This window comes from Clarias gariepinus, chromosome 2, assembly GCF_024256425.1.
Source record: "Clarias gariepinus isolate MV-2021 ecotype Netherlands chromosome 2, CGAR_prim_01v2, whole genome shotgun sequence".
Classification (NCBI taxonomy): Eukaryota; Metazoa; Chordata; class Actinopteri; order Siluriformes; family Clariidae; genus Clarias; species Clarias gariepinus.
In genome coordinates this window covers 49902104-49974192 of record NC_071101.1, presented here as the reverse complement: position 1 = coordinate 49974192, position 72089 = coordinate 49902104, and the positions used below count along the sequence as shown (strand labels likewise).

Here is a 72089-nt window from a genome sequence, read left to right as displayed (position 1 = left end):
GTTTATGGTAAAGTTCAATTCAATTCAATTCAATTTTATTTGTATAGCGCTTTTAGCAATTTTCATTGCCGCAAAGCAGCTTTACATAGTCAAAAGAATTATTTAAGTTTGTATGAAATGTGAATTTGTATAAAGGATTGATACAGAATATCAGCCAAAAATCCAAAAAAGGACCCGATACAAATGTTATGAATTAAGTTGCATTTCAATAAGGGAAATAAGTATTTGAAGCCCTACCAACCAACAATAATTCTGCCTCTCACAGACTGGTTATGTGCTCTTGGAATGAGCCTGTCCTAAGTTTAAAGACTTCTGCTGCCAGATCAATGCATCGCTTCAAGATTAAATTGTTTATACTTGCAATAAAAAATAATAAATACACGAATTCTTTTAAGAAGGTGCTCCTAACAACAATGTGGTGTGTGTATAAAAGCTACCTGTCCACAAAATCTCTATCTTCCATTTAAACCTCACCACCATCGGCAAGACCAAAGAGCTGACAAAGCATGTCAGGAACAAGATTTTAGACCTGCACAAGGCTGGAATAGGTTTCAAGACCATCAGCTAAAAGCTTGGCGAGGAGGAGACAACTGCTGGAGCGATTTTTTTACAAATGAAAGAAATACAAAGTAACTATTAATGGCCCTATATGCAAGATTTCACCTCATGGAGTAAGAATAATTATAAGAAAAATGAGGGACCAGCCCAGGACTACATGTGAGGAGCTTGTGAATGATCTCAAAGCAGTAGGGAGCACACTCACCAAACAAACCATTCGTAAACCATTCATAATATGCCTCCATGGATTAAAATCCCTCAGTGCAGCAATGCTTCCCCTCCTCAAGAAGACACATGTAGAGACCCATCTGAGGTTTGCCAATGGACAGAGAAAGATTGGGATAAACTGCTGTGGTTAGATGAGACCAAAATTTAGCTCTTTTTCATCAACTTGACTTGATGTTTTTGGTTGAAGAAAAATGCTGACTATGACACTAAGAACACCACAGTTCCTACAGTCAAGCACAGAGGTGAAAACATTATGCTTTGGGGCTGTACTGCCAAGGCAACTAAGGAGTGGCTCAAGAATAAGCACATTAAGGTCATGGAGTGGTCTAGCCAGTCTTCAGACCTTAATCCAATAGAAAATTCATAGAGAGAGCTGTAACTTTGAGTTGCCAAGCAACAGGGAAGAAACATTAAAAATTTAGAGAAAATATGTAAAGAATAGTGGATCAAAATGCATCCCAAGGTGTCTGCAAATCTGGTAAACAACTACAAGAAACATCTTCCCACTGTGCTTTCCAGCAAGAGTTTCTCTACCAAGTCATGTTTTGCTTGGGGATCAAATACTTATTTCCCTTATTGAAATGCAACTCAATTCATAACATTCGTATCATGTGCTTTGTTTTGGATTTTTGATTGATATTCTGTCCTAATCCTTTACCATAAACCTATGATAAAAATTATAGACCCTTCATTTCTTTGTAATTGGGCAAACTTAGAAAATCTGTAAGGGATCAAATACTTATTTCCCGCACTGTACATGTGACAAATAATTTAATATTCTATTTTATACTGATATTTTTAAATAGATAGATAAATAGATTGAGAGATAGCTAGATAGATAGATAGATAGATCGCCTTAGCCACACACCGCTCTCACCCACCTGGACAGAGAGAAGCCGTATATGGGAATGCTCTGTCGACTACACTTTCACTTCACTGCATTCAACACCCCTATCCCCACCAAACTGGTTAAGCAATTTGTTGATCTGGGTTTGGATATCTCCATGTACAGCTGAATCTTTGACTTTCTGACCAGTACGTCACAGATGGTAAAAATCAGTAGCCACACTTTATCATCAATAATCATCAGTACAGGTACCCCACAGGAATGCATTCTTAGCCCTCTCCTGTACTCTGTGTTCACATATGCACTGCTAAACATAGCCCAAACTACATCTAAAAGTTTGCAGACGTCATGACAATTCTAGGTCTCATCACAGATCATTATGTGACTGCCTACAGAGAAGATGTCAGGGCACTAGCCAGCTGGTGCAAGGACAATAACTGCACATTTTACTAAGTGTCACCAAAACAGTGATGATAATAGTGGACCATAGTAGGCAGGGGTTTGAACATTGCCCCATCTACATTGATGATGCTGAGGTTTATAGAGTAAATAACTTCAACATTTTTTGAGGTCAACCATTACAAATTACTTTTCCTGGACAACACACACTGACACCAGGGTAAAGAAAGCTCGCCAGTAGAGCTATTTCCTGAGAAGGCTGAAATTTAGCATGAAGACCAGCACCCTCATAAACATTTAGAGGTGCACCATCGAGACTGGATGTATCACAGTGTGGTATTGGCACAGAGCATCACTGGAAGCATTCTCCTGTTCATCCTCGTTAAATGGAATTTAGGTATTTCAGTTTCATTGTCTTAAAATTATGCAATGTAACATTATGAGTGACATATCAGAGTTTAATAGAGGATAGATTGTTGGTGCGCGTCTCACTGGTGCATCTTTGACCAAGACCACAGGTCTTTGTGATGTATTAAGAGCCATGGTATCCAGGGAAATGTCAGCATATCACCATGAAGGACGAACCACATCCAACAGGAGTAACTGTGGACACAAGGAAGCTGTCTGAAAGGGATGTCCGGGTGCTAACCCGGGTCGTATCCAAAAAATATAAAACCACAGCTGCTCAACTCACTGCAGAATTAAATGTGCACCTCAACTCTCAGTACTGTCATCAGACCTGGAGGAAAACCAGATCCATCTTCCAGGCCATCATAGACAGGGAAACACTCACGGCCAACCAAAATCAGCAGTTGAAACCCACCTTCCATCCTGGACAACAAGTCTTGCTGGCCACCAAGGACCTCCCACTAAAACCACTAAAATTTGAACCAAGGAAGCTGGCTTGTTTAAGGTCATTAAAAGTATAAACCTGTGGCATACGGGTTGACACTTCCTTGATCAATAAAGATTAATCCCACCTCCCACATATTGGAATAGAAGCCTGCCTTGTCGAGCACTTTAGCAAGTCCTTTATCCCCTTTCTCTCCCCTATTCTACATCCTTGATGAATTGAAAAGTCACCGCTGTTCACAGTTCTGTGAATCCTAGACTCCAGACATTTTCACAGTGCGACACAGTATATGGCATACTATGAGGGGTACAGACCAGAAGAGTCCCCATGGGTCTGTCCCCATGGGTTAGAGTACTGTAATACACCTGTTAATGACTTCATCCGACTTTGCAGGAAAACATGCCTGCATGCCAGAAAGAGTCTGCTATAATCTGTCAAGGTTTACAAAAAAACAAGCTAACTGTAAACGCTCAGGGTAGGCCAAAATGTCTTGCTCATGGTCAGAAATATCAGTCTAAGAACCATCCAAAGAGGCTACAGAGTTATGCTCATGGTCATAAATATTCCTTTGAGAACCATCTCTCGCAATCTTGAATGTGGCATTATGTCACTTGGTTAGGTCATTCCACCTCATGCCCATCAAGAGTGGCATTGTTCTCACACGAACTGAATATACAGAGGCGCTTATCTGCATCCGTGCTCTCAGCCATGTCTCCTTTGTCAAAAAGGCATTCTCTCTTACTTCTCAATCATCAGCTTTCTGCACACTTCTCCTTAAGCCTCTGACAAAACATGTCAGTCAGCGTGAAGTCAGTCAGCGTTGATGTATGTCAGTGCTTGTGTCAGGATTCTCCCAGTGATGTGTTACTGTAACTTTTTAAGAAGACTGTTATGTTGACATTGACTTAAGTTTCCAAAATTCACTGTTTCTGTTAGTAGTTTATTTTTTGTGTGTTTTCTGTTTATGTATTGAATGTGCTTGTTTTTGCTAAGTTATAGATCAGTTCTGACGCAATGACATTAATGCCACAACAATAACCCCTGGTTTCCTCTTCTCTCACACCAAATAACTTCATGTCCTCTCTCACTGCATCCATAAATCTCCTCTTAGGTCTTCCTCTAGACCTCTTGCCTGGCAGTTCCAACCTCAGCATCCTTCTACCGATATATTCACCATCTCTCCTCTGAACATGCCCAAACCACCTCAATCTGGCCTCTCTGACTTTATCTCCAAAACATCTAACGTGGGTTGTCCCTCTGATAAACTCATTCTTAATCCTATCCATCCTTGTCACTCCCAAAGAGAACCTCAACATCTTCAGCTCTGCTACCTCCAACTCTGCCTCCTGTCTTTTCTTTAGCGCCACTGTCTCTAAGCCGTAGAGCATCGCTGGTCTCACCACTGTCCTGTACACCTTTCCTTTCATTCTCGCTGATACTCTTTTATCGCACAACACACCTGACACTTTTCTCCACCCATTCCAACCTGCCTGTACCCGCCTCTTCACCTCCTTTCCACACTCTCCGTTGCTCTGGACCGTTGACCCCAAGTACTTAAAATCCTGCACCTTCTTTACCTCTGCTCCCTGTAGCCTCACCGATCCTCCTGGGTCCCTCTCATTCACACACATGTATTCCGTCTTGCTGAGGCTAACCTTCATTCGTCTGCTTTCCAGAGCATACCTCCACCTCTCCAAATTTTCCTTAACCTGTTGCCTGCTCTCGCTACAGAGCACAATGTCATCTGCAAACACCATATTTCATGGAGACTCCTGTCTTACCTCATCTGTCATCCTGTCCATCACCAGAGCAAACAAAAAGGGGCTTAGAGCCGATCCTTGATGCAGACCCACCTCCACCTTAAACTCTTCTGTCACACCTACAGCACATTTTACCACTGTCTTACAGCTCTCATACATGTCCTGCACCACTCTAACATACTTCTCTGCCACTCCAGACTTCCTCATACAATACCACAGCTCCTCTCTTGGCACCCTGTCATACGCTTTCTCTAAATCTAAAAAGACACAATGCAACTCCCTGTTATCTTCTCTGTACTTCTCCGCCAGCATCCTCAAAGCAAATACTGCATCTGATGTACTCTTTCTAGGAATAAAACCATATTGCTGCTCACAAATGCTCACCTCTACCCTTAACCTAGCTTCCACTACTCTTTCCCACAGCTTCATTGTCTGGCTCATTAGCTTTATACCTCTATAATTGCCACAGCTTTGCACATCTCCCTTGTTCTTAAAAATTGGCACCAATACACTTCTCCTCCATTCCTCTGGAATCCTCTTACTCTCCAAGATCTTGTTAAACAAACTTGTCAAAAACTCTACTGCCACCTCTCCTAAGCACTTCCATACCTCCACAGGTATGTCATCAGGACCAACAGCCTTTCCACTCTTCATCCTCTTCAACGCCCTTCTCACCTTACTTCTACCAATATTTGCTACTTCCTGTTCCACAACAGTCACCTCTTCTACTCCTTTGTTCTCTTTCGTTTTCCTCATTCATCAACTCCTTAAACTACTCCTTCCATCTTCCCATCACCCTTCTGGCATCTGTCAGTACATTTCCATCTCTATCTTTAATCACTCTAACCTGCTGCACATCCTTCCCATCTCTATCTCTCTGCCTTGCCAACCTGTACAGATCCCCCTCTCCCTCCTTACTGTCTAGCCTAGCATACAAGTCCTCATATGCTCTTTGTTTGGCCTTTGCCACCTCTACCTTCACCTTACTCTGCATCTCCCTGTACTCCTGTCTACTCTCTTCAGTCCTCTCAGTGTCCCACTTCTTCTTAGCTAGCCTCTTTCCCTGTATACACTCCTGGACTTCCTCATTCCACCACCAAGTCTCCTTGTCCACTTTCCCCTTACCTGATGATACACCAAGTACCCTCCTACCTGTCTCCCTGATCACATTGGCTGTAGTTGTCCAGTCAACTGAAAGCACCTCCTGACCACCCATAGCCTGTCTCAACTCCTCCCTAAAGACTTCACAACATTCTTCCTTTCTCAGCTTTCTGTCATGCACACTCGGAACGCGACCGGCACTAGGACCCGGAAGTTAAGCGGTCGCAAACCAGGAAGTATAAAAGAGGTAAACAAACCATAGCACCTCGCTCAGTCATTGAGTTTTGCCGATGCCACGTCTGATTCCTGCTTCTAACTGTGAGTACTCACCTTTTTGGTTTCAATTCCTGATCGAGTGTGTATTTATAGGACGCGGGTTAGATTGTGTCTTTCCCTTACTCCCCATCTGTGAGAGTCCTTAGACTAAAAGCGTGATTATCCTGCCTACTCGTGTTTCATCCGCGTTTGGGTTTACCATTCACGCTACAAAGGGCTAACCGCTAAAGCTACGTCTTCTGGTCATCTCAGGTTAGTTCTTGACAGAATGACTGAGCCTTCCGCGGTGAACCCAGCGGATTACGCGCACCTCTGCGATGTGGTTGATCAGCATGTCAAGCTCATCAACACGCTAACCGGGGAGATCGCTAATCTGCGCCGGGACCTCCAAGACGTCGCGGCCTTGCGCCGCGAGGTCGCGGAGCTCCGGCGGGAGAACGCGGATCTCCGGGCGGCTGTGGATAGCGCGGCTAGCCGGTCTCCCGTCGCGGCGGCCGCGGCGCCGCACCAACCCCCCCCCTCCTTCTGATGTATTTTTGGCACTTCCGGATAAATGGGACGGCACGGACGGGAAGTGTAATGTGTTTCTAACAGCGCTTGATTTGGTGTTTGAGTTCAATGCCACCAGGTACTCCACTGATCGGCTACGCATCGCGCTTCTGGTCTCGTTGCTATCCGGGCAGGCAGCTGAGTGGGCCACGGCAGTTCTCCGGGCGGATTCAGACACCGCGCACTCATATAACGAGTTCACCCGCCAACTCAGACTCACCTTCGAACACCCAGCGGGCGAGGTGGAGACCGACACCAAGCTCTACCATCTGCGGCGGGGAGGATCGTCCGTGAGCCGGTACGCTGCTGTGTTCCGGACCCTCGCTGTGCAGACCGACTGGGGAGATGCCGCGCTCCGGACATCCTTCTACGAGGGACTGGCTCCACGTATCAAAGACGAGCTCGCCGGGCGAGAGCTTCCTGCTACCCTGGAGGGGATGATCCAGCTCTCCCTCCGTATCGATCAACGCATCCTCTCTCGCCCGAAGCCAGCCCCTAGGACCCTGCCGCCTGCACCTACCTTCTCCTACACCACGCCACGACCACCTACTGCTTTCACCACCTCCACTACTGGACCTATCGGATCTCCACCTCCTGCCGTGGTTGACACCGGAGCCGGGGAACCCATGCAATTAGGACGCGCCTCCCTGACCGTGGCGGAACGCGAACGACGGTATCGAGAGGGGCTGTGTGCCTACTGTGGGTCGGCGGCGCACCACCGAGCTACTTGTCCAATTCGCCCGGGAAACGCGCAGCCCCGGTGAGTGGAAGGAGAGACTCACCGGGCCCCCTCCACCTCTCCTCCACCATCGACGCCACCATCTCACGTTTCACGGTTCAGGTAAACCTCCAAATTGGCCACAAACGAGTTCGAAGCGCCGCGTTCATCGACTCCGGTGCCGCGGGTAACTTCATTGACTCTAATTATGCCAAAGATTTGGGGGTGAGGACTGAGGCGTTATCCCAGCCGGTAAACATCACTTCGGTCGACGGTCGGCCCTTATCATCCAGCCCTATCACCCATCAGACCCAACCCATCACGCTCGCCATAGACCAACACCAGGAGCAGATCCAATTTCACCTTACCACCATCTCATCACCGCCCATCATCCTCGGCTATCCCTGGCTGTTACAGGATGACCCGATCATTTCGTGGACCCGGAACCGGATTCTCCAGTGGGGGCCGACCTGCACCGAACTCTGCCTACAGGCACGGACTGGGACGTGTTCCAGGGAGTCCGAGGCCCCCGACGTCGACACCAACGCCATCCCTATCGCCTATCGAGACCTGGCTGAAGTTTTTTGTAAGAAACGCGCCACCCATCTCCCGCCTCATCGCCCTTACGACCTGGCGATAGAACTTCAGCCGGGCTCCGTCCCTCCCCGCGGCCATCTCTATTCGCTATCCACCTCGGAGACGCAGGCGATGGAGGAATACGTCACCAACGCCCTCCGTCAGGGAACCATCCGGCCATCCACCTCGCCTGCCGCCGCGGGGTTCTTCTTCGTCAAGAAGAAAGGGGGCGAACTTCGCCCATGTGTCGACTATCGGGGGCTAAACAACATCACCATTAAGAACAGACATCCACTACCACTCACCAACTCAGCCCTGGACGCCCTTTCTGGTGCCACCATATTCACCAAGTTGGACCTCCGGAGCGCCTACAACTTGGTGCGCATCAGAGAGGGTGATGAGTGGAAGACGGCTTTCATCACACCCACCGGACATTATGAGAGCCTGGTCATACCATTTGGACTCTGCAACGCACCCTCGGCCTTCCAACAATTCATAAATGACGTCCTCCGAGACATGCTGGGCCGATGGGTGTTCGTCTACCTGGACGACATCCTCATCTACTCCCGCCACCTGGAAGAACATATCCAACACGTACGTGCTGTTTTAAAGAGATTGCTCGCCCACCAACTGTACTGCAAGCTGGAAAAATGTGCTTTTCACCAGCACTCCACCACGTTCCTGGGTTTTGTCATCTCGCCCCAGGGTGTGGCCATGGACCCGCAGAAGCTAGAAGCTGTACGTCACTGGCCCTTACCCAGGACACTCAAACAGCTTCAGCGGTTTCTCGGGTTTGCGAACTTCTATCGTCGCTTTATCCGGGGCTACAGTACAGTTGCAGCACCATTGACCACATTGACCAGGCCCTCACCTCACCCATTTCAGCTCAATCCCACCGCCATCTCAGCCTTCAAGGAACTCTGCCATCGTTTCACCACCGCCCCGATTCTTCTTCATCCGGATGCCAATAAACCCTTCGTTGTGGAGGTGGACGCGTCGGATGTGGGCGCCGGCGCGGTTCTCTCCCAGCGAGGTCCAGACCAGAAACTGCACCCTTGCAGTTTCTTCTCCAAAAAATTTGACCCCACTCAGCAGCGATACGGGGTAGGGGACCGCGAGCTGTTGGGCATAAAGTGGGCTTTGGAGGAATGGCGTCACTGGCTCCAGGGCGCCAGTGAGCCATTCATCGTCTGGACCGATCACCAAAACCTGATCACCATCAAGAACCTTAAGCAGCTCAATCCACGACAGGCACGGTGGGCACTATTTTTCGAACAATATAATTTCCATCTTTCTTACCGTCCGGGGTCGAAGAACACCAAAGCCGACGCCCTATCACGCCAGTATGAGGACGACCTCCCCCGGACGGAACCCGTGCCTGTCATCCACCCATCCCGAATCCTCGCACCCCTCCACTGGGATTTGAAGACCAGGGTCCGCCAGGCACAGGCGGCGGAGACCGAACCGGCAGGTGTGCCGCCTGGACGACTCTACGTACCCCAACAGCTGCGAGCGGAGGTTCTCCAATGGGGGCATTCGTCCACCATCGCCGGACATTCTGGGGCGCGACGAACCTTATCATTTATCCAACGAGCGTTCTGGTGGCCCTCCTTGAGGAGAGACGTCCGCGAGTTCGTTCAGGCGTGCCCGGTGTGCGCCAGGGCAAAAGACACAAACCAACCAACTCCAGGAGAACTCCAACCACTCCCAGTTCCTCGACGGCCCTGGACGCACATCGCCCTGGATTTCATCACGGGCCTGCCGGTTTCAGAGGGTAAGGACACCATTTTAACCATCGTTGATCGGTTCTCCAAGGCCGTGCACCTGGTGGCCCTAGCCGGACTCCCATCAGCTAAAGACACCGCAGAATTGATTTTGGAACACGTAGTCCGACTGCATGGGTTCCCAAAGGACATCGTCTCGGACAGAGGGCCCCAGTTCACAGCCCGGTTCTGGAAGGCCTTCTGCCGTCTGATCAATTCCACCTGTAGTCTGTCGTCCGGTTACCATCCCCAGACTAATGGTCAGACGGAACGGACCAACCAACAACTGGAGCGCTACCTGAGATGTTTCGTGTCCGATCGCCAGCGCTCCTGGGCCCGCTACCTCAAATGGGCCGAACTGTCCCACAACCTACACGTCTCCTCAGCCACCAACCTAAGCCCATTTGAGGTGTGCCATGGTTTCCATCCTCCCATGTTCGACCATCAAGAACCGGAGGTTGACGTACCATCGGCCCAACAGTTGGTCCGTAGGTGTCGGCAGATATGGAATCAAGCGAATCGCGCCATCCAGCGAGCCAACACCAGCTACGTCGCCCAGCATCGCCGCCGACACCCACCGGGACGGTTGTACCACGTAGGTGACAAGGTATGGCTATCAACTAAAAACCTCCATCTGCACACCGAATCAAGAAAACTATCACCAAGGTTCATCGGACCATACCGCATCACGTTACGGATTAACCCTGTCACCTACCGGCTCCAGCTGCCTGCGGCGCTCCGGATCCACCCAGTCTTCCATACATCACAGCTAAAACCCTTCATCACTTCACCTCTGGTTCCACCCACCCCCCCTGCTCCTCCTCCCCGAATCATTGACGGCGGTCCCGCTTACACCGTGCGACGAATCCTCGATTCGCGACCTCGGGGCAGGGGCACCCAGTACCTGGTCGATTGGGAAGGCTACGGCCCCGAGGAGCGATCGTGGGTCCCAGCACGGTTCATCCTCGATCCTGAGCTCATCCGGGACTACCGTCACAGGGTATCCTCCACCTCAGGACCGTCTGGAGCCGGTCCTGGACAGGGGGGTACTGTCATGCACACTCGGAACGCGACCGGCACTAGGACCCGGAAGTTAAGCGGTCGCAAACCAGGAAGTATAAAAGAGGTAAACAAACCATAGCACCTCGCTCAGTCATTGAGTTTTGCCGATGCCACGTCTGATTCCTGCTTCTAACTGTGAGTACTCACCTTTTTGGTTTCAATTCCTGATCCATTGTGTATTTATAGGACGCGGGTTAGATTGTGTCTTTCCCTTACTCCCCATCTGTGAGAGTCCTTAGACTAAAAGCGTGATTATCCTGCCTACTCGTGTTTCATCCGCGTTTGGGTTTACCATTCACGCTACAAAGGGCTAACCGCTAAAGCTACGTCTTCTGGTCATCTCAGGTTAGTTCTTGACACTTTCACCACTTTGTCCTCTGCTCTGCCTTTGTCCTCTTCGCCTTCCTCACCACCAGGGTTATTTTACACACCACAATTCTGTGTTGTCTGGCTACACTCTCCCCTACCAACACTTTGCAGTCACTGATCTCTTTCAGGTTACAACTTCGACACAAGATGTAGTCGACCTGAGTGCTTCTGCCTCCACTACTATATGTCACCCTATGTTCCTGCCTCTTCTGGAAGAAAGTATTTACTACTGCCATTTCCATCCTCTTTGCAAAGTCCACCACCATCTGTCCTTCAACATTCCTGTCCTGAAGACCAAACCTGCCCATCACATTTTCATCACCTCTGTTCCCTTCCCCAACATGTCCATTGAAGTCTGCACCAATCACCACTCTTTCACCTCTGGGGATGCTCTGCATCACTTCATCTAACTCACTCCAGAATTTCTCCTTCTCTTTTAACTCACATCCTACCTGTGGGGCATAACCACTAACAACATTTAACATCACCCCTTCAATTTCCAGCTTCAGACTCATCACCCTATCTGATACTCTCTTCACCTCTAGAACATTCCTTACAAACTCCTCTTTCAGGATAACTCCTACTCCATTTCTTTTCCTATCCACACCATGGTAAAACAATTTGAACCCTGATCCTAAGCTTCTAGCCTTGCTACCTTTCCACCTGGTCTCCTGTACACACAGTATATCCACCTTCCTTCTCTGCATCATATCAACTAACTCTCTTCTCTTCCCTGTCAAGGTTCCAACATTCAAAGTGCCTACTATCACTCCTAAACTCTTGCCTTTCCTCTTCTCTCTCTGCTTACGAACACGCCTTCCTCCTCTCCTTCTTCGACCAACAGTAGCCCAATTTCCACCAGCACCCTGTAGATCAACAGCACCAGTGGCGGTCGTTGTTAACCCGGGCCACGACCGATCCGGTATGGGAATTATATTCTTGATTCGCATCATTGATTTGGCAAATGTTTTACGTCGGATGCCCTTCCTAACACAACCCTCTGCATTTATCCAGTCTTGGGACTGGCACAAGAAGACACTGGATTGCGCCACGTGTTTGCATTAATGCCACAACAATAACACTATTTAATTGTCACCAGTTTAATTGTGTATAATTAATAATAGTGTTATTGTTGTGGCATTAACACTCCTGTATTATTAATTATACACAATTAAACTGGTGACAGGATTACGGATCTGTGAGCCTTGGGTGCCCATAATCCTGTCACCAGTTTAATTGTGTATAATTAATAATAGTGTTAATGCCACAACAATAACACTATTATTAATTATACACAATTAAACTGGTGACAGGATTATGGGCACCCAAGGCTCACAGATCCGTATGGGGACCAAAGGGCAGCCTGTTCAGTCTGATTCCACAGAAAATGTACTGTAATGCAGAACAAATCACTAAAGAAAGCCAATGCTGGGGATGAAATTACAGCATCAGAACATGCAGTGCACCATAGTCACTGGCCCAGCAAGCAAAGAGCCCAAAGCCACCAACCCCAAATTAAATTTTCCAATATCCCATTCCAGGCAAATACCCATAGAAATTGTTAGTGCCAGAAAAAGACATCTAATCTAATCTCATCATCCAAGATGGCGCCGGTGAGGTCGGCTGCCGTCACGACAGCTCTGACCTATTTTACTTTGTTTTCGTCTTTTAAGTTATCTTTCAGTAACTTTAAACCAGCTAATTCATCACCATTGAGTGCATTAGGTATGATAGAGACACTCTTGTTTCTATAGGTGTACAATGTACTTACAATTCAACGTTTTTAACTCCGGATCCGAGCTGGCTGAGTGAGATCCTGAGAGAGAACAAAGGATGCGACGCGAAGCAAGGGAAACGGGCCGGCGTCAGGAACAGGCTGAGAGCTTGTGCACACCGAACACCTCTGCCTAGCATCCTGTTTGCCAACGTCCAGTCACTGGAGAACAAGCTCGGTGACCTGAGGGCCAGGATAAAGTTCAATGCAATCTCCTCTGCTTCACCGAGACGTGCCAGCCGGCCAAGTTCTACTCGGTTCACCGCATGGACAGGACACGGGACTCAGGGAAGTCAAGGGGAGGCGGAGTGTGTTTAATGGTGAACAGCAGCTAGTGCAACAGAGCGAGCGTTGTTCCTCTTACACGCTTCTGCAAACCAAATCTGGAACTACTGTCCATCATGTGTTGTCCTTTTTATCTACCTGGGAGTTCACATCGGTCATAATCAGCGCCGTTTATATTCCACCACAAGCGGACACGGACACTGCCTTATGCGAGCTGCATGAGGCACTCACCAGACACAACACAGGACGCTGCGCTTATTATGGCGGGGGACTTTAATAGTGCCAACCTCAAACGCGCAGCACCGAACTTTTAGCAGCACACCACCTGCCCCACCAGGGGCGAAAGGACACTGGACCACTGTTACACTACAGTCAAGGATGGCTACAAGGCTCAATCTCGTCCACCGTTTGGTAAAGGTCGCGCGCTGGATGGACCAAACGGTGGCCGTGTTACAGGACGCACTAGATATGTAACTGTTCCGAAACAGCTCAGATGATGACGTCAGCATGTTTACGGAAGCGGTTGTGGGATTTATCGGGAAACTAGCGGATGATACCGCGGAGAAAAAGACTATTAGAACATTTCCCAACCAGAAGCCGTGGATGGTTTTATTTTTGACGCTTTGAGATATTGCACCGCTGCCTACAACACGGGACTCGCGTCGGGGGACATTGAACCATACAAGGCTGCGTCATACAGCGTCCAGAAGGCGGTGAAAGAGGCGAAGCAGCTCTACGGGAGAAGACTAGAGTCACAACTCCAACAGAGTGACTCTAGGAGCCTGTGGCAGGAACTAAGAACAATTACGGACTATAAAACACCAACAACCGGTATGACGAACGCGGCCGCGACTCTGGCAGACGAGCTGAACACTTTCTATGCTCACTTCGAGGCTGCAGCTAAAGACGCTAGCAATGCTAATGCTAGCGGCGCTAACGGCTGCAGACAGGAAGACACTGCCAGCACCAGAAACGAGTTTATCATCACCGAGCATGACGTGAGCAGAGCCTTCAAGAGAGTAAACACCAGGAAAGCAGCAGGACCAGACGGCATCTCAGGCCATATTTTTAGAGACTGCGCAGACCAGCTATCACCTGTGTTTACTGAGATATTCAAAATCACTTTATCTCAGTCGGTGATCCCCACATGCTTCAAGGAGTCCATCATTGTTCCTGTCCTAAAGAAACCTCAACCTGCTTCTCTTAATGACTATCGCCCTGTAGCCCTCACCTCAGTAGTAATGAAGTGCTTTGAGCGCCTAGTCAGAGACTTCATCATTTCTTTACTACCGGACACACTCGTTTACAGTTTGCATACCGCCCAAACCGTTCTACTGATGATGCCATTTTTTACCTCCTCCACACATCACTCACTCACCTGGGGCCTCATGTATCAACGCTGCGTACGCACAAAAACTTTGCTTACGCCAGTTTTCACGCTCATGGTCGGATTTACTAACAGTGAAATTAACGTGAGAATGTGCGTTCTTCCACGCTAACTTCATGTCTGGTGTACGTGTATTTCTTGTGTATGTTTGTTTTATTTCCGTTGGCGACTCCTAGAGGCAATTATGTTAAATTGCACACTACAAAGTATCGCACCAACACATGAAAAACATTGCTATTCATTTATAATTGATAAAATGGGTTAATTGACACAATATTTTTTTACCATTTATGTGATTTAGAACATATAAAAGCATTTGTTGGCCTTATTAGAGGACATTGTCAATGGCCGAATCCGAAGGGATGCGTTTTTAGGAATCACAGTGATTTTCTGGCCCACGATGATGACTGACTTATTAGCCGTTTTAGATTTTCAAGAGCTATCCTCTTGGAGCTCTGTGCTGAGTTGGGTTCAAATTTGGAGAGAGAGACAGCGAGGAGCCACGCATTACCCGTTCCCTTACAAGTGCTGACAATGCTTGGTTTCCTGGCAACTGGTCCTTTCCAAAGGGAACTGGCAGACCGCTCGTGGTTAAGCCAGTCGTCTTTGAGCTGTGCAATGCCAGCTGTATGGGACGGGATCATCCGCATGTTTAGCAGGTATATAAGGTTTCCATACCATGCAGTTGACCAGCCAAACATTAAAGCGCAATTTGCAGCGATCGCCGGTTTTCCTAATGTAATCAGAGCGATCGACTGCACGCACATTGCTATAAAGGTGTCATCTGAAAACGAATTTGCAAACGTGAATCGGAAACATTTCCATTCAATAAATGTGCAAATAATATGTGATGCTCAAATGCGCCTAACAAATATCGTGGCAAGGTGGCCTGGGTCAACCCATAATTCATTCATCCTCACAAACAGCATGGTTGGGATGAGGCTCTAAGGTGGCAGGGTGCGCGATGGGTGGCTTCTTGGTGAGTGATGTATTTGAAGATATTATTCCAGCTCAAGTTTTTTTTTATTTTGTTATTAATTCTGGAGGACAAACTTGCAAATAACAAAGTTTTTTTCCGGTCTACCTCCAATAGGAGCACCTTTAATTCACATTCTGTAAAGTTTCTCTTCTTGCTTGCTTTTGCCATTGCTTTTTCATTTGGTTTTGCGCATGTGCGCTCAATTTCACGTAAATTCGGATGTAAAAAGAGAATATGTATGGGATTCCACGAACGCAGTGTTTCATATATCAAATTTTTTTACTGTGTACGCACATTTACAGCTTTGTCCGTACACAAGGTTTTAGTATGAATTCAACGCAAGTCTTTGTACATAAGGCCTGGACACTAGGAAAGGGAATTATGTTAAAATGCTCTTCATCGACTACAGCTCTGCATTTAATACCATTCTCTTCACACTCACCACCAAGCTGGAGCACCTGGGACTCAGCTCATCTATGTGTCAGTGGATCTCCAGCTTCCTAACTGGCAGACCACAGGCAGTAAAGATGAGCGGTCATGTCTCAGCCTCCCTCATTCTTAGCACTGGAGCACCCCAGGGCTGTGTTCTGAGACCCCTGCTGTACTTTTTGTACACATTTGACTGTGTGGCCACTACCAACTCCACTGCTGTCATTAAGTTTGCTGACGACACTTGTGGTGGGCCTGATCACGAACAACGATGAGTCGCCCTACCTAGAGGAGATTGGAAATCTGGAGAAATGGTGCCAGAGGAACAATCTCCTCCTGAACGTCAGCAAGACAAAGGAGCTGATTGTGAACTTTTGTACAAAGCAGGAGAGGAACTACCAGACCCCAGTCATCAACAGCAGCCCAGTGGAGAGAGTGGACAGCTTTCGATACCTTGGTGTTCACATCACGCAGGACCTGTCATGGTCCTGTCACATCAACACTGTGGTGAAAAAGGCCCGGCAGTGTCTCTACCACCTCAGACGCTTGAGAGACTTTAGACTGCCCTCCAAGGTGCTCAGGAATTTCAACTCCTGCACCATAGAGAGCATCCTGGCGGAAACATCACAACCTGGTTCGGGAACAGCACCATGCAGGACAGACAAAGTTTTACAGAGGGTGGTGCGTTCAGCTGAACGAATCATCCGCACCGAGCTCCCTGACCTGCACTCGATCTACAGCAAACGCTGCTGGACTAAGGCCAGGAAGATGGTGGAGGACCTCAGCGATCCCAACAATGGACTGTTCTCTCTGTTGCGGTCTGGGAAGCGATTCCGCTCCCTGAAGACCAATACAGAGAGATTGAGGAGGAGCTTCTTCCCGCAGGCCATAAGGTCTCTCAACCACAACACAATACAGGACTAATATCATCTCTTTTACATCCAACACTGACTGGGCATTCATGGCCACTATGGACACATTCATGCACACTTTTTGCACTATATACTTAGACTTTCATTATGGACCACTGCACAAATCACTTTTACTGCAATACAGGTCCTTCTCAAAAAATTAGCATATTGTGATAAAGTTCATTATTTTCTGTAATGTACTGATAAACATTAGTCTTTTATATCTTTTAGATTCATTACACACAACTGAAGTAGTTCATGCCTTTTATTGTTTTAATATTGATGATTTTTGCATATAGCTCATGAAAACCCAAAATTCCTATCTCAAAAAATTAGCATATCATGAAAAGGTTCTCTAATCATGAAAAGGTTCTCACTGTGTTTTATCAAGGGCAGGGTCAATGCAGCTAGCTATCAGGAGATTTTGGAGCACTTCATACTTCCATCTGCTGAAAAGCTTTATGAAGATGAAGATTTCATTTTTCAGCATGACCTGGCACCTGCTCACAGTGCCAAAACCACTGGTAAATGGTTTACTGACCATGGTATTACTGTGCTCAATTGGCCTGCCAACTCTTCTGACCTGAACCCCATAGAGAATCTGTGGGATATTGTGAAGAGAAAGTTGAGAGACGCAAGACCCAACACTCTGGATGAGCTTAAGGCCGCTATCGAAGCATCCTGGGCCTCCATAACACCTCAGCAGTGCCACAGGCTGATTGCCTCCATGCCACGCCGCATTGAAGCAGTCATTTCTGCAAAAGGATTACCAACCAAGTATTGAGTGCATAACTGAACATAATTATTGGAAGGTTGACTTTTTTTGTATTAAAAACACTTTTCTTTTATTGGTCGGATGAAATATGCTTATTTTTTGAGATAGGAATTTTGGGTTTTCATGAGCTGTATGCCAAAATCATCAATATTAAAATAATTAAAAGGCTTAAACTACTTCAGTTGTGTGTAATGAATATAAAATATATGAAAGTCTAATGTTTATCAGTACATTACAGGAAATAATGAACTTCATCACAATATGCAAATTTTTTTAGAAGGACCTGTATATCTATTTTTACTCGTACAGTATATTTTTACCAGTTAACTTTATTTTCTACTGTATTTTCTTTATATATATTTATTTCTTATGTTTAAGCCTTTTATTTTAAGGTCACTGGTAGTCGAAAAAGCATTTCACTGCATATCCTACTGTGTAGGACTGTGTACGTGACAAATAAAATTTGAATTTGAATTTATGGTGGCCCTCCCACAACATCCCACAGCATCTGAGAAAGGTCAGATCATTCAACACATGCATCATTCAACACTTCCATTTCTGCAGCAGGAAGCTAGGAATGTTTTATCAGTCTGTTTTGGCTAGTGCCCTTTATAGTGCTGAAAACCAAAACTAAGTTACTTGGTTACCTTTTTAATCATTTTAATGTTGTGGCTGATCATTGTATACAATTTATTTAATGTGCAATTGACTACATGTGTGTCTGTAGGACTTACTTCTTTTGTTACAAGATGCTAGGATCATAAAGTTGTGATGTGAGCTGACTTAACAATCTCTCATTCCCATGTAATGTAATGTTGTCTCAGAGTTAAGCCTTGTTTACCCCAACATATGCCCTGATAATGTAAACCCATAGTTGACGCATAACCCATAGTTATGCCCCACTTTTTAACAAGTTACATTGTGTTGTCCCCAAATTTAGCCATTTACAATCATGCCATGTACCAATGATGTCCTTTTGTGTCCATCCACTTGCTTTGGGGACATTCTTACCACTCTGGTTTAGAGAACGTTGGCTTTCCAAGCTACATTGACTTCATGCTTAAAATAAGCTCTATAGCCTTAAGAAAACTATGTTCTCACTGCCACTCGGCTTGGTAAAAATAATGCTTACATAATTTGTCCTAAATTTAAGGTCACATACACATTAATAATAATAAAATGTAAAGATTAAATAACATGCAAACTGCATAATGTGTTTATGTGTAAAGGTAATTTGTAAGAAACTCAACATGACGTCTGTATTTGTTTATTTAAAAATGATTAACACTGCAAAATAATTTAAATGTTACAATAGTTTTTTTTTATTATCTGAAGGTTGGCTACAACAGAGATTACATACAGCTGTCATAGGGAGTTTATATACTCTCATCATAAGCATGAAAGCCATAGGAATATTAGGTCTGCAGCAATGAATGTATGAACACATCTTGAATAAACCTAATGAATAAGTTATTATTGTGATAACAGATGAGTTGTCTGCTATTAATACAAGGTCAAAATATTACCTACAGGCTTAAAAAATATATGAATGCCCACTTATTTGATTAATTCAGTGGTGCTGACAGTCCTATTTTTTTTTTTTTATTTGCCAAGCTCAAGGCCACTCATTTTCCTATAAGTGATCCAACCGTAGACTGTAGCGGACTACGGTTCTTAACTTCTCTGTGTAACATAAAAATGCTTTGTTTGACTGCACTCATTGGCTAGACCAACACAGAGTACAATGTAAAAGATTTACAAAAGTCGGGAATGTCGGTTTATAAATATCTGCAGATTTCAAACCCAGTTAACCTACAAACTATTATGTAAGCTCAATGTCTGCAGCCAATTGCACAAAGGAAGAAAAAACCTTCAGGAGTTTTGACCAGATTTAAAGGAGTAAGCGTGTGGCATTTTCCCAAATAAAATTGTACCATCTGTTAAGCACAGTGGTTTTAGCATACATCTTTGGGTTTTTAAGTTGAATTTCAATTGCCACACCCAGGTCTGATTACTGCTAGACCGGTTGAATCACAAAATCTCTTAAATAGAACCTTTAAAAATAAAGAATAATAAATAAATAAATTTAAAGTAATAGTATAAATGAATAAATAACTGCAGAGCTCACATGCCTCACAAAATGTCTTCATAGCCATGTGAAAGACTCATTGCCAGTTATTGCAAATGCTTGATTGCAGTTATTGGCACATGGAGTAGCGCAACCAGTTATTAGGTTTAGGGGCATTTTTTTTTTACACAGGGCCAGGTAGGTTTGGACATCTTTTTTTTCCTTATTAAATGGAATATAATTAAAAACTGCATTTAAAAAGGTTATTCATGTGTAATATTAACATTTGTTTACTGATATAAATCATTTAAATGTGACAAAAGACAAGTAAAAAAAAAAAACATGCAAGACCAAAATATATATAATTTTTATATTCAATCATTTCATCAGCTGTTTTATTACATGTACCATTTTTAAATGTTTAACTTATACCATGTATCTGCATTTCTAGTATTTCAGAATATTTTCAGAATATTTACAGCTTCTGTAGCAAACCAATACTTTTTACAAACAGTTCAATTATATAATACAAAACAGTAAGTATTTTAATTGTGATTTGATTTACCAAATAAACAAACAAACAAAAACTTGTCATGAAAGAACATTGACTAATGCAGAGTCTGTTTGGAATATTTGCAAACTTATAATTAATTTAGTGCACCTCCTAAACCATGGGTAAAACAGAGCATAAATAATAGGATTAATAGTGGAATTAAGACAAAACATAATCAAAACTTTCTGTTGTATTTCTAACTGCAGGTCAATGACACCGCCTAATAGACTGTAAATAAAATATGGAAGTAAACACACCAGAAACACAGACACTAGAATGCCGAGGATTTTAGCTGCTTTCCTCTCAGATTTCATCGAGTGTGAGGTGATTTTCTGTTTTTTAGACTGTGTGTGATTATTAAGCTCTCTGATAGCAGTGGCATGTTTCTTAGCAATCACAAAAACTCGAGTATACAAAATGATTATGACAGAAAGTGGAAATATAAATGAATGTACAAGATCAATTATAGACCAGATCTCATTCAGATAGTAAAAGCACTGTCCAGGACACATTACCAAACTCATTAAGGTTTCATTGGTACAAAGGAATGCTATGACATAGCCTAGACAAAAACACCAATTAAGATAAACCACAATGCACATAGTCCTGCTAGTGATTGTGTTTGTGTAGAAAAATGGGTTTGAGAGAGCCAAATACCGATCTACAGCAATTAGAGCAATATTATAGATGGACAGCTTCCCAAGAAAAAAAGAAGTAATTATCCAACAGATGCAGTAACTCCTATCGAATATCCAACATGACTCTATTGTCCAGATAATTGTTGGTGACATCACAAAAATACCAATGAGGAAATCTGACATTGCAAGAGACAGCACAAGCATGTTAGTCGGTGTGTGAAGCTTCTTAAAGTGAAAAACAGAGATGATGATGAGCAGATTTCCACACACTGTTAGAAGAACCACAGCAGCTGAACATACGTACAGTAAGATATAAACTGCAGAAGATACAGGTCTTACAGGACAGGAAACATGCACACATTGATCAGATTGGTTAAATTCTGTCAGGGTCATGAATATAAGACTGTAAAGATTAATTAAATGTTTTAGAAATGGGATACTACCATTGCAATACCGTGACATCAAATGACTTAAGCAGCTTTGGTTTTATAGTTTAGAAAATGATCACACCCCCACAAATTTAATGATTGTGTTACACACATGATGTAACTAGAAGTTACTGGCAAAATAATAATAACATGCCCTAATGCAAAATTGTAATAATATATAGTTTAGTTAACATTTAACATGCAGATAACATTTAACAGTCATTGATCAAACAAGACAAGAAAAAAAAATTCTGATGTAAGTTCTGATGTAATATATACTTGCTTACCATTATGCTGCTGTAATAGATAGATAGATAGATAGATAGATAGATAATAATAATAATAATAATAATAATAATAATAATAAAACACAAAATATGTATATAATATTAAATAATAATAATAATAATAATAATAATAATAATAATAATAATAATACATACATTAATTAATGTGTTATTATTATTATTATTATTATTATTATTAACTGTTTAAATAATTAATCATTCTTACTACACACTAAAAAATGCTGGGTTGTTAGTCAGCTTCGTGTCTCTTTTGAGCTCCCACACCGCTGATGGCGGTTTATCCTCCTCATGTATTTAAGGGAAAATGACGTTAAATACAAGGTCTGTATACACATGTTCACTCACCTAAGTCACATATGACTGAAAAATTATTACCATATGTAAGATTTATTACTGTTACCGTGTTAAGGTTACACTTAAACTGTTAGGCTGGTCTGAGGTAAGATAAATTAGCTGACAATAGCTGATATAGTTAGCCAAAGAACCCCATCTGTGTGTGAAAGAAACGGCTAAGATGTCTGAGCTTTTTAGCTTTCTTTGTAGAATGTTTGCAGGGTGTACAAAGATGGTGAAGTGATGAATGAATGCTAACTGTAGTGCTAGCATGATGCAGGCATTTAGTTAGGTTGCTAGCGTTAGCAACCACATTAACTAGTCTGACTTAAAAAAATATATTAAGGAGCTTTATCCTAAAAGCCATGCTTATTTTGCTGTTTTATTGTTGGTAGTAGCTGTCTCCATGTTTTTGTTTCAGGTTACTTATACCCTATCTTATTGGACAGCTTTGTCATTTTTAATTTAGTATCAATCCTATTAAACACTAAATAAATAGTCTCATTTAATTTAATCTTTGCTATTCAACAAAATTTTTACCCCCCTCAATTTTTTTCTTTCTAAGGTTGGAACCAACATGGTGGAATACCTCCAGCAGGCTGAAGTGTCAAGGCCGTACCCCTACATCCTGACGTTGAGAGATGATGACCAGCGCTGCTCTCAGGCATTCATCATTCTGGTGGGACAGGCTCTGGAGCAATGCACACTACTTGGGGCGGTTGATGTGTGCTTTAAAGCATTTTATATTTTTGGCATTACCTATCCAAAGCAGTGTGCGCCTGTATAGGACTTTTTGTAATGTTGCTATGAAATAGCGAGGCCTACTTGAAAAGTCATAGACAGTGTTTGTATGTTAAAATGAGACCAGGGCTGTATTTTATAGGGTGTACTGTTTGTGTGACTTAATGTTATGCAATAATTAGCAGTTTTTCATTGATCAATGAAGTCTATCTATCTATCTATCTATCTATCTATCTATCTATCTAAAATTAATACCTTTATAAAAGTTGTTTATTAACTCGAAGTCTGCAGCAGAGATTACATACAGCTGTCATCAGAGGGTTAGTTACACTCATCCTGGGCATGAACGTCATAGCAATATTGAGCTTGCAGCAATTTTTTTCTGGAGAAAATGTATGTACAAAAGCAAGTTTTATGTATTTTTCGGTTGTACGATACCAACAAATTTTCAAAAGTATATATGCAGACTCAAATTTTTCAATATATGCATGTGGTAGTATTTCCCCTTTCAGACACCTTAAAACATGGCTGTACAATTCTGTGATTCAAAATGTCACGAATTTAAAAAAAAAACTATGAGCATGCACTTGCTCGAGCTGTGAACCTGCCTTGCCTGTTTCGGTCATGGAGATGATGGGATCTTCCACTGTGAAAGCTTTTGCTTCAACTTAAAATCAGTGGAGACTGGTGCAATTTTTTTTTAAGGGGGTACAGACAAAATTAAAATTAAATTTTTAATAATCGCCTGTAAATAGGCATAAGAAGTGCTGCAAAAGCACCGAGTGTAAACTCGGCCGCGATCACTTGACGGCTGCTTAACTAGATGATCAGGTCGATTTGGTCCAAGCTCCTAAACTATTTTTTTTTCTTCGTCCGATTGCCTTGCGAAAGGGTATTTTAGCAAATAAATTAAAAAATTTTCTCTCATATTTAGCTGGCTTTGATGTCAATCCATATACATTAAGTATAATCTGCTGACCGTTAATTAGTTGGGATGGCCCAATCACATGAGCCCAAAAAATATTGATTTTCTAAGAACAAATGTGGGAGGGTTCGGGGCGCACAGTGATGCGCCCCAAGGATGATTTGAAAAAAATCCAATTAGAGCTCAGCCTTAAATCACAATTTTTAAAAAATAATACGTGCCTACATAGACACTCATTTGTCTGACGCACCGTGTACATGAACATAAAATGTGCGTAATTAAGTTTCGATTAAAAAATGTTTTAAATTATATTAAGAAATACAGCAGAATATTGTGACTAAATGACTTTATTTTATTATTAAAATAAATTATTATTATGTTAAAAAATTGCATGCTAAAGTAGCAATTTTCTCTGCCTAACTTTAAGGGGCAATGCCCCAGCAGCCCTTATTGACCGGCCGCCACTGCTTAGAGTCGTAGCTGTACACACTAACAAAGTTCTTGACAGACGCCAAAATAATGTTCCTTTCGCTAATGGGTCAGTAGTCTGTGAAAAAAAAAAATCAAAATTGGCGGCAACATGGCACAAGCTTAAATCACACACAAGTATAACCTGTAGGTTCCATATGACTCAATGACAATAGCAGCCAAATTGTGGATTGTTCTCTAACATTCATTCTGCACAAGTTTACAAATGGCTTCAAAATTTTTAGGGGTTGAGCATGTTAAAGGTTCTTCTGTGGTCCTTCTTTTTGTCTTCCAGCGATGTTCTTTTACTTTTGAAGCAAGTACTCCACTCAAAAAACTTTGAGCGCCTCATTGCAGCATCATTGTAAACCTTTGTTGTATGTATAAGTTATTGAACTGTTCAGGAACAACTAATGTTTTCAGATCATTAAACAGACAAAGAAAAAGCCTTCTGGAGAAAATATTTGATCAGATGGGCAATAGAAGGGGTCAAGATGTGGCATTCAACCCCAAGAACAATGTACTTGTTACAGTGTATCTGTAAAGTGCAGTGTTTAGCAACACGCATTGGGTTTAGGCTGAAATGCACAAGTTTTAATCACATATATATGGTGAACAATCATTCTGCTCTAGGCAACCATTTAATTCTTATTTAAAGCTTCTGTAGCAACTCACTACTTACTACAAATATTGCTCTTATAAAATGCAATACATTAAATATATTAATTGTGATTTGTTACAATAGTTTAAAAAATATATAATACAATAGAAGTATTTAGAAAGATCAGAATAAGTGGGAAAAACTTTTCATAAAAGAACATTAATCAATGCTGAGTCTGATTGGGATATTTTCAAAGTTATTATCAATTTAATGCACCTCCTAAACCATGGGTAAAACAGGGCATAAATTATTGGATTGATTGTGGAATTAAGGTAAAGCACAATTAAAAGTTTTTGAAATGTGTCCAACTTCACTTGAATAACACCACCTAATAAATTGTAAATAAAATATGGAAGTAAACACACCAGAAACACAGACACTAAAATTCCGAGGACTTTAGCTGCTTTTCTCTCAGATTTCATTGACTGTAAGGTGATTTTCCGTGTTTTAGACTGTGTGTGATTATTAAGCTCTCTGATAGCAGTGGCATGTTTCTTAGCAATCATAAAAACCCGAGTATACATTATGATTATGACAGAAAGTGGAAATATAAATGAATGTACAAGATCAATTACAGACCAAACATTCAGATAGTAAAAGCACTGTCCAGGACACATAACAGAACTCATGAGTGTTTCATTGGCACAAAAGAATGCTATGACATAAGCCAGACTCAAACACCAATGAAAATAAATCACAATGCACATGGTCCTTGTAGAGATTTTGTTTGTGTAGAAGAATGGGTTTGAGAGAGCCAAATACCGATCCACAGCAATGAGAGCGATATTATAGATGGACAGGTTACCAAGAAAAAAAGAAGTAATTATCCAACAGATGCAGTAACTCCTATCGAATATCCAACATGACTCGATTGTCCAGATAATTGTTGGCAGCATCACTAAACCACCAATGAGGAAATCAGACACAGCCAGAGAGAGCACAAGCATGTTAGTCGGGGTATGAAGCTGCTTAAAGTGAAAAACAGAGATAATGACGAGCATATTTCCACACACTGTTAGCAGAACCACAGGAGCTAAACACACGTACAGTAAGATATAAACTGCAGGAGATACAGATCTCTCTGGACAGGAGAAATGCTCACAGCGATCAGACCAGTTAAACTCTGTCAGGTTCATAAATACACAATGTTTTAATGTAAATAGTTCTGGAAATTGGATACTACTATTTTTAAAACAGTAACGTCAAATAACTTATTGCTCAAGTAGCTCTGCTTTTATAGTTAAAAAACTAATCACACCCCCTCACTTTGAATGACAGTATTAGCCTTATAATGTAATGGCTGTGGCCAGAGACTTATGCAGATAACCAAATAAATGAATTTACATTGACATTAATATTGACAAGTCAAAACATAACATACTATTATTGGCTGGCCATTTAATATTATGTGTTTTTTATAGGCATGGAAATATATATATATGTATTTTTTATGTTATTAAATAAACAATTGAGAGTAAAACATTGTTTTCCTGGTACTTGGCACATACACACACACACACACACACACACACACATTGTATACACATACTGTATATACTTGACTTAACGACTTTTCCCTGGCTTTCATATATATGAAAATATGTATATATATGGACAGTATTATAAACAGAGTTTAAATAATGTTAGTTAAAGTAATTAATGCATGAATTTGGAAAACATGCTGCTCTGCCATATCTGCATTTATCACAGATAGGGGACAGTGCTACACAAATAGAAGCAGTTTTTATACTTACTTACTGCGGGTAAAATGCATTGATCATTGCTCTGTCTTATTAACTAGGTTTCGAAAGGTTTTCAAGCATAACACTAAAATTTTATACTATACACAAGCTTGTGAACCCTAAATCTCTGTTTATTTTAAATACGACTGTCATAATCATTAGTGATCTGCAATATAAGCAATTTATGGTGCGGTTTATCCCAGGTACTGTATGTGTTTTTATTTTGTTTTGTTTTTTGTCATGTTCTTTGTAAATTTTTAGTCAAAGTTTTAGCATAGGCACATGTGTTGCTCACACTAAACTTTATAATATTTCATCATTTCCCATTTTGATTTTCATTTATAAAAAAATTAAAATTTTGGTCACTTAAGTTCATAGTTTCAATGCATTAATATAATTTAAGGTAAATTGTGGAGAAAAGATGCTGGTTATTTGGAATTGAAATAAATAAATAACTGACTTACTGCCGCCTGTCATACATCATCAGTGATCTGCAATATAACCAACTCATGGTGCTGTTTATCCCAGGCCAATAAACGAAGCATTGAGTGACCACTCACCTGACTCTACCATTACCCACACAGTCTGTCTCTCTCTCTCACACACACACACATATATATATATATATATATATATATATATATATACATTTACACTAACCTATCAATGCATTTAGGGGTGTGGTCCTGGTCAAGACAATCTCCTGAACTCCAAACTGAATGTCAGAATGAGAAAGAAAGGTGATTTAAACAATTTTGAGCGTGGCATGGTTGTTGGTGCCAGACGAGCTGGTCTGAGTATTTCACAATCTGCTCAGTAACTGGGATTTTTACACACAACCATTTATATAGTTTACAAAGAATAATGTGAAAAGGTAAACATCCAGTATTAAGCAGTCCTATGGGCGAAAATGCCTTGTTGATGCTAGAGGTCAGAGGAGAATGGGCTGACTGATTTAAGCTGATAGAAGAGCAACTTTGACTGAAATAACCACTCGGTACAACCGAGGTATGCAGCAAAGCAAACACACACAACCTTGAGGCGGATGGGCTACAACAGCAGAACACCCCACCGGGTACCACTCATCTCCACTACAAATAGGAAAAAGAGGCTACAATTTGCACAAGCTCACCAATATTGGACAGGCGTAAACTGAATGAAAACATGGATCCATCACGCCTTGTTACCACTGTGCAGGCTGGTGGTGGTGGTGTAATGGTGTGGGGGATGTTTGTCGGTCATTTAGCCCCGCTTGTGTTTTTGCATTATTATAAGAATAAAATGCAGTAGGTTGATCTGGTATGATCAACAATATGATTTGTAATGGGTTCGAACCATGTTGCATGGGCAGCACCATAAAGCAGGGACACGAGGCGAGGTCTTACGGGGAAAAGGGTAATTTATTTAGGTAAAATGGGGAAGGAAAGGGTTGAAGAAGGGAAAATGGAAAGAAAGGGGTAGGGATGAAGTTGGTACATGTGCAGGTCTGGGGGCAGTGCCACGCTGGCATGCAGGCACACAGCTGATGATAAGTGTCTGTGGGCGGAGTGGCAGAACAGAGCACACGGAGGCAGCTCTCTAGCACGCTTCCTTGTGATGGTGCTTCTCCCGCTGTCGATGGCCAGCGGGAGTCCTCGCTGACGCACACGCAAAAACTTAACCCAAATATCCTTGCGGCCTTTTCCTCCTCAGCGGCAGGGGTGTGAAGGCAGGCTCGGTGTGGGAGTGAAGGTGCTACGAGAGCTTGCGCGGGGATCAAAGGTTGGAATTCCAGTGTCCAGTTTAAAGTCCCTGGAGTGCATCACATCGCCCCACTTCCATGTCACTCTCATATTCTTGGTATTCTCCTATTCTCCACTGCATCACATACTTCCTGGACCTCAGACTAAACTCCGTGCCTTGTTTTATAATGCGGAGCAAGCCAAAGATCATATTACCGTTAATTATTTATTACCAGCCGGCATGAATATGCGGCTCCGTCCCTTTGCATACCTGCTGCCCCTCTAAAGAGCCTACAAAGTGCAATGAACTCTGTGTTAGTTTCTAGTTATTGCTCATTGCTAGTGGAGTTTGTGACTGTTGGATGCAGACCTTTTTATTCACCACGGGAATTCACCACTGTTTTCATTATCAGAGTATACATTCCACCTAGTGCTAATGCTAAGGAAGCGCTATGGGAACTGTATACAAAGATCAGTGAACTGCAAAATACACACCCGGATGGACTGTTTATTGTTGCTGGAGATTTCAACCATGCAAATCTCAAGTCATTGCTTCCTAGATTCCATCAGTATGTGGACTTTGCAACGAGAGGGAAAAACACGCTGGATCTTGTTTACACAAACATCCCCGGCGCATATCGGGCAGAGCCCCGCCCCCACCTCGGCTACTCAGACCACATCTTTGGTATGCTAATTCCAGCATAAAGACCACTCGTCAGGCGCTCAAAACTGGTTTTGAAGCAGGTGAAAACCTGGCCAGCAGGAGCCATCTCTGCTCTTCAGGACTGTTTCGAGAGCACTGACTAAAACATGTTTAGGGAGGCTGCAACTTACGGTGACTTCACTGACTTGGAGGAGTACACGTCATCAGTGACCAGCTACATAAACAAGTGCACCGATGACGTCACTGTCTCCAAGAACATCATCTCACGTTCCAATCAGAAACCGTGGATTACCGAGGTGCATGCACTTCAGAGGACCCAAGACTCTGCCTTCAGAGCGGGAGACAAGGTGGCCTTTAGAAGAGCGAGGGCCAAACTTTCTCGGGCCATCAGAGAAGCGAAGCCCGCACACGCCCAGAGAATCCACAACCACTTCATAGACAGCGGCGACACGGCGCATGTGGCAGGGCTTACAAGCCATCACTCAAGAACAACTTCTACGCTCGGTTCGACAGGCAGAATGACGTGACGGCGAGGAAGACCACCCCTTCTCCGAACGACCAGGTGCTGTGTCTCACTACAGCTGAGGTGAGGAAAACTCTACGCAGAGTCAACCCACGTAAAGCTGCTGGACCAGACAACATCCCAGGCAGAGTGCTCAGAGAATGTGCTGAACAGCTGGCAGATGTTATTACCGACATCTTCAACATCTCTCTGAGCAGCGCCGTCGTTCCCACGTGCTTCAAAGCCACCACCATCGTCCCGTGCCCAAAAAGTCTACTGTGTCCTGTCTCAATAACTACCGTCCCGTTGCACTTAGACCCACCATCATGAAGTGCTTCGAGCGGCTCGTCGTGAGACATATCCAGACCCTGCTGCCCCCCTCACTGGACCCACTGCAATTTGCGTACCGTCCTAACCGCTCAACGGATGATGCCATCTCCACTACACTCCATCTTGCCCTCACACACTTGGACAAGAAGGACACATATGTTCGAATGCTGTACATAGATTTCAGCTCAGCATTCAAACTATCATCCCCCAAAACTAATCAGGAAGCTGAACCTGTTGGGCTGAACCTGGACTTTCTGACTGGAAGGCCTCAGTCAGTACGGATGGGGAACTGCACCTCCAGCACCACCACACTGAGCACTGGGGCCCCACAAGGCTGTGTGCTCAGTCCCCTGCTGTTCACATTGCTGACTCACGACTGTGTAGCAACGCACAGTTCGAATCACATCATTAAGTTCACTGATCACATGACCTTGGTGGGTCTCATTAGCAAGAACGACGAGTCAGCGTACAGAGAGGAAGTGCAGGGGCTAATGGACTGTTGTAAAGACAACAACCTGTCTCTGAATGTTGACAAGACAAAGGAGATGGTTGTTGACTTTAGGAGGACACAAGGCGACCATTTTCCGCTGAGCATCAATGGCTCCTCTGTGGAGGTCGTCGAAAGCACCAAATTCCTGGGTGTCCATCTAGAGAAGCACCTCAGCTGGTCCCTTACCACCAGCTCCCTACACAAGAAAGCCCAACAGTGTCTCTTCTTTCTAAGAAGACTGAGGAAGGCCCAGCTTCCACCACCGATCCTGACCACCTTCTATAGAGGAACTATCGAGAGCATCCTGAGAAGCTGCATCACTGTCTGGTTTAGGAATTGTGCCATATCGGACTGCAAGACCCTACAGCGGATAGTGAGAACAGCAGAGAAGATCATCGGGGTCTCTCTCCCCTCTATTGAGGACATCTACACCACAGGCTGCATCCGCAAAGCCACCAGCATTGTGGCTGATTGGACACACCCCTCTCACACACACTTTACACTCCTGCCATCTGGAAAAAGGTCCTGAAGCATTCGGGCACACACATCCAGACTGTGCAACAATTTTTTTTTTTTTTTTCAAGCGCTATCCGCCTTATCAACAAAAAGGGACTGGACTGATAAACACACACACACACACAAACATTATCACTCAGCTTAACTCAACTACCTCAAAACATTGAGACTGGACTGACTAATCAACACAAAGCGCAAAGACACTGACCTACACTACCGAACTATCGTACACACCAACCTGTAAATGCTCTTTTGCACAATATTCTTTACTGGACTACTTTTTGCACTAGCTTCTTAACTTCTTCATTCTTGTAACTACCTTAACTCATCACCTCAACACCTTATTATGACATCATGTTGTCGCACTGTCACTTGGTTGCTTTTGTTTGCACATTTGCACGTGCACTTTATGTTGTCTGTTGTCTGTAAAAAAACCTGTGGATAGTCTTTCTTAGTTAGTTTCTGTTAATTTATGTTAATTATTTATGTTATTTTTTTTTTAATCGACTGAGCTGACTTCATATTTGTAGCTACACTTTTTATGTTTCTATAGAGAATTTCAAATGCATACAATTTGAGTCCATGTTTTTGTACATAGTAAATAACTTCGATGCCTCCTCCTCTACCAGTTAGCTGAGGCTGTTGTATGTATCTGTATTCAGGAGGACTAGATTCATTTAGAGCAACATACTCGTTCTCTTTAATCAAGGTTTCTGTTATACATAATATATCAAACTACTGGTCTGTGATAGTTTCATTAACAATAACTGTTTTAGATGTGAGAGATCAGAAAAGGCAATGCTGGCACTGATCCTCTTTGTGTTGTTGATGATGTGGAAGGGGTGCTACGTGAGCTCATCAGCTGTCTGACCTCAAGAAACATCCGCCTCTTGTTTTTTTCTGGTTAAGTTCCACCCTAGGTGAATGTGGGTCCACAACACAAATGCATTGTTTGCAGACACACCTGAAATGTTAAAAAACACAACCATTGGCCATCTCCTGGCAAGTGTAGGTGGCAGTCAGCTTGTCCGGGTTGTCCACTCTACCTTTGTTTTTATTATAGTCCAAAATAATTATGGTCACAGCTGCGGACATAAGTATCACACACCAGTGTTTTTTTGACAATATGAAACCGTGGTGGTGTCTGTAAAAGCAAATTTTAAAGAAAGTGGATCCCTGTCTTTCACCTGTAAAATTTTAGCATGCATCGCAGGTTTATTTTTATTTTTTACTGTGCCCACCATGGTAAATTTTCACCTGAGAAGTTTTTGCCCAAGGTTATAGCTGGTAAAGAAATTGTCACATGTGATCTTGTGACCCCGCAGTCCAGTAGTCAGATAAAGGACTACAGATTTTTCTTGCTTTTTCTCAGAAATGCCACTTGCATGTTTGCCTGTGTAAATCTGTAGATTCAATGCATAGATGGTTTTTGCATCACAGGCTGCCCAAATTTTTATGCTGTATTTCCCTGGCGTACTAGGCATATACCTCCGGAAAGGGCATTTTCCACAGAAAAGGACAAAACGTTCATCCACTGTTACCTCTGGCCCTGGGTTAAACATCAGTGGAAGAAGCTGCACCCACCTTTCCCAGACATCCCTGATGGGAGCAAGCTTGTCAGATTTTTCTCTAGTTTCCCTGTTGTCAAATCTAAGGACTCTTTATATCATTTGAAATGTCTGAAGTGACATTGTTGCCCGGAAATTTTTTTTACCTGTCAACGCATTCCAGAGACTATCAGTGGCCTCATTGCTGGATTGGTAAACAACAGCAAGAAGAAAAGCACCAATATAAAAGTACCAATCCAGATATTCCTCATCAATGTCATTCCACATGAACTTTTTTTCAATTCAATTCAATTCAATTTTATTTATATAGCGCTTTTAACAATGGTCATTGTCCCAAAGCAGCTTCACAAGAAAAAAATGAAAGATTTTTTTTTTTTTTTTTTTTAAGAAAGAAAAGAAAAGAAAATATTTGGAAGTGTGTATGTGTGAGAAAAATGTGTCTAGATAATAATTAAATGAATGAATGATGAATGAAATGTCTCTGATGAGCAAGCCAAGGGTGACGGCGACAGTGGCAAGGAAAAACTCCCTGAGTTGGCAATAGGAAGAAACCTTGAGAGGAACCAGACTCAACAGGGAACCCATCCTCATCTGGGTGATAACAGATAGAAATAACATCAAGTGTGTTGTGCAGGTGAAAGTTCAATATATCAGAAGTTGTGTAGATTCAGTTCAGCAGTAGGTGCAGAGGGCAGATGGGGTCAGATCACTGGAAGCACAGGAGCAGGATGTGTAGCTCCAGCCATCATAAAGCAGAATCTAGCTGGAGCAGGTCCTTCTCAAGATGCTTTAGAAACCTCGCAGTGTTGGCCTTTGTCTACTGAAGCTGGCACAATCTCCAGATGTCTCAGGATGGGTAGAAAAATACAGAAAAGATGGAGAGAATTAGCGTAGTTGCCATTCAGGATAAGTGTAATGGAGTATGAGGTTATGGGTTGAGTTACGCGTATGCCAGATTAAAGAGATGCGTCTTGAGCCTACTTTTGAATTGGGAAACCGTGTCTGCTCCCCGAACAGTGTCTGGAAGGCTATTCCAAAGCTTTGGAGCCAAATATGAAAATGCCCTGCCCCCTTTTGTAGATTTTAAAATTCTGGGAATTACCAGAAGTCCGGAGTTTTGTGATCTTAAGGAGCGTGGTGGATTATAGCGTATCAAAAGACTGGTTAGGTATGAGGGAGCTAAACTATTTAAAGCCTTGTATGTAAGTAGTACTATTTTGTAATTAATTCTAAATTGAACAGGTAGCCAGTGCAGGGATGATAATATAGGTGTTATATGATCATATTTTCTGGATCTAGTGAGAACCCTGGCGGCTGCATTTTGGACTAACTGTAGCTTGCTTATTGAGGATGCAGGACAACCACCTAGTAATGCATTACAATAGTCCAGTCTGGAGGTCATGAATGCATGAACTAGCTTTTCTGCATCAGATACGGATAGGATACTCCTAAGTTTGGCAATATTTCTAAGATGGAAAAAGGCTGTTTTTGTGATATTGGAAATATGATTTTCAAAAGACAAGTTGCTGTCTAATATCACGCCCAGGTCTTTTACTGTTGAGCTAGTAGTAACAGTACATCCTTCTAAACGCAGGCTGAATTGTGAAAGCTGTTGTGTGCTGGTTTTTGGGCCGATGAGCAATATCTCTGTCTTATCTGAATTTAGTAAAAGAAAGTTATTGGTCATCCAATCTTTTATGTCCTGGACACACTCTGTTAATCTAGACAACTTGGGTATTTCATCTGGTTTTGTTGAGATGTATAATTGGGTATCATCAGCATAACAATGGAAACTAATCCCATGCCTTCTAATGATGTTTCCCAGGGGAAGCATGTAAATTGAGAACAGGAGAGGTCCTAAAACTGACCCTTGTGGGACACCATATTTCACTAGCATTACATCAGACGGTACTCCATTTAGATCTACAAAATGGTATCGATCAGACAGGTATGATCTAAACCATTTTAATGCCTGCCCCTGAATACCTATATGATTTTGTAGGCGGTCTATGAGAATATTATGATCTATGGTGTCGAATGCAGCACTTAGATCAAGTAAGACTAATATTGAGATGCAGCCTTGGTCTGAAGCTAAAAACAAGTCGTTTGCAATCTTAACTAGTGCAGTTTCTGTACTATGATGTGGCCTGAAACCTGACTGAAATTCTTCTAGGATGTTGTTTTCCTGCAAGAATGTGCATATTTGAGCTGATACTACTTTTTCTAATATTTTTTATATGAACGGAAGGTTTGAAATCGGTCTATAATTTGTTATTTCATTCGCGTCCAAATTAGATTTTTTAAGAAGCGGCTTAATAACTGCCAGCTTCAAAGGTTTAGGGACGTGACCTAGATATAATGAAGAATTAATAATGTTTAGAATTGGCTCTCCAACTGTAAGCATCACTTCTTTTAAAAATCTGGTTGGTATTGGGTCTAACAGGCACGTTGTTGATTTAGCTGAGGTGATAAGTTTATACAGCTCTTCCTGTCCTATACATGTAAAGCACTGAAAATCTAAATGTGAAGCTCTTGGCTGAACTAGATCATGAGATGCTATTAGAGGTTGAACCTTTGTTATTTTCTTCCTTATGCTATCGATTTTTTCATTAAAGAAGTCCATAAAATTTTCACTACTAAAATGTTGTGGAGTACTCTCTGCAGGCATCTTAGGTTTTGTTAGGCAGGCTACTGTACTAAATAAGAACTTGGGATTGTTTTGGTTTCTTGCTATCAGTTGTCTAAGATGCTCGGTCCTAGCGGTTTTTAGAGCCCGTCTATAGCTGCACATACTGTCTTTAAACGCAATTCGAAAAACTTCTAATTTAGTTTTTCTCCATTTTCGCTCAAGGTTACGGGTTGCTCTCTTTAGGGCGCGAGTATGACTATTGTACCAAGGAGCAAGTGTTTTATCTCTGACTTTTTTTAATCTGATGGGAGCAACAGTGTCTAATGTACTGGTAAAAATAGTACCCATGCTTCTAGTCACTTCGTCTAGATCGTCTGCATTTAGGGGTCTAATAAGAATTTGGGACAGATCCGGTAGATTACTTGTGAATCTGTCTTTAGTAGTCGGATTCATATTTCTAACAAATCGATAACGTGGAGAGACACAGCTAATCTGTTCTATGGGTAGAGTATATATCAGGAGGTGATGATCTGTGATATCATCACTTTGAGTTAAAATCTCTATATTAGTGACATCTATACCATGAGATATAATTAAATCTAGTGTATGATTACAGCGGTGAGTTGATCTATTTATATTTTGTTTAACCCCAAAGGAATTTAGTAAGTCCATAAATGCGAGGGCTAAAGTGTCGTTAGCATCATCTACATGAATGTTAAAGTCACCTACTATCAACACTTTGTCAGAGTTAACAATTAGGTCTGATAGCAGATGTCCAAATTCTTTTAGAAAATCGGCATATGGCCCTGGGGGTCTGTACACGGTGGCCAGAGTAAAATATAGCGCGGGTTTATTATGTATTTCATTAAGTGCAACATTAATGACGAGCACTTCAAATGAGTTAAACCTGGGCCTTATTTTCTGAGTAACAGTGAGTACATCTTTGTAGATAGTGGCGACACCACCACCGCGACCAATTAGACGGGGCTCGTGCTTATAAAAATATCCTGACGGAGTAGACTCATTCAGACCAATATATTCATTTGGTTTAAGCCAGGTTTCAGTGAGGCAGAGTGCGTCAAGGCAATAATCTGATACCATTTCATTAACAATAAGTGCTTTAGGCGTAAGGGATCTAATGTTGAGAAGTCCAAACTTTAGAGGTAGACTTCGATTACTTATTTGGCCTTTTTCTGGTTTAATGGTTACCAGATTGTTTCGGCTGGATTTAACGAATTTATTCTTTTTTCTCACTAATCGGGGAATAGACACAGTTTCTATAGTACAAGCTATGTGTGTGCGTCTATTAGTATGGTGAGTTGTATTGTGGCTGATATCTAAAGAATCTGAGGTATGACTTACCGCAAGTCAGATGGTTCGTAATGTCCTGGAGATGTTGTCAGAGAGGACCGCTGCTCCAGCTCTGCTAGGGTGCAGGCCATCTGTGCGGTAGAGCCTAGGACGCTCCCAGAAAACATTCCAGTTATCAACAAAGGGTAATCTCTGTTGTTGACACCAAGATTGTAACCATTCATTGAAGGCAAATAATCTACTGAACCTCTCGATTCCTCTCTGAAATGTCGGAAGTGGTCCAGATACGACAATCTTTGTCGTGGGTGATGTGCTGCGGACCTTCTCAACCAGGCTCCTGAAGTCCTTCTTTAGGATCTCCGTCTGCCTCAGCCTGATGTCGTTGGTGCCAGCATGGAGAACCACAGCTCGAATGTTCTTCCTCAGGGCCGCAGGCACCTGTGCAGCAACATCAAGAACACGTGCACCAGGTAAACAGCGCGTGTACGCCTTACCTTTAGCTGTGGTAGCACGCACGTGCCGGACAATGGAGTCTCCGATGACCACGCGTCGTGTGCCGTCTCACGGAGAGGAGCGAAGCGGTTTCGGGTTGAGATCTCGAAGATGGGTGGTGGCGGAGGAGGAGAGGTCCTCGCCCGGGGCTTGGCGCGCATCTTCCGCTGCTGAAGTTTCCAGGCCTCATGGTATTCCGGCGCCGGGGTGAAGGAAAGCTGGGCAGGCTGCGTTCTCGGTGCGTTGGACCTGGGCAGAGAAGCACGCGGAGTAGAGGTTGTCGGAGAATTCTCATGCCGAGAATTTACCTGGGACAGGTGAGCGTCGGTCCGCGACGATTCCAGCGTGGCTTTCCGCTGCTGTAGCCGGGCCAGCTTCACCTGTAGGTCGCGGATCAGCTTCTCCACGGCCTCCATCTCCAAGTCCACCGAGTGCAGCTCCAACGTCTCCTCACCTGCACACAGGGGCAGAGACCCAACCGACATGGTGTCTAAAAATAGAAATAACCGGTGCGAAAGAGCGTAAACAAACTTGTGATAGCCGGGCTAACGGGCTAGCGATGCTAATGAAAAGCCGGCTAGAAGCGGTGTGCTGCAAAACTATTAAAACTTATACGATATAAACCTATACGAAAACGATATAACACGCGTTTCGACAGAATATATTATAAGGTAGTATGAAATACTTATCTGTTATATGTTTACTCTTCGTAAGGGGACGAAAAAGTAGAAAAATTGGTCAGTCTGGCGGAGCTCGGGAAAAAGGGGGAAAGGGGGAAAAACCTTTTTTTCCTTCAAGGTTTGTCATAGACTAATTTTAAGACTGGACTACTGCAACTCACTCCTGGCAGGCCTGCCTCTGTCCACGATTTGTCCTCTGCAACTGATGCAGAATGCAGCAGCACGTCTCGTTTTTAATCTTCCCAAGTTCTCCCACACCACACCACTGCTTGCCTACAAAGCTAAAAATGGCCCAGCACCCACTAACCTCTCTGCTCTAATCACACCATGCACTGCACCACGTTCCCTCCGATCCTCCAGCACTGCTCGCCTCATCCCACCATCTCTCAGGAATCGAGTGTGGCATTTATCCAGGCTTTTTTCTGTTCTGGCACCTAGGTGGTGGAATAAACTTCCTCTAGATGTCCGTACAGCAGACACTTTGACTATCTTTAAACGACGACTCGAGATGCATCTGTTTTTCCAGTACTTGGACTAGGCTGTTGGCAGTGGACTGTTGTGATCATCATAATTTTCTTTAATAAATAATCAAAACATTTTAACAAATAACATTTTTACATCCCAGTAGCTCCCCTATCTCCCTTGTACCACCGCTGGCAAAACCTTATGAAATACAAATTAAACAAATTTACAATTACAGTACAAATTTAGAATTTAAATTGATTATAGGAGTTTCTTGACATAAAATTTAAGCAAAGTAAATGTATGCCTTTATATCTAGCCTTTAGATTTCATCATGTGTAAAAGTAGACTGTGTCCATCAGAACAATTGGGTAAGCCACAGTTATTGTTAGATTATTGTGCAAAGCTATATAAGGTACATAGCCTTTATAAGTCTCTACTTTTATTTAAGTGCACTCGCAATGGCAAGAAAAAGTGAGAATTTTGTAAAATAATGAAAGCAAACAGGTGTGTTATTCTGTATTGGTTTCAGTAAATTTGAACACGTCAGAAAATGAACCAAAACTCTGTGTATACTTGCCTCCCAGCAGTGAAAACTTTATACTTATAGAAAAATGGCTGCTTTTATATAAATGAATGGAAAACAAATTTCAGATAATGTAATTCGTATTAAACAGGAACTATAGGTGCATCCACTGCTGCAGAGATGAGGAAATGACATGATTTCTATTACTAGAGCTGAAACCAAAGAAATCATAAAATTATCAATGAATTATTTAAATGCTCAGAATCAGTCTCCTACAAATTTGTATACATTAGTCTACTCATGCCAGTTAAATTTAATTAGCAAATATTATAGGTAAACAACTGTCATGAATGGTGTTGGACTGTGGGCTTAAAAGTGTGGCATAAACGCAGAGGGTACGAAGGGCTTACAAGTCTTTCAATGATAAAAACAGACGAGGGATACAATACAGACAAGACGACTAGACAAACTAAACAGACTTGGGGACTAAACACCCAAGGGACTAAACATACATGGGTCTTGACTAGGCCTAGTTGCTGTTATGCACACTAGCTGCTAAGCTGGATGGTAGCTAAACAGACTAGTAGCCAGAGACCCAAGGGGCAAACAGACTAGGTACACAACAGACTAGGTATGAAACAGACTAAGAACTACGGTTGATCTCAGCGCTTAAGAGCGTTTTTTACAAATCATTGGTGAACGTTTGTTATTGTTTCACATGCATGCATAAATTAACTGGAAATGTCGTTGAAAAAAAAAGTAAAAAAAACTGTTTTTCTTCAATTGAGCATAAAATGTTCTTGCCGGAATGACATCCTTTTCGATATTTATATGAAACCTTATCAATTATATATAAATATAATAAATTATCAATGCCTTTATCAACAATTGCTTATCTCACATTAAAATAAATAAATAAGTAAATAAATAAATATGTTCTTAAATTTATTTTTAAAAAGTTTAGCCTAATGATCTTCCCCTGATGTGCATTTGCTAATAGGAGAAAATTTTAAATAAGCCTATACCTAGCGGTGAAGACACTAGCAAAATGGCTGAAACCAAAAAACAAAGTAAAGGAATTTTTCAAAAAGAGCAAATTAATATTTTTTAGAGAAGATATAGCTCTCTTTGTGCTACAAAAGTGCTGTGATGTAATAACAGTAACAGCTACTGTATGTTGCACAACATTGCAGTGAGGGCAAGAGTGCCCTTGGACATTACGGAGGAAGATGAAGAGGTGGAGAAAGAGAATGGAGTTGAGATAAGACTCCATGATGATCAACCAAGACATGTTCAATACATGGCTGGGTTTTATGCACGCCAGCAAGTCATTGACACATTTTTTTGAGTTCCTCCTTTATTTGTGTCATCTTTAAAACACATTAAATATTTTCTATTAAATACAACATTTGTACTATCCTCGAAATGTCCATATACAAAAGTGTATTTTTTTTTTCATTCTAACATTTATGCCATTTTAATTTTATTTCTTTATTTGTTATTATTTCTATATTGAATTGTGTAATTAGTAGAAAATAGAAATGAATGAAAATATACGTACAAATAAAATGATAAATGACTTTTAAGAGAAGTAAATTTTGGGTGCAATTTGCCGGTTGTCCTGCAGGTGCCCTCATAACTCTGTCTCTTAACGATGTACTTAAGGCTTTACAATTACTCCAGAACACATGTAGATCTACTAAAATTTTTTAGGTGCTACTTAAGTTACGATGTTTTTTGGAAAACAGACCGTGAGATTAGGATCAATCGTATGATCATTTTTACGAACTTTTTGGGCTTTTGATGCTTTTTGGAAACACAGCCCAGGTTAGTGGCTAAACAGGTTAGCGGCTTATCAGACTAGGAGACTAGACAGACTATGATCTAAGCAAGTTAGTAGTTCAATGGCTAGTCGTTATACAGACTAAGCACTAAATCACACATGAGGTTAAACACACAAGAGGCTAATCCTCCTAGAGGCTAACCCTCCTAGGCACTAATCTTACTCTAGGAGACACAAGGCAAAGAGACAAACTAACAACACATACTAAATCAAAACGGATGAAAACTTAACTTAAACAGCTCCACAAAACATATGCCAAGTAAAACAGAACAAACTAAAACAAAACAAATGCCTTTTTTACATAACCAAAACACCACCAAACAAATGCCCACTTTACCACAACCAAAACAACACAAACCATATGGCCACTTTAACATAACCAAAGCTCGACCCAGTTTCCCAGAACAAAAAACTATTTATAAAGAAACTAATGAGCTACCTCAGTTCAGTTGCGCTCCCTCATCACCTGGCCGAGGTTCAATCGGGGGAAACTGAGTCTAAAAAAACAAAAACTGCACAAAACAAGATTTGGGGCAGCCAGCGCCCTCTAGGGGTAATACCTTACAACAACAATAACCCACATTTAGAAAAATATTTCTATTTAGAATATAAAACAATCCTACATCTATTTTTAGGCGTGCCAGTTGCCACTTTTTATTTAGACATTTTCAATACAAATCTTATAATGCCAACATGACATCAAACATTCCCCATCTTAATATTTAACTATTTATTTTATTATTATAACTATTACTATTTCATTTACTACAAAATACTATTAAGAACAAAAATAAATAAAACTTTTTTAAATATTATTGATTAAATGTGGGATGAAAAAACTGTCCTCAAAAATGTAACAGATGAGAACTCGTGCCCATCAATGTCATATACAGTATGCTGGAGAAATTCCAGATGGAAAGACACTGCTTTGTGTAGTTCAAAGACAAGAAAACCTTTAAAACAAACATAAACAGCCTCCACCAAAGAGTCTAGAATGCAGAGTACAGGATGTGTCACACAGCCGCGATATATTATACTATAAGCATATTATACCAAGGAATACCAGTTAGAAATACCCGAAATAAAATACCTCCACTGTTTTAACCATTACAGAGATATCACAGCCAGCGGTAGTTTTGAGAACTTCTTTCTGACATGAGGCTGCATTGGGCCGGTACAACCAATAGAGGTTATGAGCTGTACACACATGCATTATCGCCTAAAAATACACTTTGTGACACAATAACAGTAATATTTCAAACATTCTGTAGGCTGCCATTTAGAGAAACCAGACAATAAAGAATTAAAATATCAAAATAACCCAACCAGGTGTTCCTTTGTAAACAACTCACTTCATTTCATTTAACCCAGCATAAAAAAACAACAACAACGTATTTAAAAAAAACACTGTATTTTGTAGATTGTATTTTTTAAGTTATTCTAATGTTAAAATCTGTATGTCTATTTTTTTCTGTTATTTCTATGTTTAAAGTTTGATGTCTTTAAATGTCACATTTTTTAAAAATAATACCAATAAACAGATACAATTAAAGATAGGCTATATTACAGTTTATTCTTTGTACAAATAAAAGTGTCAGGTAGTGAACTTAATTATCTGTCTAAACAACAGTTAACCAATATTTTTATTAACTCATTATAGTACAGTAAATGTCAATAGCTCTGGCTCTGTTTACTTGGATTTAGAAATTACCATCACTGTAGCATTTCTTTGATACACCATATGACTTTTTTATGACTTAAGCTCTAATTTAACTTGAAAACTCAGATGAATAAAAATGTCAGTTTGCACAAACAAATCCCTGCATGGTATGTTCCTCTGCCCCAACCAGGAAACACATAAAAATATGCCTTTGTCATAGATCCACTGAGATGAACCCATGCCCACAGAACCTCAGCCAGCTAAATCGTCTACTCCTCAATTATATTGGACTGCCAGCCATGCTGATGAGGGAAGCATTCCTGGCCCTTCTTGACACAGAAAGCCTACCTCACCCAGGCACAGAAGGACAGACACTAACCAAATTGGTTCCCTTTTTTCGAATGTGGCTCATGAGGGCAATTTTGTCAACAGCAGAATAAACACCCAGCTGCTGCAGACAGGTTCAGGAAATCAAAGCAAAATTAATCAACTAAAGCAACTGGCCCACACCCATCCCATAGGTGGTAATCTTGGGGCTAAAGCCAAAAACTTTGCCAGCGCTGCCCTGAATGCAAGAAAACAGAACCCAGGAAGCCAGCCTCTAACCCACTGATTTTACCCTCCATCATCTGCATCCCATTTGAACATGTTGGAATGGATCTAGATAGCCCACTTCTAAAATTTGTGAGAGATTATGAAAACATCTTGATAATAGTAGACTATGACACTTGGTACAAAAAAACCACTCCACACTGCAAAGCCACACCAAAAACATTGTGAGAGAGTTAGTGATTCTATTCAGCAAGGTGGGGTTGGGCAAGGAGTTCCTTACAGATCAAGATCAACACCCTTTATGTCTAAATTAATGACAGATATAAGCAATTTGTTGCAGGTCAAGCAGATCTTTACTGCTATAAAAAATGAAAACAACCACTTCCATTATAATAATAATATTTTATGAAAAGAGTACAAACACAGTCCATAGTGCCACTGGTTATGTCCCTGCCCTACCTATGTTTTTGTGATATCTACATTTTCATACAAATGTGACTTTAGGATTAAATTCTCGACAACCTTATCAGAATGTAAGTGAGTGAGTTTGGCGCTATCAAGAGAAGCTTTCATTAGTTTAACAGATTGCTAGGCAAAAAGTGTGGACATAATTTTCCAACACAAATGTCTATTTCATAAACATCTGAAAACCTCACCAATTTTTTATTCTTTTTTCTTATGAAGACCATGTACCATTGTTAAACTGAAATACTCAAATGGAAGAGAATGGAAGTTGTGTTTACATGGTGGAATCCAGAGCCATGGTGGGGCGGGGGTTACTGTTTGGCATGGAGGGTGGGGTTATTGTTTGGCATATATTTATGTGCTATTATTTTGACAATGGTTTATCTCTATGTGTGTAATAACAACTTTTTGTTTTATTGTTGATTGATCCTGTCTATAACTGATTGAACAGTTATTGACTTGAGTTATTGACTGATTGAACAAAGGACTTGAGTATAAGTTGTAGTGGCACAATGCGCAGAAACTTGGAGAGGAACATTCAGCGTGCAGGGACCGATGTAAGAATCTGTGACGAACCACACATATTAAAAAGCACTAAATTGGATGAAGTAATGGGACATAGGCTTTTCTCTGCCCTTACAGCATAAGTAACAGTGAAACAGCATGTGTTCGTTGTACCTAAGTAATTGTTTATTTTATTTATGATTCATTATTTTATTTTAAGGTTACAATAAAAACATGAAAAATGCAGTAAGAGATAAACAAAGTGACTGATTTACACAGCATACTTATCTGCATTATATTGCAGTTGATTTGCTTTAATTTTTTTGTGGTTTTATTTTTTTTTATTAATGTGTTTTATAATTATATCAACTTAAATAGAAAAACATACTTTTCATGATAAAACGTTTGTTAATGAAGAGTCTGTTTGGAATATTTGCAAAGTAATAATTAATTTAAAGCACCTTCTATACCATGGGTAAAACAGGGCATAAATAAATGGATTAATAGTGGAGTTAAGGTAAAGCATAATAACAGCTTTCTGAATAGTTTCTGGCTGTATTTTAATAACACCTCCTAATACACTGCAAATAAAATATGGAAGTAAACACACCAGAAACACAGACACTAAAATGCCGAGGACTTTAGCTGCTTTTCTCTCAGATTTCATTGAGTGTGAGGTGATTTTCTGTGTTTTAGGTCGTGCATGATTATTAAGCTCTCTGATAGCAGTGGCATGTTTCTTAGCAATCACAAAAACCAGAGTATAAAAAAATAATATGACAGAACATGGAAATATAAATGTGTGAACAAGATCAATTGCAGTCCAAACCTCATTCAGAATGTAAAAGCACTGTCCAGGGCACATTACAAAACCCATAAAGTTTCTATTAATATACAAAAGTGCTATGACATACACAAGACACAAACACCAGTTAGAATACACTACAATGCACATAAACTTCTTAGAGATTGACTTTGTGTAGAAAAATGGATTTGAGAGAGCTAAATACCGATCCACAGAGATCAAAGCGATATTGTAGATGGACTGGTTTCCGAGAAAAAAAGAAGTTATCATCAAAAAGATGCAGTAACTTGTATTAAAAATCCAGCATGACTCAATCGTCCAGATAAATATCGGCACCATCACCAAAGCACCAATGAGGAAATCTGACACAGCCAGAGAGAGCACAAGTGTGTTTGTTTGTGTGTGAAGCTGCTTGAAGTGAAGAACAGAAATTATTACCAGCATATTTCCACACACTGTTTGAAGAACCACAGCCGCTGAACACACATACAATAAGATATAAACTGCAGGAGATACAGATTTTTCTGGACAGGAGAAAAGCTCACAGTAATCAGACTGGTTAAATTCTGTCAGGTTCATGAATACATGAATTTTCGCCATGTCTAAACATTTGAAAAAATGTTTCAGATGTTATTTTCTGCCATTGTAAAACAGTAACATTAAATGAACTGTGACACAAGCTGCTTTGGTTTTATAGAAACTGATCACACCCCCTGAATTTGAGTGACAGTATTACACATGATGACAACAGTGTTGAAACAAAACATCCAGTAATTATTAGCCAGGCAATTGTACAAACTATAATGCAAAATTTGACAAAAACAAAGCTTAAATTTTAAAACAAGGTGCAATGAGCAAAGTTCATGCTGATAACAGTGTTAAACTAAATGATAGTTAGTCTGGAAAATTATTAAATGTTTTATTATCTTTATATATTTTAGAAAAGCCGGTAACCCACAGCTGTAACCATAACCTGTGCTTTATAAAGTACCAAACATTTTTAATGGGAAGACAGGTGTGGACTGTAGGCAGGCCAGTCTAGTATTCACACTCTTTTACTACATAACCACACTGTTGGAACATGTGCAGAATGTGGCTTAGCATCATTTTTCATAAATAAACAGGGACATCCTTGAAAAAAAGCATCCCTGCCAGTTAGCTCAGGGATCAACTAGTTCAGGATGTAAAAGGAGGTGCATGAAAAATTGGTTTGGCCACTAATGTTCTACAGCATACCTAAACTGATGTATTTCTGTACTTAATTTATTTAGTTTATTTGTGTATATAAAGGTCATGGCCGACATGTAAAGACTTAACATGTAAAGTGTTGTTGTAGAAAGTTTTAATAGCTAACCTTATATGGTAAAGAAAATGCTTGTGTGTACATGGAAGTACCTCTCTCTCACAAGATTTCCTCCAAGATGGTGCCATTGAGGTCAGCTGCTCCTACCTACTTTTCTTTGTTTTTGTATTTTAAGGTAATTTCCAGTAACTTCAAACCGGCAAGCTTATCACCATTGAGTACATTAGGTATGATAGAGACACTCTTATTTCTATTGGTATACAATGTACTCACAATGCGACGTTTTTAACATCAGATTCAAGCTGGCCGAGTGAGATCCTGAGGGAGAACAATGGATGCGACGCAAAGTGGTGGCCCTGAGGGAAACGAGCCGGCGCTAGGAACAGGATAAGAGCCTGTGCACACCGCACACCTCTGCCTAGCATCCAGCGCTGACATCCAGTCGCTGAAGAACAAGCTCGATGACCTCAGGGCCAGGGTAAAGTTCCAGAGAGACATTCGGGACTGCAATCTTATCTGCTTCACCGAGACATGGCTGAACCCAGGCCAGACCACGCCATCAGGAGTTCACATCTGTCAAAATCAGCGCCGTTTATATTCCACCTCAAGCGGACACGGACACTGCCTTATGCGAGCTGTATGAGGCACTCCCACAGCACCAGACACAGCACTGGAACAGCGCCAACCTCAAACGTGCAGCGCCAAACTTCCATCAGCACATCACCTGCCCCACCAGGGGCGAAAGGACACTAGACCACAGTTACACGACAATCAATTAAAAAGGTCTACTAGGTACAATCTCGTCCACCGTTTGGGAAATCCGACCATGCCATCTTTCTCATTCCAAAATACAAACAGAGGCTCAAACAGAAAGTTCCGGTTCAGAGGGAGGTCACATGCTGGACAGACTAATCGGTGTCCATTTTACAGGACGCACTTGATGATGCAGACTGGGACATGTTCCGAAACAGCTCCGATGACGTCAGCATGTTTACAGAAGTGGTTGTGGGATTCATTGGGAAACTAGCAGATGATACCATGGAAAAAAAGACTATCAGAGCGTTCCCCAACCAGAAGCCGTGGGTGGATAAAACCCCCTGCGACGCTCTAAGATCTTGCAACGCGGCCTACAAGACGGGACGTTGAGGGACATGGACCCATACAAGGCGTTGTCTTATAACGTGCGGAAAGTGGTAAAAGAGGCAAAGCAGCGCTACAGGAGGAAACTAAAGTCGCAGCTCCAACAGAGTGACTCTAGAAGCCTGTGACTAAGAACAATAACGGACTATAAAACACCAACATCGGGTATGACGAACACGGACGTGACTTTGGCAGCCGAACACTTTCTATGCTCATTTCAAGGCTGCAGCTAAAGATGCTAGCGATGCTAATGCTAGCGGCGCTAACGGCTGCAGACAGAAAGACACTGCCAGCACCGGAAGCGTGTTCATCATCTTCGAGCATGACGTGAGGAGAGCCTTAAAGAGAGTCAACATCAGAAAAGCAGCAGGACCAGACGGCATCTCAAGTCATATTCTCAGAGCCTGCGCAGACCAGCTAGCACCTGTGTTCACAGAGATATTCAACATCTTCTTATGTCTGTCGGTTAACCTCACATGCTTCAAAGAGTCCATCATTGTTCCTGTCCCGAAGAAACCTCATCCTGCTTCACTCAACGATTATCGCCCTATAGCCAAAGTGCTTTGAGGGCCTGGTCAGAGACTTCATTATTTTCTCACTACCGGACACACTCGACCCACTACAGTTTGCATACCGCCCGAACTGTTCCACAGATGATGCAATCTCACATCTCCTCCACACATCACTCACACACCTGGACACTCGGAAAGGGAATTATGTTAAAATGCTCTTCATCGACTACAGCTCTGCATTTATTACCATAATTCCATCCACACTCACCACCAAGCTGAAGCACCTGGGACTCAGCTCATCTCTGTGTCATTGGATCTCCAGCTTCCTAACTGGCAGACCACAGGCAGTAAAGATGGGTGGACATGTCTCAGCCTCCCTTACTCTCACCACTGGAGCCCCCCAGGGTTGTGTTCTAAGCCCCCTTCTGTACTCATTGTACACCTATGACTGCACCGCTACTACGAACTCCACCACTATCATTAAATTTGCTAACAACACTGTCGGGGTGGGCCTGATCTCTGACAACAATGAGACAGCCTACCTGCAGGAGGTTGGAAATCTGGAGAACCGGTACCAGAAGAACAATCTCCTCCTGAACGTCAGCAAGATAAAGGAGTTGATAGTGGACTTTAGCACAAAGCAGGAGAGGAACTAGAGTGGTTACTCAATGGGAATGTCTATTACTGTCGCGCACTCCGTCGTGGCCAAACGGCAACAGCCAAAATAAATCAGTCGCAGTTCAAAGTAATTTGTAAAATGACCATCAGGTGGCGCAAAGGGACATTTAACAAAACAGCTGCAATTAATTTTGTTCAGACATACTCTTTGTTCCTATCTGTCTATTGTTTTTATTAAAGAAAACAATACAAACAACAGTTCAAGAGCTTGTAAAAACATTTTTATTTTTATTTTTAACGGTAGAAATGTCAATTTTGGAATCAGAAGCTCAGTGGTCCGAGCACAATGTAATAATCTTTGTATGATCAAATTACTTGTGGCATGAATAGACAAAGCACTTCGGTTTCAAATAATCATTCAACGCTGAACCCAAAAAGCAAAAGGACATGAAATTAATAATTAAAATAATATTTATGGTGCTTTTTGCTGTTTTTGTCCAACATTGAACAATTATGTAATTATTAATAATTAAAGCTGCTCACATCACGCACGCTTTCACTTTTAAAAAATGCAATCAGTTTAATCTCTTCATGATCGATGAATATTCTGACTGAAACAAAGCTGCTCATGTCGACTCATATCGGGAGCATTTTAATCGAAGGTGAGATGAAAAGTGAAAGTTTGTACCAACAACAAAGCACAATGCATGTGTGTGAATAGCTAAAATGTTGTTGTAAATAAGCCATTTAGTGAATGTAAAATGTCCGCGTGAACCCGCAGCGTGCGTGTGCGCTCTTTCACTTTACCGAGTTTTGATTTAAAGTCAGATGAACAAGCGCATCGATATGAGAGATTTATAAGAGATTTCTCTTTCCCAGAAATACAATAAACACAAATTTATACGTGTTAAATACATCTACATCTAGGCATTTGGCAGACGCTCTTATTCAGACGCTCTTATCCAGAGCGTCTTACATTTTTATCTCATTACACAGCTGTTGAGGGTTAAGGGCCTTGCTCCAGGGCCCAACAGGGACAACTTGGTGGTTGTGGGGTTTGAACCTGGGATCTTCTGAACCGTAGGCCAATGCCTTAACCACTGAGCTACTCCTGGCCCGTATTTAAATAAGCGTTGTCTTTGCAGTGCTGTGTGAAACACACGCCGAAGTGAGCCGCTTTATTTCAGCCATAACCCAGATAGCACACACACGTTGCGGAGACGTCTATGCAACGTCATCTTTTTCATTTGGCAGATGTCTAGCAGTGGGCGTTTGCTTATCTGGCAGATGTCGCCGAGACATCCGTGCCCGATGTTAGAACGATGCTTAGCCTACGTATTTAAGACGTAAATAATTTAAAAACATCCCTAATCCACTCTTTAAACGATGTTAATCAGATGTGCATACAGTGGGAGCCACGTCAAACAGCCGCTTGGAGCATGATAGGTCCATGACAGGACCGTGACAGGACCATGATCGATCCGTGCACGGAATGTGATCCCCCGTGTTGACGTAGTTAACGATGCCCCACCCCATAAACGCCCCCATGCGCTTTCTAAAAAGATAGTTGCAATGCTGTATAATTCCGCCAGATGGAGCATTGACTGCTTCAGTTAACTGCAGTGTCCAAGCAGCCGGTTACTATATTTAATATATATATAACATAACTTACGTCAACATAGTTTCATAAAAAGATGATGTGGTAAAAAAGAGGGATAAAAAACGATTCATAAAACAGATTTAAATCACTCAATACACAATCCATGATGCTTATGCTATTTTAATTAATGATTAAATTAATTAATAAAACTACTTATTGCAATATTTTTCACGACATCCTTAATAATACTTAAAGACGGTAACATCTGTAATTTATCTATACCAGCCGTTATAGGTACGGAATACAAATGCGGGCTATGTACAGTATTTTACATTACGGTGTTTTTATCTATTTCCTTTTAATACACTGGTAGATAATATTTTACTGCAAAGTAAAGCTTGAAATTTAACTTCTGCTTGGGTTTGTTTTCGTTATATTTTTGATGTTTTCGCTGATGTTTTTTTCGCTGATAGTCAAAAATTGGCATAACAAATCGATTAATGGCGCATAATATCTGGAACAAATATCTGTCCATACGGATCAGTATGTCTTTAGTCATTTAACCAGCATAACGTCTCCCATTAAAGATCTGATGGGACATTAATCACTTATCACTACGGTGAATAGATGCGGCTGCAGAAACAGATTAAATCCCCATAAACATTCACACATGAACATGTAACCCTTCTTTACTCTTCTCTTTCCCTCTCCATCCGTGTGCATCCGCTTCCAGCACCGCCCCTATTGCTCTGCGTTGTGTTGTAATCGTGTGTGTGCGATGGTGGGGAAACACGAACCCGAGGGGAGAAGGCAACTGTTCGTGGATCGTGGCTTGACCCGTTTATTTTACCAAACACGACCTACAGCATTGACAACATTAACTCAACATTGTTTTCCTCTCATTTAAATGTACATACAATTCAATAGGATTCTTTTGATGACTGTATTAATTCTACATCACTCTGCATCCATAACAACTTGTTAATCATGTTTAAATAAAAGAACAAAACACATTATTTATCTCATTTCTTCTGCTTGTCACTACCCAGCAGTTTAAACCCCAAAAACATATCACTAAATTGAACTTTAGTGTACATACAACAGAAGTAATTTACATTTAACTTCCCGCTGCTCTTAACATGACTTACCTACAGCATTGACAACATTAACTGAAGCCAAAATGGCAACCTGCAGGTCTATCAGTACTACGGCAAGTCAAGAGGCTCAAACTCTACAAAATAAACTGGTGTACAGAAATACTTATAGTGACACCTAGTGGGCAACTCAGTTCACTGCCCTACACCCACCCCAGCTTTAACTGATGGCGCCCCAGCCATCAAATTAACCAAAATCAGGGTAACTGATTTATAACCCACCAAACAACAAACATGTTGTGTGTGAAAACATAACCTCTAATGTGTGTAGCTAGTGTATGTGTGATTAATCAACTGTTATCGGGGTGCATGCCGTGTGGCTGGATGTGTGCTCTGCTGCTTCTCTCTTATTTTTCTTTTTTTTCTGTAGCCACAAGTTTCTTCCCCTTTCTATCTTCTCTTGGGAACTCTCCACTTGTACAACTTGAGCCTCAAGTGAGAGTTTAACAGGGGGGTGTCGGGTCCTTTTTGGATTCCTTCTTGGGGGTTTGGGCACTTGAGTGGGGGTTACCCCAGCATCAGTCGCATGCATTTTATCTCCGTTGCTCATTTCCTCTGACCCTATGTCGGTCTCCTCAGTGCTCCTTTGCTCCTCTTCATCGTTCACTGTTTCAGTGGGGGTTCCATTCTCCATTCCCATCAAAAGATTTTCACTTCCTGTCACTACTTTATCCCCTTCCTCTAACTCGATGTCTGATGTGCCAACTGACTCATCTTCCTCTATGGTCAGTGTTACGCCCCGCTCCACTGGGAGAAACATACACTGTGTCAAAAGATTTCTATGGAGAACTCTTTCCGCTCCTCCTCCTTCCGGTTGCACTACATACACCGGCAACCCTGGTTGCTTCTTTACCACTACATATGGCTGTGCCCCCCAGCGATCTCCCAACTTCTGCTTCCCCTCCACATGACAGACCTTGACTAACACTCTGTCCCCTGGATTAAAGTCTTCACTTTTAGCTTTCTTGTCATAATACTTTTTCTGTTGTCGCTTTGCCACCTGAGACGCCCGATTGGCCAATGCATAGGCCTGTGACAGAGACTCGAAAAGGTTCTGGACATACTCGCCGTATTCGCAGGGCTGATTTGTTGTTGGGGACCCAAAGAGAAGGTCAACAGGGAGCCTTGGGTGCCTGCCGAACATAAGGAAATATGGGCTGTAGCCAGTGGAATCGTGTTGCGAGCAGTTATACGCATGTGTCATGGCGTCCACTTGCTCATGCCACCTCAGCTTCAGATGCGGCTCTAGTGTTCCTAACATGTTCATCAGTGTGCGGTTAAATCGTTCAGTAGTGCCATTCCCTTGAGGGTGGTAGGGTGTGGTGTGGGTCTTGGTGATTCCAGTGCATTTACATAGCTCTTTCACCATTGCACTTTCGAAGTTCCTCCCCTGGTCTGCGTGCAATCTGACTGGGAACCCAAAACGGCAGAAAAAGTTCTTCCATAAGACTTTAGCTACTGTACCCGCCTTCTGGTCCCTGGTAGGATATGCCTGAGCGTAACGAGAGAAGTGGTCTGTGACAATGAGCACATTCTCCATACCACCCTTGGACTTTTCTAGCGTCAAAAAGTCTATACAGACCAGTTCCATGGGGGCACTGCTTTGAATACTGACAAGGGGGGCTCGGACATTGACAGTCGGAGTTTTTCGAAGGCAGCATCTCTCGCACTGTTCGCACCAAGCCTTTATTTCCTTGAACATTCTTGGCCAGTAAAACCTCTCTCTTATCATCTGAAGGGTTCTCTCAAATCCCAGATGCCCTGCGTCATTGTGCAGTGCTGTTTTGACGGTTTCCCGCAGCCTCTCTGGGAGTATCAGCTGCTCCACCACCCCTTTTTTGCAGTCTCTGATGCTGCGATACAGGATCCCTTTATTGGTCACTAACCTCCTCCACTCTTTTAGGAGAAGGCCCCCCGTGGCTCCCACTTTCACCCTCTCGCTCCGACTGGGTTTGAGACCCCTGCCTTTAAAGTAAAGGATGGGGCCGATTACTGGGTCAGTCCTTTGCAACTCTCTAAGCTCCTGTGTTGTCATAGCAGGCAGTGTCTCCATCCCTATCTCCATGTACAGCTCACTGGTAAGGGGTGGGTCATTCCCCAGTTCCTCCACCCAATCTATAATGTCACTCACAACCCCCTCAGGTTCTGGGGTAATTTGCACCTCCTGACTTATTCCATTCACCTGCACCCGCTGCGGGCAAGAGTGTAAAGTTTGTAGAACCTCCTGATTTGACATACGTGAGAGTGCGTCAGCGTTTGAATTATCCTGCCCCTTTCGATATTGGATGTCAAAGTCATATATGGACAGATGAGAAACCCATCGCTGACCCGTGGCGTCGAGCTTGGCTGAGGACATGATATACTTCAGGGGGTTATTGTCTGTTAGTACTGTGAATTTGCGTCCGTAAAGGTGGTCATGGAACTTGTCTGTCACAGCCCATTTCAGAGCGAGGAACTCAAGTTTATGTGCTGGGTACCTTGTCTCTGGTGGGCTCAAACCTCGACTTGCATATGAAATAACTCTTTCTACTCCATCTTGGACTTGCACCAGCACAGCGCCGAGTCCCATTCCCGAGGCATCAGTTTGCAGTAGGAAGGGCCGACTGAAGTCCGGGTAGCCGAGCACTGGTGCACTTATCAGTTTCTCTTTTAAAGACTGAAAAGCCTCCTCACAATCAGCAGTCCATACGAATGGCTGGTCGGTTCTAGGGCCCTTTGGGGTCCCCCGTTTCTTCTTCCTCGGGTCCCCGGAGGTAAGGCGGTATAGTGGGGCGGCCAGGTTAGAGTAGCCCTTAACGTACCTCCTATAATAGCCCACGAAACCTAAGAACCGCAGCACTTCCATGCGATTAGTGGGCCTCTCCCAGTCCCTAACTTTGCTGACTTTTTCAGGGTCTGTCCTGATGCCTTCTGCAGACACCAAGTGGCCCAGGTACTGCACTTCTCTCCTTACAAGCTGGCATTTGGAGGGCTTTAATTTTAAACCGTGTTCACAAAGCCTGTCAAAAACCAGCTGAAGTCTCTCAAGGTGTTCCTCAAATGACTTTGAGAAAATAATAATATCATCCAGATAAATAAGAAGATGGGTGAAATTGAGGTCGCCAAAACAGGAGGTCATGAGCCTCTGGAAGGTGGAGGGAGCGTTTTGTAACCCAAAAGGCATTCGGTTGGCCTCAAATAGCCCCATGGGGGTGCTGAACGCAGTCTTATGTTTGTCTTGTTCTGCGACCTCCACTTGCCAATACCCAGATGTAAGGTCAAGGGTGGAAAAATACTTTGCTTGCCCCAATGCCTCTAGAGCCTCCTCTATTCTTGGTAATGGGAACGCATCACGGGTGCTACACGAATTGAGCTTCCGATAGTCTATGCATAACCGGAGTGACCCATCTTTTTTTGTCACCACTACAACAGGGGATGCGTATGGGCTTTTACTGGGGCGGATGACCCCCGTAGCTTCCATCTCTACCAATAACCGCCTCACATCTTGCCACTGGGAGGGAGGTATTCTCCGGTAGGGCAGACGAAAAGGCTTCGGGTCGACCAGGGGGATCTCGTGCTGAACTGTTGTGGTGTGACCATAGTCCATGTGATGCTGGGAAAACACATTAGCATTTTTTTCCAACAAATTCTTAAGCAGAGCACGTTGGTCTTCATTCTCCACCGCTGCTTCGCTTAGGTCCACTCCACAGCTAGCCACCACTTGATTCAGGCTGTAACCTGGTCCTTCATCCTTCACAACATCACCCTTTTTGTCTTGGAACTCCATTACCTGGTCCACAAGGACTGCCCTGGCTAGGTTAGTATGTCTCTTTATTGTGACAACTCGCTGGGAGAGATTCAGCACTCTAACCGGAGCACACCCTTTCTTTACATTCACCAGCACTTTGGCCACCAAGACATCCTGTGGGAGCTGCATGGAGGGGTCACTCTCTATCAGGGCAGTATATGTTGTTCTTCGTGGGCCAGCTTTAATTTCACACCTCAAGTCCATCTCCTTTCCACCAGGGATGTGTATTGTGCGACCAGTGTAGACAGCAGGACCTACAACGTCACGTCTTTCCCCCTGCTCCTCACTTTCTTCTGCAGTGCCAAATACCACTCTGGGTGTTTCTCCCTGATCTGGTGTAGAAACTGTACGCCGTAGGAGGCATGAAGGTGATTTCTAGAGGCTCGAATGACATTGGTCCCCACCAGCAGAGGAACCGACACTCTATAGTCGGAATCAGGCACCACAAAAGTAGGCACTGCCTTGAATTCTTTCCCCAGCACTTTAAGGTTGATAAGCAGAACGCCATGATAAGGCACTGCCTGGCCTGCGGCACCCTCTATAGGTATTTTGGAAGGCAACAGTTTCTGCTGCTTTAGAACTGGATGGCTCTGCCAGTAGTGATGCGTGATACTGGTGATCTGCGAACCAGAGTCTATGAGGGCCTTGCAAGTTCTGCCATTGACTTCTACTTTACCTTCATTTCTAGGACCGACTAGGGGTGTTCCTTCGCTTATTGCGGAAAACCTCTCTACATGTTGGTGGGGGCTTTGCTGTGTACCCATGGATGCCCCGGCGGCCACGGGTACTAACCATTTAAATGCTGAGCAGGGTGCACACGACCATCAGCAGGAGCCTTAGGCGGTGGAGCTCCGACTAGGCTTGGATCTGGCAACAATGTTCGGCATACTCTGGCTGTGTGTCCCGTCTCTCCACACCGATAACAGACAAAGCTTGGACTCTGGTTTACTTTTCCCTTGGTCGGCTGCACAGGCAATGAGGAGGCAGCGGGTGCAGAGGTCATTCTGAACTCCAACTGCGTCAGCTTATTCATTTGTTCTTCCTGAGTTAGAGCTAATTTCCTAACCATTTCTGTCAGCTCTGCTAGATCAGATGGATTCCTCGATCGGTCCACTTTAGCGGTTCCAGCCACTCCTGATACCTGCACCTGGGCGTATGTCTTGTTCAATTTGGTCTGTGGCCGGAACTTTGTGGTTTCTCTAGCTAGATTTCTGAGCTCTGCCTGCAGCTCCCGGAAGCTCCAGCGCCTGGGTGCCATCGGTGCAATCCTCCTATACACCTCCTCATCAGTGAGACCCCTCATGAACTGGCGGGTAAGTTTACTATCTCGGTCTTGAAAAGGCCTACCCCCTCGCTGCTTTTCCTCTACCGTCCGCAACTTTGCCTCCAATGCTATGGCGTAGGAGCAGGCTGATTCACCTGCATTCTGGGACCGTTCGTAGAAGTCAGCCAGCGGGTCGAGGGAACCTCGAGCATCACTGTATTCAGCTCGTAACTCCTCGAATGCTTTTTCAGGGGTCTGGTCATGGGGATGGAGGTTGAGGATGAGATTTCGGGCTTCTCCCCCCAGGTGCCGCACTACGGTGCTGAACCGAAGGTGGACAGGGAGCTCGATTGCCTCTAAAAGGTATTGTATGTCACGAATCCAGTCCTCCACTAACATTCTACAGTCTGGACTTCCTGTGAAGACTTGTACATTTTTTACTTGATGTGTTTGCATGAAACCACCATATGCTGCCAGCGGGGGGTGCCGGCTGTTCTCTGCTCGAGTATGCTGCCCATACTGTCCTGTATGTTGGTGTGCGGCCAATATCTGCGTATTCTGGGGGGGCAGATCTCGGAGGGTACCCACTGCTGCCTCAACTAACGCGGTCTGCGGTTTGGTTATGGCTAAGTTAGGGTCCCAGTGACTAGCGGCTGGGGTCAGCAGGGCAGTCTCGCCATAGCCTGTAAATTGGGTGTGTTGAGCTGAGGCTTCTGGGGGGCGTACTCGAGGGGTATAACCAGCAGCTCCCTGGTCCACACTCACATCAGCTTTAGCATGGCTCTGGGGGCTTGGCGCCGGCACAAAAGGGGTGAACGAACAACCAGGGTAAGTTTGAGGGCTGGGCCTAACAGACTGGGTAGGGTATGGCGATGCAATGGGACAGTGCTCAAGCGGGGGCTGTACTACTGGCATTTCAATAAGGACTGGCTGTGTAGCGCTTTGCCTAAACTCAGCCCCCAGTGGCCTGCGGGGATGCCGTTCGCGCATGTCGCCCGCCCTGCCCACCTCTGCACCTGGACTGTTCTCTGGGCCGTCATCATAGCAAAGGGGGCGTACATTTGCTGAGGCCCCAGGTGCCGGGTGCCTTTGTCCCTGGGCGGGTGTTACATACTGGTCAGCATAGAACAGGTTCTTTGTGGGTGGTGGAGTATGTTGGTCGGAGGGCCAGGGCAGATTCCCCCTATGATGCTCAGCCATCGGTAGGGGTTGGGATTCACTGGCAGAGGCGCACTGCATGTGGTTTGTGAGGTTTGTCTTTGCCTTAGCTATTTGTAATAATATTTAGCATTCAATGTAATAGTGAGTGCACCAAATGCAAACAGACTAAATGACAGTGTAGTTAAACTGTGTGTAAATATTGGGCAGGCATAGATTGATATAATATAACACACATCACCAAAAAAATATATATATATATATAAATAAATAAATAAAAATGTCAACAAGCTCAACACACTAAAATTATTAAACAGCTATTTCTTCAGCTATTTACACATAGTATAATAATAAAAGAAAACCTGCCAATCAATCATACTATTTAATTTAGTCATTTGCTCCAATAGACACAACAAAGAAGTTATCCTTTTATCACACTGTCTAATGTAAAAAGATGTGGCATATATACATATATATCTTATCGACCAATCAACCAGTTTGTTCAGGTATTTTAGTCTGTTTAGTAAATGTAATTCGCTACTCAAATCACAGGCTGCAAATTACCCTCTTCGTGGGTCTAGAAGAGCCAGATCCGGGTCACGGCACCAAAGATGTAACCCTTCTTTACTCTTCTCTTTCCCTCTCCATCCGTGTGCATCCGCTTCCAGCACCGCCCCTATTGCTCTGCGTTGTGTTGTAATCGTGTGTGTGCGATGGTGGGGAAACACGAACCCGAGGGGAGAAGGCAACTGTTCGTGGATCGTGGCTTGACCCGTTTATTTTACCAAACACGACCTACAGCATTGACAACATTAACTCAACATTGTTTTCCTCTCATTTAAATGTACATACAATTCAATAGGATTCTTTTGATGACTGTATTAATTCTACATCACTCTGCATCCATAACAACTTGTTAATCATGTTTAAATAAAAGAACAAAACACATTATTTATCTCATTTCTTCTGCTTGTCACTACCCAGCAGTTTAAACCCCAAAAACATATCACTAAATTGAACTTTAGTGTACATACAACAGAAGTAATTTACATTTAACTTCCCGCTGCTCTTAACATGACTTACCTACAGCATTGACAACATTAACTGAAGCCAAAATGGCAACCTGCAGGTCTATCAGTACTACGGCAAGTCAAGAGGCTCAAACTCTACAAAATAAACTGGTGTACAGAAATACTTATAGTGACACCTAGTGGGCAACTCAGTTCACTGCCCTACAAACACAATACTAACAGAACTAAACAGTTCCAGAGGGTCAGCGCCTGTTATTAGGACAGGGATCACCTACAGGATACTACTGTAATTTAGTTTTTTTGTTTTTGGTTTTACGCGATTTCATGTTTTACTTGTTCGTGTGTTACGTGTGTGTGTGTGTGTGTGAGAGAGAGAGAGAGAGAGAGAGAGAGCGTGCGCGAGAGAGGGCTTATATAGTGATTTATCCAGGGTTACTAAAGCCTGGCTTACTACTACTAATAAAAAATATTTCAATGTAACCCATGGGTCTCAATCACAAAATCAGCCAACGCTGTAAACAGATGACAAGACAAATTATATAGGCTACCCTGAAACGTTAATTCGAACATAATATATATATATATATATATATATATATATATATATATATATATATATAAGATCGACTATTATTGTCAGGGTCAAGTTTACGGGGCTTCTCAGTCTTTCGTTAATTTTACTACTGACTCGAAACCAATGTGGCTTATTAAAGATGCACTGTTTTATTGGACATGGCTGTTTTGTAATGTTCTGCAAAATAAACACTGTCTACGGTTTGAATATACTGTGAACGTCTCAAAGTCACGTCTCTAGATCCTTCTGCAGTAATGTTATCGTGGTGTAAATTATTAACGTATCGATGTATTTCACTTGCAGACAAAATAGACCATGTCTAGTAACGAAAGTAATGAATTTGTCACTACTCTTCTCTTACGCAGCACGGCTAAAAAGATAAGAAAAGTTACACCAATCCTGCCATGATGCTACCCTGTCCCAACACTGGCTGGGGAGATGAACTCATACCAAAACTCCAAAACTTACTATTATTTCATGAGATGAAATTAAGCTAGGATGAAGAAAACAAAAATTAACTCCCCTCTGTGTAATATCTAAGTGGAGTGTAACTGGAGCAGCCACAAAATGCCCCCGTCTAACTCTGATTAGGAAAAGCTCACGGACACCAAACCTGCAGCACTTTGGTGTAATTTTTATTATCTTTTTAGCCGTGCTGCATAAGAGAAGAGTAGTGACAAATTCGTTAATTTTAATAACGTGATGTTTGATTTGATATTATATCATTTCCAAGTTTGATAGTGTCGATTTTAGAGTGCATTACGTGCGATGCGAAAAGGAAGTAAATAAACACGTATGCAAAGAGGACAGAGCTGCGAAATATTTAATCAATATAAATTCAACAAAGTGTGATCATAATGGTTGTTGTTGCTGCTGTTTAGGTAATTCGTTCCATCGTGTTACTGAACGCAACTGTGTTCACAAAACCGAGCGGAGGGAAGGAAAAAACACTCGCTATAGCATTTAAATGAAAAGGGGCGGCGGCTTTTCTTTGAAGATAGCGATTGCGTAATGGGGGGCAATCCGTGCCGTGGGGGGGGGGCGTTTTAGGGCATAACACACCTCTGAACGTCTTTTGTCTTGTAAATGATTATCTTCGTTCACCTTCCAATCCCCCACAGCGCACACACTCTCCACACTGTTGCTATGTCTGTTGGGGCACTTTGTTATACACAGCACCTTAATGTATGAAATACTTACTTCCTGGTTTGTTTTATTTTAAATATTGCTTATTACCTTTTCCCGCAAAATAAACATTAAACATAAACAACATGTTATCATTGTGTAAATTATTAACATATTGGTGTCTTTTAATTAAATTTAATTAAGTGTTTAGGACTGATGCTGAACAGCTGTGTTCATAGGTTTAATCAACGATTTACAAGACAACAGTTAAAGCGTTTGTGGATGAGAGGTGTGTGTGTGTGTGTGTGTGTGTGCGCGCGCGCTCCGGCATTTCTCCGTTGCTTTAACACAAACATTTGGGCAGAGACAAGTAAGTCTGAAGTACCCCTCCCCCCGCCAAACACACACACACACACACACACACACACACACACAGAGAGCAATTAGCACCATGTCACAGTCAGTATTCTCCACTGAGGTTTCTTACCTTCCACTCCTTCTAAGTTTGTCTTTGCTCTTTTAATGGAGTTCTTAAAAAACCACAAAACTTTTATACTGAGAAAAAATTATTATGGGTCACATAGTCACAAACTAGCACAGATACATATGATCAAGTGTTTAACTGTTGTTTTAATTTGTTTCTATAACCAGTAATAATAATAATAATAATAATAATAATTATTATTATTATTATTATTATCATTATTATTAGCCTAACTATTTGACTATTTAAAACAACGTCGGGTCCCATTTTTGCACATTGAAGTTGTTGGTTTAAGTAAATGTATTTTTAAATACACAAACAATCCCCCAACAATTAAAACACGCACACATGACTTTAAAAATAAAATTTATTCTTCCAAAACTAGTCAAAGGTAAAACAATAATTTGTATAAAACAGGTAAAAACATGTTAAATTTTTGCTTAAAGGTCATTAAAATACCCGGATAACACCAGCTGCTTATCAGTCTCTATCTGGTTCTTTTATATTAAAATATCATTAAAAAAATTATAAAAATATATATTATATATAAAATATATATTAAAGATGGAACTGTTTAATTCTTTGTTTTCCCCCTAAAGTATCAGACGTTTTGCAACTCCATGTTCAGAACATACAGTAGACCTGACCAAACATCATTCTAAAGCTGTTGCACTGTGACGTCATCCCTCCTACAGCTCCCTCAACAGCTTGTTCAGGCTCCTCCAGTAGCTCTAAAAGGCCAACCGTCATCCGTCTGACCCCCCAATCCTCCAGGGCGGAGCTCTGATTAAGGAAAACAGGAGAATTTAGTGAAGACAGAGATAAATAAACGTTACAGAATATCTAGTTGTAATAAATATAAAAGATATTAGTAAACCTACACCACAGAGTGTGTAAAATACTGTTTTGGGGAATTCTGGAATGTAAATAAACTGGGATAACTTTAACCATTAAACTTTGTTAGTGTTAACCCCGGTCTGTCTGTATTATCGTCTGCATTAAATTAAAATGCGCTTTTCATACAAATAAGTTAGGCGATATAACACTCGTATATATTAGTTCATCTCTGAAGCCAAACTATAACTTACCCAGTACTGAAGCCCCCCACACCTCCTCACACACCTCCCCCCACACACACCTCCCCCTCCTCACACTCCTTAACTGATAAACACTTCAGAGTTTGTATCCAGCTCGGTAACTAAGCGCTCGCGCTACCGCGCAAAGTCACGGCCACATTAAGAAAAATATAAACCGGGTTATGAGCGTTTAGCTCACGAGCTCCTGTACATCTATCCTCAGCTTGTGTCCTTCATGAACTGCATCACATTATATTCACAGATATAACCTGCAGATTAACTCTTACCCAAAGAATAAATAAATGCTGAATTTATCCAGACAACACGCGGTCAGATTCTAAAGGCATTTTTATAGAGCACAAACACTCTTCATCCGGTAGTGCAGCTTTTGTAATAGGGACATTAAGAGTATTTTCGAAGCTTTAGTGTCTTTTTAGTTAAAGAGGAGTGACATTGTGAGTTTGTGACACTGACAGTAAGCTGTAATGTTAACTCCAGACTTGGTAAACAGATCATTAAGTTATCTAAAGTTACATCTGACCGCTGCTGGTGCTGCCAGTGATTTTCAAAATGGCCGATAAAAAAAACTAAACTGGGAAATAAACTGTAAACTAATCCCAAACAAATTTTATAAAATAAAACACCACTTACCGCGAATAGTCCATTAAGCCGCCATCTTCATCTCTAGTGCAGTTTGGCAGCGTCAGTTCGGCGGGGGTGGGAGCGGGTTGTTAAAATCACGTGATTGCAACTCAGCGCAGCTAAATTGCTTTTGTGTTAACGTGTCATTGAGAACGAAGCGCCATCTAGTGGTGGAACCAGGTAAATGCATAAATATGGCTTGAATGGGCGTGTTTACTGTGAAATCTTGACACGCCTTTCTCGAAGAAAAAGGAGGGGGGATTACGGCGTGCATAAGGCAGCCGTACGCCATTCGTACGCAATTCACACGCCCGCGGCTATTTGGCGTGGCTCCATCTGTACATCTGCCAAATCTCTGATTTATGTCAGATAGACGTCGTTTTATTAAAAACACCCCCGTCCCATTATTTAAATTAAATACCTTTGGTTAATTATAATTAACCATGGTCAACAGAATTCTGTGAAGGAAGGAAGCATAAGACAAACAGATTTAAGACAAATTTTCAAAAATAAGACAGATTTTTATTTTATATTTAATAAAAACACTGTTTTACATCAGCAGCAACTTACAAATGAGGTCTCAATTTAAAAAGATGTACAAAACATAAAACACCACAAATAAGAATTAATCATAGAAAAAAAATTAAACACCAACAGAAACGTTTTGTACTTTAACTGTACGTTATGACTTTTAAATATGACTGTTAGATATGGTTGGTCAGGAACCTTCTGAAGTCAGATGCAGACAGGACACTTTTCAGTCACAAACTGCTGTGAAAAAAATATTGTAGCGTTTCACCGCCAGAAAGGATGTTGGAGAGACGAGTGAGCTTTAACTGCTGCCCAATGCAATGGCTGGGAGTAGTTTATTTTACACAGCACTGTATAGCATAAGCAGCACATTCACACGAGACCCAGACCTAATTCAGCCTTAGCATGAACCGGAGCACATTTAACAGGTCACTACTCTTAACCACGCACCACACATAAACATGGCTGAAGCCACCAAACACACTTCCCCAACAGGGTGAACACACAGCAACCCCTCCCGCAAGGCATGATGGTCGCCAGCCGAAGCCCCGCTTACGCCACTCTGCCCCCACCCGAGCTGTAACCGTCCCTGGTCACCATGACTCTCTCAGTCTCGGAGGCGTGAAGGCGGTTGGCTCTGGCGCTGTGAACGCCGGGGTCCTTTTGTGGGGGAGGGAGACGTGCTAGCATTGTCTTGAGGCGGTCCAGCCTCCGCAGAGTTCGATGTTTCGCCCGCATGCGGCTGGTAGGAAGCAAGATGGTCTCGGTGGAGCACAACCACTCGCGCCTGCCCAGCCAACCGCACCCGGTAGACAATATCAGCAGTGCCCGCGAGCGCTGGGTGGGGCCCTTCTTTGCCGTCCAGAGGTCGCATCGCTGGACAAAGAGTATCGGTCTGACAGCCCAGCCAGTAAAAAACGAGCGCGCAACTGCTGCAGTGTTGCTACTAACATGTCTGGCTGTGGTAACATGTTGCTACTAACATGTCTGACACTCAACTTGTTCTCTCTTTTCCTCCCTCTGACACTCAGGTTTCCACCCGGATCTCAGCATGTCTGGCAGACATCTCATTTTGGATGGCTGCTCATCAGCTGAAGCTCAATCTCAGTAAAACCGAACTGTTGTTTATCCCTTGTGACTCATCTCCAGGTCAAGACCTTGTGATATCCATGGACAACAAACAAATCACTCCTTCAGCCACCGGCCGCAATCTTGGGGTAACCGTGAACAATCATTTGTCATTTTCCCCACACATCGCTAACCTTACTCGCTCTTGTTGATTTCTTCTTTACAATATCGGAAGAATTCGCCCATTTCTTTCTTCACAGGATACTCAGGTGCTTGTTCAGTCCCTTGTTATTTCAAGACTGGACTACTGCAACTCATTCCTGGCAGGCCTGCCTCTGTCCATGATTCGTCCTCTGCAACTGATCCAGAATGCAGCAGCACGTCTCATTTTTAACCTCCCCAAGTTCTCCCACACCACACCACTCCTCCGCTCCCTGCACTGGCTTCCTGTAGCTGCCCGCATCAAATTCAAAACACTGATGCTTGCCTACAAAGCTAAAAATGGCCCAGCACCCACTTACCTCTCTGCGCTAATAACACCACGCACTGCACCACGTTCCCTCGGTACCCCCAGCACTGCTCGCCTCATCCCACCATCTCTCAGAGATCGAGGGCGGCATTCATCCAGGCTCTTTTCTGTTCTGGCACCTAGGTGGTGGAATGATCTTCCTCTAGATGTCCGTACATCAGAGACTTTGACTATCTTTAAACAACGACTCAAGACGCATCTGTTTCTCCCGTACTTGAGAAACAGATGTTAACCCAGTGTAAGTATGTATCCAATTATGTAAACATTAAAGCACTTTTTGTCTTGGATAATAGCATTAAAGCACTTTTTGTCTTGCTCTGGATAAGAGCGTCTGCCAAATGCCTAAATGTAAATGTAAATGGAAGTTGAATCCACTAGTTGGGGGGACAAGGACGGCTGGGGGAGGCGGCTTCCCCTTAGAGCTAGCCCTTCCCCGGAGCTAGTTTAACAACTGCTGGGGTACGCTGTCCCTAAGGCCTGAGAACGTTGCAACAGTGGTCCCGAGGTCCCGTGCCTCGACACCGCCGCAAAACCTCAGAAACCTGTTCATTGTCTAACCGTGACGGGTGGCCCTGTCAACGGGTATATTCACCTACCAAGCGGCCCGAGCTGCGGGAGTTTTCTCGGCTCTTTCATTATGTGTTCAAAGTGCTCCGTGCTTTTTTCTTCCTTAATTGCTCCGCTACTCCGCAGCCTGCTTGGATCTTTCCAAGGTCCTCGATGATGCGCTCGAACTTGTTACTCTTCATCCTACTTTTGACACCAATTTAGCGTTTCACCGCCGGAAAGGGTGTTGGAGAGATGAGTAAACCGGAGCACATTTAACAGATCACCACCAACCCAAACACGGTTCCCCAACAGGGTGAACACACAGCAACCACTCCCGCAAGGCATGATGGTCGCCAGCCGAAGCCCCACCTAAGCCACAATATAGAGATAGATTCAATTAAAGGGAACAACCAGAAACATGTTTCAGTAAATGTTAATATGATCTTTAGGGTCCTAATGAAAAGTTTGTAATATATTTAATTAAAAATTCGCAATGGTTGTGTAAAAAAAAAAACACTACTTTTAAATGGTAAAAACTAGCTCTGTTCTCAGCAACCTATTTCAGTGCATGTTCGTTTAAGTGCTTATGATCTCTGCTGAGCCCGCCCCCCCAGTTCTGTGGGGCTTGTCTTCACAAAACACGTGGGGTATAACCATGGGAGTGTAGTCCAATGCGGGCAATGCTTTGGACTGCATTACCCACAAGGCATTGCCCACAACGCAGTGCTTTGTGGGTAATGCAGTCCAAACTGGAAAACGCTGGAATATAGAGCCTGAGCCTGTTTTATTCAGTCGTTTTTGGTTTGATTTAAATACTGAACTACGCGGAAGTTTGTAATATCGCCTGACAACGCAGAAATTAAAAGAATGGACATGCATCGACTCGATTTATCTTTCTCATCACTGCATGGGCATGAATTAACGGGCTGTTACGCTGCCGCGAGCAACAACAACATAAAGCGGAGAAACTTACTGAGAGAGATACGGACGCGATGTGTTTACTGATGTGTTTACATGACTTCTTAATCTTTGACAGACATCGTTATAAACCATCTAACGTTACAAAGGTAAGCATAATATAGTTCTCCGACTACGTACACCGTTTGCAACTAGACAATCATCTTAATGCATTGTTTATTATAAACGGGCGATTAGGGATTATATAGAGACGAATGTACATAGAGAAGAAGCCATAACCATGTTCTATGAGAGTGCAAGTTAACTTACACTTCGCATTCATCGTGATTATTAGAAAAGGCGATCTGCAAAGAGTCATAGAAAAAGAAATTACTCACTGAGCCTGGTGAAGATGAAGCAGGAACACGAAGCGTTAGTACAGATCCATTTTTTAGGAGCAGCTTCCTAGCGAAACCTGCTTTATATTGACCCGCGTTTATAAAGCAGTCTGGTGAAAAGTGATTATCGCAAACATGAACGCATTTAGGTAAATCGGCGGGGACGTTAGCTTTAAAAACTAAATTCAGCCACTGCGTCCTCAGCGGCTTAGATGTCGGTAGTGAATGACGACTGCTGTGTTCGCTATTACACCCAACAACTGTACACAACACTCGCTTAGGCGCCATTTTGCTCCAGCGGCGAAAAACAATGCCAGACAGCTTCGGGGTGGGTCTTTGCTAAAACACCAGTGTCAATCAACTAGTGTAGGAGCGGCCTCTTGTGGTGTGGCGTCACATCGACAGGCATTTGCGATTGGCCTGATTTCAGAAGGGGCATGTTATTGTAATAAATGAAAAAAAAGAGAGACCACTGGGCGGCTCTTTATCATCGTAGAGTGGTTGTGTACGCACTCTCCTAACACACAGTTCAGTCCAAACATCTTAAAAAAGTGCATGTAGGCCTGTATGACCCCTTTAATATACATGATACTTAATTTAGCAAACGAAAAATATTTATACTTTGTGCCTCTCGCGTCACTACTCATGAGAACAGACCGAAACCAGGACTGAACTGCAGATTAAGCACGCGCATATAACTGCAGGTATTTTGAGTATGATTAAAAATACAAGAAATAGCTTAAGCCAAAATAACGTGACTAAACATCGCTAAACAGCACGTGACATTTTTTAAATTTTGTTTCTATTTAAAAAGATGGGAATTAATTCCTGCTTACCTTTTCCACACGCCCACCAAATGTTTGTCTTCTCAGCAAACTGTTTCTCTTCTTCTTCGGAGTTTAACGGCGGCTTGCATCCGTGAGGGGTTGCACTACCACCACCTTCTGGTTGATTCTCCTTTGGTGTTTCTCCACTCTATTTCCAGATTATTTATATATATATATTTCCCGTCCACATACCAGCAAATTTCGGATGATAAAGATACGTCATATAGACATCATATAGATGTAAAGTTCATCATTTAACAGCTCAAACATGCGATCTACAGACAATTAAAATACAACTATAAAAAAACGAACACGATGTTTACCAAATAATACGCTCTTTAACAGACGTCTCCGCGACATACCTGTGCTATTTGGGAACATACTAACATATTTTTGCTGTGAAATGGACCGTGTGCACACAACTTCTCACGTGCAAGCCTTTTTTCTGAATACACAGTTTTAACGTGGGTGGGGATAAAAACCACAACACCAGCAGAAGCAGACTAATGATAATGAATGAGTCGGGGAAAAACAGCAAGGAAAATCATTTTGGCCATTTTAATAATTCATTGATGTGAAGTTCCAGTTCATTTTCTGATGCGCTCAAGTTCACCGATACAGAATAATGCTGTATCCCTGTTTGCTTTCATTATTTCACAAAATCATAATGTTTTTGTCTTCAATGTGCGTGCACTCAAATAAAAGTAGAGTCTTATAAAGGTTATGTATCTTATATAGTTTTATTATATAGTTTTTTCCCATTAATTTGACAACAACTGTGGCTCACCCACTTTTTTTGATACACACCCAGAGCTTTCTGGCTACGTGAGTGTTACACATGATAAATATAAAGGCTCACTGTGTTAACATTTACTTTGCTTAAATTCGATGGAACTAAGAAATGCCTATATTTATTTAAATTCAAAATTTGTACTGTAATTTTACTACTGTAATTGTAAATTAGTTTAACGTTTCACTTGTATTTTATAAGGTTTTTACAGCGCAACGGGGTGCTGGGATGTAAAAATGTAATTTGTTAAAACATTTTTCATTATTTATTAAAGAACCTTATGATGATCATAACAGCCTACTGCATTTAATTCTTATAATAATGCAAAAACACATGACATCTGCTGACGCAGTAGCACGTCCTGACAATGTTAGAATTTTTATGGTCATTTAGTTTTGTTTATTTTAGTTAATAAATTTACTACAAAATTAAAGAACACAAAATATGAGATGACAAATAAACATACCTGTGTACATTTTCCAATTACACATGATAAAATCCAAAGGCTCACTGTTTAACTACAATGTTTCACTTGCTTTTATCCGCTACTACATGCAGCTTTAAAGAAGCTGCGGCTCATTAATCCTTGAGAGAATGAACTGATGCCTGAGGTGTCAGTCTTTAGTTATGTAGCGCCACTCAGCATTAGAAGCCAGCAAACACACAAACCGAAATGCTGCCACCGTGAGGCGTGGCGGTAAAACCAGAATACCGCATGAGTAACATTTGTAACAGACCGCCGTCATCAACAGGAGCCTAGTGGAGAGAGTGGACAGCTTCCGATACCTTGGTGTTTACATTACGCAGGACCTGTCATGGTCCTGTCACATCAACACCATGGTGAAAAAGGCCAGGCAACGTCTCTACCACCTTAGGCGCTTAAAAGACTTTAGACTGCCCTCCAAGGTAGAGAGCATCCTGATGGGAACATCTTAACCTGGTTAACCTGAAGGCAAACAGAGAGGGACTGAGGAGGAGCTTCTTCCTGCAGGCGATACGGTCTCTCAACCAGATTAACACACAAGAATAATCATCTCCACATTTTTGCAACATTGCACAGAAATGGACACTCATGGACATTATTCATCTGTGCACACACCCCTACACACTGTAGAGAGGACAGTCATGGGCATAGCACATTTACACACACATTGCACATTTGTACACACTTGCACACATATTGCACATTTGCACAAACAATGCTCAATTGCACACTTCAGGACATTTTTCATTTATTCCATGTATTATTTGCATTTAAATTAATGTTTGTCTTGTACAAATAGGTTTATATTTCTTATATGTTTTGAAAACGTGTATATTTTGTTTTCCTTTTTTATAGACAATATATTTGTTTATTTATTGCCTCTTTTATATTTTTCTATTTCTAGTTATTGTTTCTTGTGTGTGTGTTTTTTTTTTTTTTTTTTGAGGTCACAGGCGGTCATGTAAGCATTTCACTGCATATCATACTGTGTATGACTGTGTATGTGACAAATAAAATTTGAATTTGAGATGCACTGTGTGTTTGTGTGACTGAAGTGTCCTGCGCAAGTCTCTAATAAAATCTTCTTTTCTTATTGTGACTTGTCTCTGATTTCCACCACAGTGTTTAGTGCAATTTTAAATAAACAGAGGCAGTGGTTTAATCCTGCATCCTTATTAACCTATAGAAGAATAAAGGAAACACTAACTAAAATGTGTATAATAAATATTGCTTATTATCCTTCAAATGTTTCTACAGTAGAAAATAATAAAAATAACCTTAAAACAAAACTTAAAATACACCAATAATATATTGGTCCCCATTATATATATATATATATTTCAATACAAAATTATAATAATCACTGAAAATACAAATCATAATAGTTCATACCAATACTTACATATGAGCAAATGTCTAAACTTTTGTTTCAAATGTACAATAAACCTTATTAAAAACAAAGAATGCAATTATATAATACAGTACAGCACACTAAACATTCTATTGGGGGTTAATTAGGTTTTATTATTTTATTAATAATAATAATAATAATAATAATATACTACAATGTCAGTTTTTGGGCCACATTATCAGTCTAAGTGGGCAAAAAATAATTACTTTTTTATGAAAGAACATTAATTAAATCAGAGTCTGTTTGGAATATTTGCAAGGTTATAATTAATTTGATGCATCTTCTAAACCATGGGTAAAACAGACCATAAATAACTGGATTAATGCTGGAATTAAGACAAAGCATGACCATGAATTTCTGAATTGTTTCTAACTGTATGTCAATAACATCTGCCAATAAACTGCAAATAAAATATGGAAGTAAACACATCAGAAATACAGACACTAAAATGCTGAGGACTTTAGCTGCTTTTCTCTCAGATTTCATTGAGTGTGAGGTGATTTTCTGTGTTTTAGGTCGTGTGTGATTATTAAGCTCTCTGATAGCAGTGGCATGTTTTTTAGCAATCACAAACACCAAAGTGTAAAATATGATTATAACAGAAAGTGGAATTATAAATGTTATGACAAGGTCAACTACGGAACAAACTACATTAAGAACAAAGAAACACTCTCCAGGACACATTACAGAATTCATGAAGCTTCCATTAAAATAGTAAAGTGCTGTGTTATACAGAAGACATAACCACCAAATAGAATTAATTACAGTTAACATTCTCCTCTTAGTGACTGTTTGTAGGTAAAAAAACGGGTTTGATAGAGCCAGATATCGATCCACAGCAATCAGAGCAATAATGTAAATAGAGAGGCATGTGAGAAAACCACCAATCAACAAAAAAATGATGCAGAAAAATCTCCCAAAAATCCAGCATGACTCTACAGTCCAGATTAACATTGACGGCATCACTACAGCACCAACGAGAAAATCTGACACAGCCAAAGAGAGCACAAGCATGTTGGTTGGTGTGTGAAGCTGCTTAAAGTGAAAAACAGAGATGATGACAAGGAAATTTCCACACACTGTTAGCAGAACCACAGCAGCTGAACACACATACAGTAAGATATAAACTGCAGGAGATACAGATCTCTCTGGACAGGAAACTTGCTCACAGCGATCAGACTGATTAAACTCTGTCAGATTCATGGATATTGTGTTATCCAAAATGTTTATAGAATTTAAAATCATGGTTCAGTCAGCTCTGGTGCTTTTATAGTTTAATAATTGTTCATGCCCCCAAAGTTTGGGTAACATATGATGCCATGCCTTATTGGACAAAAGGCTTATTAGGGTTTGGCCAGAGAGTTAATCCTGTGTGTATATTTGTCTGTAACATTGCCTTATCTAAGCAGAATGAGCTTATGCTATGGCAGGGGCACGGGAGAGTATTTTGAAGTCAGGAAGATCCTTTTAAATAACTGTAAGCTAATGGTCTGGAGTTGTATTTATATATTTTAAAAAAATTAGATGATTCTAATCAAATTCTTAGTTCCTAAAAACTCTTGGCATTTCCCAAGTATTCCTTATAAAAATCAATAGATAATAATATATATATATATATATATATATATATATATATATATATATTGTAGCGTATTTCCCGCTAAGAAGGAACTTGGAGAGACAAGTGAGCTTCCTGGCTGCCCAATGCAAATGGCTGGGAGTACTTTATTCAGCACCAGCACAAAACAGCACATCCAACCTCCATAAATACACATCCACACTAATTAAAACAGACATCTACCCACACACACACACAACCTGGCCGAAACCACTACCCCAAACACCTTTCCCCAACATGGTGAACACATAACAACCCCTCCCGCAAAGCATGATGGTTGTCACTCAAACCCCACCCACGCCACACTGCCCCCACCCAAACTGTGACCGTCCCCGGTCACCATGGCGAACTCAGTCTTGGAGGCGTGACGGTGGTCGGCGCTGGCGATGTGGCGTCAGCTGTGAGGACTCCTGCACTGCTGTGCGATAAGCCCAAAGCACGAGAGGCAAATGTTCGTCCCAATCCTTCTGCCGGTCGCTGGTCTGCGGATGAAGGGGCGTGGTGCGGGTCTTTTTCACCCCGAGGCGCTCGCACCCCGCCGCAAACACCTCCGCCTTAAAGTTACACCCCTGATCGCTGTGCAACTGCTCCGGGGCGCCGGATCGGCTGAACACCTCATCCACCAGCACTCGAGCCGTGGTGGAAGCGCTCTGGTCAGGGACAGCAAACGCCTCCGGCCACTTTGTGAAATAATCCATGGCCACCAGCACATACCTGTTCCCGCGATCGGAGATGGAAAACGGCCCAAGAATGTCCACGCCCATACGCTCCATAGGTGCCCCCACCCGAAAGTCTTGCAGGGGTGCTCGTGAGCACTGGGTAGGGCCCTTCTTTGCCGTGCAGACGTCGCATCTGTGCACAAAGAATTCACTATCAGTGTGGCAGCCCGGCCAGTAGAAGCGAGCGCGCAACCGCCGCAGCGTTTTAGTGACTCCGAAGTGTTCCGCACCCGCATGCCCGTGCACCATTCCCAACACTCGTGCCCGCAGATTCCGCAGCACCAGCAGCTGAAAAGATTCACCAGCGCCGCACGGCCGTTCCCAGTGGCGGTAGAGTAAACCTCCCCGCAACGCTAGTCGGTTGAACTGCGAGTGGAGAGCTTTTTCCTCGGGCCTAGGTTAGCAACCGGGGCATAATCCGGTCTCTGGCCCGCATTAACCCACCCCAGTACCTGCTGCAGCGCCGGATTCTTCTCCTGTTCGGCAATTAGCTGATCACAATCCATCTGTGGCACAGGCGAAACGACTACAGACGATGGTTTACGCGACGCAATAACTCAGCTGCACGCCGGCTCGGACAGCTGATTACCGACGGGGGCTCCGGAGGACTCTTTGC

General features: G+C 42.4%; 4 protein-coding genes across 4 annotated transcripts; all 4 read right to left on the bottom strand.

The window, feature by feature from the left end:
- Nucleotides 1-20258: 20258 nt before the first annotated feature.
- On the bottom strand, nt 20259-21251 carry LOC128543408 (trace amine-associated receptor 13c-like). The gene has a single exon (XM_053513827.1). The coding sequence runs from the start codon at nt 21249-21251 to the stop codon at nt 20259-20261; it is 993 nt and encodes a 330-aa protein (XP_053369802.1).
- Nucleotides 21252-24868: 3617 nt separating this feature from the next.
- LOC128541436 (trace amine-associated receptor 13c-like) lies at nt 24869-25858 on the bottom strand. Its single transcript, XM_053511852.1, has one exon. The coding sequence runs from the start codon at nt 25856-25858 to the stop codon at nt 24869-24871; it is 990 nt and encodes a 329-aa protein (XP_053367827.1).
- A 17912-nt stretch (nt 25859-43770) lies between these two features.
- LOC128518102 (trace amine-associated receptor 1-like) lies at nt 43771-44769 on the bottom strand. Its single transcript, XM_053491246.1, has one exon. It carries the CDS (start codon nt 44761-44763, stop codon nt 43771-43773), a length of 993 nt encoding a protein of 330 aa, XP_053347221.1. The 5' UTR covers nt 44764-44769.
- A 24577-nt stretch (nt 44770-69346) lies between these two features.
- Nucleotides 69347-70339, bottom strand: LOC128515141 (trace amine-associated receptor 13c-like). The gene has a single exon (XM_053489193.1). The coding sequence runs from the start codon at nt 70337-70339 to the stop codon at nt 69347-69349; it is 993 nt and encodes a 330-aa protein (XP_053345168.1).
- Nucleotides 70340-72089: the final 1750 nt, after the last annotated feature.

Excerpts from the sequence above, each read along its gene's own strand:
- LOC128515141 (XM_053489193.1), bottom strand. The coding sequence starts at position 70,339 with ATGAATCTGACAGAGTTTAATCAGTCTGATCGCTGTGAGCAAGTTTCC.
- LOC128518102 (XM_053491246.1), bottom strand. The coding sequence starts at position 44,763 with ATGAACCTGACAGAATTTAACCAGTCTGATTACTGTGAGCTTTTCTCC.
- LOC128541436 (XM_053511852.1), bottom strand. The coding sequence starts at position 25,858 with ATGAACCTGACAGAGTTTAACTGGTCTGATCGCTGTGAGCATTTCTCC.
- LOC128543408 (XM_053513827.1), bottom strand. The coding sequence starts at position 21,251 with ATGACCCTGACAGAATTTAACCAATCTGATCAATGTGTGCATGTTTCC.